Raw genomic sequence first — 72,089 nt, 5'->3', positions numbered from 1 at the left:
GTCGGGATACATATCAAAAATGCTAGAAACGGGTCGATATTATTATTGAATCCATAGTTTCGTGGTCGCTTAGGTGAATAGCTCTACTTTCAATTCAAGTCCAATTAAGCTCCCATTAGCACCCAGGGTGGTTACGTAGCGACATAAAGATATCGAAATCAACCGATATTAGAATCGAATCATAAGTTTTCAGCGCCGCTAACAGTGCAGCATTTCCCATTAGTCCACATTAGTCCCATTGCCTAGAGGGCAACATATTTGCAGAGTGCAAATTTTAAAACTTGAATAATATTTTAATGTTTTCCGTATGAAAAAGTTAAAAATCATGAGCAAATATACTATTTCACGGACAATCCTCTTTTACTATTCTAATATGTTTAATTATAGCGTAAGAAATGTAATAGTAATTCAGAACATGTTTCACAGTTGTTATTTTTTCTTACATAGTTGTAGCTGTAGCATGTAGTGAGTGGAATTTAACTGTAATAAATTCACTAATTAACCATATTCGAATTAAGTTTTATTTTTAAGTTCGGAATGAAGGGGCGGAGAAATATGGAGTTATTGGGGGCACCGAGCTTTTCTACATTTTACTTTCAAGATCTCAATTTTTCTTTTGTCATTTGTTCCTAATAAAAAAAAGTTCAGTCACTTTTGGATTGTCATAGGATAGTAGGAGTTGGATTTTGGGATGCAGCCTGTGAGATTCTAGAGGAGCTAACTGCTTGAAAAAATATTTTTGAATCATCTGTAACATATGAAATAAGGATATGTATCATAAAAAATTGAAAGTAACTATGTCTGCGTAATCATCACGGTCAAATTGCAAAGTCAAATGAATTGACGTTTAGTATATAATCATGCTCCAATCCCAACTGGGAAGTTATCATACGCGTGTCACTTTCATTATAATACATATCCTTAGGGGGAGTAGAAGTCCGAATTTTTGCGAAAAATTTAGTATCTCACAAGCCGTTCAACTGAGAGCTGAAATTCAGCATATAACTCTTTATTAAAAATAAAGAGAATATGCCCTGGCATTTTTTAAATTGTCTTCTATGAGCGGGGGGACGGGGGTGCATTTTCTATATATTGGAAATTGGTAGTGGGTTGATTTGTAAAAATAATCGAAAACGATTGATATTATTTGAGAAAAAAAATTGAGTAATGCAAACTAAAGTTCTTTTTGAATTTTATACCCACTGCTTTCTATTTATAATTGCTGAAGCTGGTGTTTAATATATGGAGCGTTCCGAGCATAAGGCAATCAAGCCATAAAAGTTAGAGAAAAATGGCCATAAAATTTGTATTCTAAACTTAATTACATGGGCATTTCCAATTAGTACGGCATGCTTAATTATATAGAAAATTAGTTTCTCTCTCTCTCTCTCTCTCTCTATTTTTTTTTTTTTATTTTTTTTTTACGTTGGTCTACTTTTCCTTGATTCGAAACTTTTAAATTTCACCCTATTTTCTACTGAAATGTGTCTGTAAGGCAACAAAGAAATAATTACATATGATAAATTTAAATTCATTTTAATTCGGAAGATGAGAAACACTTTGCCATTATATATCGTAAAGGTCAGACCCACCAGTATTGTAACAAAGAGGTGCTTGAGGCAATGACGGTAGAAATTCAAACTCCGATAAGTGATAATTTCACAGTCTTGTTTTATTACAAGTGTAATCTCTTTAGTCAATGGAGAGGAGGACGTGGGTCATCGGTCAGAGTTGATGTCGATGGGTTTTGGTGGGTCGGAGTTGGTCGCAATGGTTCAGAGTGGTTCATAGTTGGTGGTGGGTCAGAGTGGATCACGATGGTTGATGGGTCAGAGTGGGCCAATGGGTCATTTGGGGTGGTGGGTCGTGGATCAAATTTTCATTGACCCACACCATCTCTGGTTAAAATTGTACTAAAGATAAGAGGCACCGAAGATGCATGTCGGCTATTATGCTCAAATTTTGCGTATGGATAGTACTCCACCAGAAAGCAATAAATCTGAAACGGTTCACGGTATGACCTCCTAGAACTCGAGATGTAGGGGTTTGTCTGATTGGCTAAATTAAGACGTCAATGATTTATCCTTCAACAACCAAGCTTTTTATGATCGTTTCCGTGGGGGCATTCGTGCTCGTGCTTTCGAGCAGTTCAGATCGCAAAGCCTGCTGGGAGCATACTTCATACGATTGTCACCCATTGGTAGTGTGGTGAACTGAGTGGCATCTTGTTTTGCCTATTTAGGCTCGTACGTTTAATATTTGTGGTGATTCCAATTTCTGTGTCTAGAGACTTTGAGCGTCATGTCTTATAAGAAAGAATTACAATACAAATTCATGTTCGATAAGCGTTATCGAAGTTCTCGACCTAATTCCAGTCAAGTGTACCAATGGCTGTTGGAGAAGTTTCCTCGCCTGTTTGACCAGATTTGTGCTCTTCAACTTCATGAAGAAACTTTTAGTATTTATATTAAGTTTAAATCAATCAAAGATTATGACCAGTTTGCCTCGACAGTGCCTGAGACTGTGAACTTTACTCACATGGACGGAAACGTAAGTACCGTAAGGATTTTACCCGCCGAGGACCCTGTGAAATTGGTGAGAGTTTATGATTTTCCATTGGAAGCTCCAGTACAATTATTGGAAGAACATTTTCGTGCCTATGGATTGGTAAGGCGAGTAGAACGACAGTATTGGGCGGCACCGTTTCCTACAGGCATTGACAGTGGTGTGCGGGTCATACATATTGAGCTAACTAAGCATATTCCCTCTAGATTGATCGTCCAAGGTTACAAAGTGAATGTTTCATATGAAGGTCAGCCAATTACTTGTTTTTTTTGCCAGAGCACGTCGCATACCGTCTCTAATTGTCATTTGAAGAAGAAAAATAGTACTATGGGGGGGAAACCGACCCCGCCGCCAGTGGTAATGACTGAATTGGGGAAGGTATGGCGATCTAATCCACTTCCGGCTTCTTCCGTTCATGTAAGTGACGAACCAAGTTTATCTAAGACTGGGTTTGCAAAGGATAACAGTGTTCCCGATGAGTCTCAGTTTCCTGCTTTACCAACGAGTTCCGTCGCGCCTTTACCATTGCCAACCATGTCGTCAGTTTTGGAGGAGAAAAAAATCTTGGTGTCTGAGCAACAGCCCTCCGAGTCGTCTCTGGTCTCTACGATACATTCGGAGAATCTCAAGAATGTAGATGTGCCCATGTGTCCAAGTGACCCCCTCCCCCCCCTCGCAGGGTCTTGATCCTCTTAAGCAATTCCGTTATCTCACCCAGTGCTACGATGATTGCCGTTGATCCGGCTTCCCAACAAAAACGCCGAAGGGTATCTAGATCGACTACAAAAAAAGAAAGAACAGACAGCTGTTGTTGGTGCTTCTCAAGGTACAATACAGTCCAAGTCACGTGATCACAGCCTCAAAAGCCGTGCTACCTCCGATTCCGAGATATAGCGTGCCTGCATTGTGTGTTTTTTCTTCTTTTTTGCGCCTTCAGTTCACGAGTGTTTTTTTAGTTGCATTGAGCTGTGTGTTTCGCACGGTGAAGCTTTCTTTTTCCAGTTTTTATGTGTTATACATTTCTTGTCTACTGCAGTGTCTTTTTATGGGAGATACAAGTAAGTTTTTGTTTGTATTGCTGTTAGTGTTTTTGTGTGGAAGTATGGCGCAGATCAATGCTTTTACTTTAATTACACTCAATATTAATAGAATTAGTTCTGCACAGAACTTAGCGTTATTACAACAATTTATTGAACGGATCGTGCAGACGTTTATTGTTTAACTGAAGTAAATTTTCATACATTTGACTTTCTCTCTGACTATAATACTATAGTGAATTCCGAAAAAACCACTGGTGTCGCGATGTTAGTACGAAAGGGTCTACATTATGATAGGGTTATGCTATCTCCGGATGGGAGAGCCATCCGTTGCTATATTAACGGTATATGTATTATTTGTTTATATGCCCCTAGTGGTTTTCTTAAAACACGAGAGAGGGAAGATTTTTTTTCCAGTGTCATTCCATCGTTATTACCTCCCGGTCTTACTTATTGTTTATTTGCCGGCGATTATAATGCGGTGATCGACGCCCGTGATTCGCTCACGCCATCACCTCCCTGTCATGCCTTAGTTGAGTTGGTGAGAGTTCTACAGCTCCATGACGCTCTTCTAGCATCTCACTCTAAGCATGCAATGACGTTCACCTGTACTACGACACGCAGTCGCTTAGATAGGATTTACGTCGATGCTCGCTTAGGTAAGGCTGTCCTCGCTGTCCATACACGGCCTGTATCGTTCACAAATCATGCAGCTGTATTAGTTCATTTTAAGCTGCCTTTTTTTCTTCCGGCGGGAAGGGGTCGTTCCTTCTGGAAAATCAACAACGAAGTGCTATTAAGAGAAGACACTGTTGAAGAGTTTACCGAGCGTTTTAAGTACTGGCGTAAAATGCAACGTTATTTTCCAACGGAGGTTGCGTGGTGGACTACTTATTGTAAACCCAAATTCCGTAGTTTCTTTCAATGGAGAGGGAAATTGTCCCAACAGCACGATCGTCAGCTATATGAGTTTTATTATAGGGCACTATGTGACCTCTGGGCTGCACAGCCTTCCCTACTTAATCTGGCTTGTATTAACGATATTAAACGTAGAATGCGTCAAATCGATACTCGAGTATCGTTGCAGGCGTATTTTTCAGACGATCTATATCATTGTTTTCCGGAAGAATCGTCTTCCTTGTATCATGTAGATCGCCTTTTTCGACAGCGACGAGCTACATGTATTGAATCGTTAGTATTGGCCAACGGCGATACCATTTCCGACCCTTTACAGATCTTACAAGAATTTACGCAACACTTTATAGCCTTCACGAGCGCATCGCATTCGGATCTTCTTTTTGCTCCTGAGTTTCTATCAGCAATTCCCCAGCGGCTGCCTGCAGAAGATTGTCAGGCTCTATTGCGCCCAATTACGGCTGACGACATCTTGGCGGTTCTCAATAAGTCTAAGGGACGTAGTTCTCCCGGCATAGATGGCTTGAGTGTATCTTTTTACCGTCATTACTGGCCTATTCTTCGTGGTACCCTTGTGACACTTTTTAATTCCTGGTTGTCTAATGTGCCCTTTCATTCTAATACTGCGGTTGTCGCACTTATACCCAAATCGTCCAAGGCGAAGGTTGTGGCTGATTACCGCCCTATCTCTTTATTGCCAGTTGATTTGAAATTGTTTACTAAAGTTCTTACAGCCCGTTTACGACCCATCATACAGAAACTTATCAGTCCGTATCAAGCAGCCCTGCACGAATCGAATAACATTCAATTCACCCTTCGTACTCTTCGAGACCTCTTTGCATACTTTCAGTCTCGCGGTGTCCCAGCCGGAGCGTTAGCAGTAGACCTAGAGAAGGCTTATGATAGTGTCGATCATAATTTCCTTCGTCTAACCCTCGACGCTTGGGGTTTTCCCGCAGCTTTCTGTCAAGTAATTTCGAATTTATACACCACCGCCACGTTTCGTCTCCAAATTAATGGACATCTATCTGACCTCATTCCCTTAAAACGAGGATTGCGTCAGGGCTGTAGTTTAAGCTCTATTTTGTTTTCTTTAGTTATAGACCCTCTTCTCCATCGTTTGGCGCTAATGTCTCCCCCAGGCCCTACCCTCTTTACTTGTCAAAACATCTATTGTTTCGCTGATGATTTGACTATCACAGGGGTTGACGCAGTTGCTCTCCAGGGTGTCTTTCTGGTTCTCAAACGATTCTCGCGTTGCTCTGGTCTTCAGTTTAATGAAAAGAAAACTCAAGTGTTACAATTTCACGGCTTTCAGTTACCCTCTCCTACCCCAGGTACGCAGCCTATACCGCATGTGACATCCTTAACTATTTTAGGCATTCCATTCACGTCCCTTCCCACTCCCCATTATGACGAAGTTTGGCAACCTCTCCTTCAGCAAATTCGAGGGTTGTTCTTCACCCTCCGATTTCGTCGACTTCATTTATGGCATCGCATTCAGTTTATCAATATCTACGTGGCATCTAAATTGTGGTATAGGGCTCGGGTCTTTCCCCTCCCTGAGATTTACGCCAAAAGATTTGAATCTCTGTTCCTTTGGCACATATGGCGGGGTTACTATTTTCGCATCCCCAGAACTGCCATTTATCTCTCACGTTCCCGCGGTGGTCTCGGTTTAGTTCATATCCGTCTCAAATGTCAAACTCTCTTCATGGCAGATTCCTACGTGGGTCTTTCATCCGTCGATTCTATTACGAACCATTGGTTTAGTTGTTTTTGGCTGGAGTACGCTCACCCTGTCAATCCCCCTTTTATTCAATTTGCCGATCAGTGTCCGAAATATGTGTTGATCTTTATTCGATATTGGATTTATGCCGGGGTGCCTTTGGTCCCCCAGCAGCACAATGCTCGCTCATTATATTCTGTTCTCTTCACATTGTCCTCTCAGCCGACTCAGTTACGAGTAGTACAACACTTTCCACATATAGAGTGGCGGCAAGTCTGGGCTAACATTTGGAACCCAATCTTACCTCCCTATATGCAAGTGTTATGGTTTCAAGTAGTCCATCAACTTATCCCAACACGTGCGCGGCTTTATGCTATACAACGAGCACCTGATGCTTTGTGTACTATATGTCGTTCTGAGGACACTTTGGCTCATCGGTTTACAACATGTGAGGGAGCGCCAGTGATATGGAACGCCTTGCAGGTGATGGTGGGTCGTATCACTCGTCGTCCGAGTGCACAGTTTCACATTGATCATCTGCTCCTGCCGGACTTTCATTTTTTTCCCCCCACTAAGCATCGGACAGTGCTTTTCCTGCTAGCCAGCACTTTACTATATTTCCAGCGGCATATCACGTTACTGGATGCACGCACTTATTTTGATTTTCTTCAACGTACACGCCGGAAATGTTATTCTCCGCAGCAGGAAAGGATTTCTTTTAGTAGGTTTTTAGAAGTGCTTTTGTCATGAACTAAAGTTCCTCTCTCGTGTGTTTTTTTTTTTTTTTTTTTTTGTTATTATTATTATTATTATTATTATTATTATTATTATCATTGTTCATATTATTATTATTATTATTATTATTATTATTTACTTTTGCATTTCTTTATTTCTAGTTCTCTGCATTTATAGTTGTAGACCCAGAATTGGTGATTTTTATATTTATGTCTAGTACTTTTCATGTTTAGACTCAGCTAGTTGAGTCCATTTTGTATTTTTCAAGAAGGTAATAATAAAACTAGTGGGGAAGTCAGAAGAACACGTGCCTAGTAATCGTAATATTGATAGTTCGCGTCCACCCCGGGGTATTTGTTTTGTGTTTTTTTTTTTTTTTTTTTTGTTTCACCTAAATATAAACAAATCACACATATAGGCATTTTAACATATTTTGGGAGAGTAATTTTGTGGTTCGTTGGCGTTTCATCGCGTCTCTGCCGCTGGTAGTAAAGTTTTCAATATGGAACTTGGGCCATCACGGATCGTCGCTGCGGGGCCACCAATTTCTGGCGAGAGGTTAATAGTTGACCATCTGTAGTCCACCGACGCTTACAGCTTAGGGTAATGAACGATGTTCTTGCCTTGTAGACTTCATGACTACCGACGTCGCAGTCAACTAGCTTTTAGTATTCCTTTACTAACCATCTATCGTTCATGTTTGTACACGGTGTTGTAATAATAATAATAATAATAATAATAATAATAATAATAATAATAATAATAATAATAATTATTATTATTATTATTATTATTATTATTATTATTATTATTATTTGTAGTAACAGTAGTATAATTGATGATAGAATAATTATTGTCTATGTATTGTCTAGGTAGGACTACACACAGGATTTGGCTCGTTTTGGTTCGACTTGACTCTAATCCGAGTCGAGTTGGAAGATATTTTTCGCGCTGAGTCCAAGAGTAGACCTCAAAGATGTCTGTTTCGAGTCGAGTCGAGTTTCAAAGAAAAGTCGTTCGTGTCCATCCCTACTAATGAGAGCTTAATCGGAGTTAAGCGAAATTGAAAGTCTCACTATTTATCTAAGAGACCCCGAAAACTATGAATCTAATATCGATCATTTTCTAGCAATCTTTTATATGTATTCCCCTCCCATTCACCATAGGTAACCCGACAGCACTCTTTTTGAAACTATAAGAAATGTGGTTAAAATTACTCTAGGCCAGTGGTTCTCAATCTAATTCCTATCGCGATCCCCTTTTATCACACGCTCTTGCCAGCGACCCTTTTATAATTTGTTTTATAATAAGCTTGTGTTGGATTTTTAACATACCTATTTCTATAATAGTAGAATCCATTTTTTTTGTTTATAGTGAACAGTGCCATGGAAAATCATTGCCCGGGGCGAGAGTATAGTACGATGTCACCGTATATATGAGTGACGTCGACAGACTAGCTACGAAGCGCCACCATGGTTGGCACGAAGCTCAATAACATTTTCAAAATAAACCCTACCTTTCCTTAATTTTGAGCACATTTTATTACGTTTTTCCTTCTATTTTACACATGTGCACATGCACTTTCCTAACTTGAGTAACACACTTCCTCCGAAATGTGTGGCCCCTCTTTTCGGCGCCCGGCACTGACAGTGGATACAGTAACTGTAATATCTATATTCCCAACGACGAAGGTGCTGGTTCAAGATGGATGTTAAACTCCTTCATTGAAGAGGCCATTAACGTATCCGATCTAAGCCCACAACTTCTTGACCAAATAATAGAATGATCATGCGACAAGTCTTTGCAACTAGTTTTCTGTAACGAAGACTTGGACAAGTTCTGCCTGATGAGGAGAGAAGAATATCCTGGTCTGGGCATTGCTGCTTTAAAAGTAATAATTCCATTTGCTATATCGTACTTGTGCGAAAGTGTTTTTTTTTATGGTAAACATTAAAACAAAGATAAGAAATCGCTTATCAGTTGAAAACGGTTTGGTAATATTCGTCATGAAGATTGAACCGGGCATTGTTGCACTAGTGAAATTACACCATGCTTAGGTATCTCATTAGGTTTTAATTTTAATTGTATTTCAATGTGCAGGTTTTGTTTCATGTGTATTTTTCTAGTATTTCTATATACAGTTCTCATTAGTTTTATATCATACCTCTTTGATTTAAATTCATTTTTAAACAACTCTACTAACTAACTAACTCTATGGCCTATGGAACCCGGAGGTTCAATGCCGCGTTCACAAAAGCTCTACACTGACTTCTATCCTTAGCCAATTGGATCCAGATTCTACTTTGTATTCTTATCTCAGCGAGATCCATCTTAATATTGTCCTCCCATCTGCCCCTAGGTCTTCCTAATGGTCATTTTCCGTTTGGTCTTCCAGTCAAGACTTTCAAAGCGTTTCTAGTTTCTTCCATTCTAGCTACCTGACCTGCCCACCTAAGCCTCCTAGACTTGACGACCCTAACAATGTTGGGTAACCGTATAAATTATGTAGTTCCTCGTTATGAAGTTTCCGCCATTCCCCATTCCCGTTCCTCTTGGGTCCGAATATTCGTCTAAGGATCTTGTTCTCAAATACTTTCAGTCTATGTTCTTCCCTCAGAGTAAGCGACCATGTTTCGCAACCATAAAGAACAACAGGCATGATTATCGTTTTGTATATTTTAAGCTTCAAATTTCACGACAGAATTCGCGACGACAAGAGACTTTGAACCGAATAGTAACACGAATTCTACACCCTTTGAAAATGTTCAGTAGACTTATTTTTTATTGTTCTTTACAGTGTGTATAAAAAATAAAAGTATGCCTATCAGAACAAAATTAAAAATAATATTTAAAAATAATTTCTGGTATTAGATTCTAACTATATTTATCTCTTCCGCCTATCTTCGCGATCCCCTAGGGGCCGCGACTCCCAGGTTGAGAAACCCTGCTCTAGGCATACATGAGTTATGATGGAACATACATACATACACTTTTATATGTATAAATGCAGATAAGAGAGAGTTGAGAGAGAGCGATTAAGGAATTACCGCTCTCAATCTCTTCACTTTACTTTTGCGATTCGTGAATTTCTTACGTGACAGTTTGGGGCTAGCTAGTTTTTTGTCTTGAACCACGATCCGATTTTCGATATGCTCTACCTAAATGCTGTAATGCGAATATTGAGAAGTTATCTGCGATGAAAGTAGCTGCAAATAAATATATTACATAACTTATTTATTGCTATTACACGATTTTTTAAATTTGTATTCAATATTCACACATAACACACCGACGTTCTGTGAATACCTCAGATGTTATATTTTAAAGATAAGAATTACTTATGTCGTGAAATGATATGAATATATATATTCAACTGATATATACAACTGATGATATGAATATATATATTCAACTCATATATACAACTGATGATATGAAAATATATATACAACTGATGAATTGTAATGTAACTATTTTACATAATTTTCATGCATTGAGGAAAGTAGAATATCATAAAGGAATCTGACCTGAACGGGTATCGAACTCACGATTTAAACGCTCGGTGGTGTACCACTGAGCTAACATGACCGCTTTTCGGAAGCTGCTTCTGAAATATAACTGAGCTCATACGTAAATGCTCTTTTCCGTATGGAAATCACAATGACGAAACGAGAGTGTGAATACATAGTCTTGAAATATTGTATCATTAAGTATTTCAATCAATGTTACTTTTTTCTACACTTAATACCATTTCAACATGTCTTATTATATTTAACAGAAGGAAAAACATATCTGTGCATCTTTTCCCGATTACTAAGGTTGGCTTTGGAGGTTCGAACCAGCAGCTTTAGTTTACTGTTTTCCGAAGACACCCGAAGTTGGACTTCGAAAGTGTTCGTCTCAAAACAGCTATAATCATATCGCTCAATCTGTTTGGTATATGGTATATGTTTTTATACGTGTAAAGTCAGTATAACAATTCATTCTTTAAACAGCTTTTCGTATGTATTAATATTCCTTTATAAAAACTGTTTTTATTATTATTATTACGGCGCACCATTTTCAGATTTCTTTCGCGAGTCGTTGACCAAGTCGTTCGCCACCAGCGTTGCCAGACTCACAGCTCGGAATTATTCCAAAACCTGATCGAACTTATGCTAGATTCGGTCAAATTATGCTAGATCCTCATAATTACTAATTCAGGAGTTTAAAAAAAACAAAGTTGAGATACGATAACGTAACTTAAAATACACAGAGAGCAAGAATGCATGGATAGAACTCAATACTTCACGCACCAAAATTTTAACTCAACTAAATTACTGCAGTCGTTGCCAAACTCAATGGCGTATATATCGTATAAATGAATGCAAAGTTTTTGTTTACATATTTTGAAAGAAAATTACTTCGCAGCATAAGCGGAGTTGGGAATCGTCTGCTGGGGGAGGGGGCAAATTTTTGGTCGGTCTCGGAGCTGTCATTTCAGGAATAAATATGATCATGAAGTCAGAAGTAAAGATGGTGAAGTTGTCAAAAAGTTGGGGGGAGAATGGCCTCCATAGCTCCGCCCATGCCTCGGAGTTAAAGGATTAGAAAACCCTGGGTGGAGCCACAAAAAATAAAAAGCCCAAAGCCGTTCCGAACTTACTTAGGAAAATAAGACTGCCTGTATGGTTTACCGACTGTATGAATCAATGGAAGAGGATACATTTCTGCCGTTCTTTTTCTTCCCACGACCAACTTCTCCAGGTTTTACGGCTTTTTGATAACTTGCTGAAATTGTGCTAGATTTGGGCAGGATGCTAAAAGCAAGATGCTAGGTACTAGAGACATGCAAATTATGCTAGATCTAGCATCATTATGCTAGATCTGGCAACGCTGTTCCCCACAATAGGCTTGTCGTGCAAGTAACCAATCACACGTCAGGTACTAGCTTTTACCTATTGCTTTCTTCTCACAGCTCAGAACATTGGTAACTATGGATAGACGTACAGCAGTAATTACTTTATGGGAGTTGGAAGGTTATTCTGCAACTGCAGCTAGCAGGCGAGTAGGTGTCCCGGCCTCTACAGGAAGGCAATGGATTCGGAAATATGGTGCTACAGGTCAGACTGGTAATTTACGATCTCCTGGTCGTCCGCATGTGTCAACCGAAGCCCAAGATGCGAGATTAGTAAACGAAGCCCGGTTAGACCCACTAAGGACGTCTAGACAGATAAGGGAAGCTTCTCTCTTTCCTGGTAGTAAGCATACAGCTCTGCGAAGGCTTCGTCATGCTGGGTTACGTGGCCGTGTTGCTGCCGTGAAGGAAAAACTCTCAGACGACCACAAAATTTACCGTCTCGCGTTTGCACAGGCGAATGTGGGTCTCAATTGGGAAAACGTAGTTTTCTCAGATGAATCCATATTCACAACATAAAAGGAGGGACGCCGTTTTGTGTATCGTCCGAGAGGCACCCGATATGACCATGGATATGTGGCTGCTTGCAATCGCAGTGGCCATGTATCTATTTTATGTTGGGGTTGGATTTCCAGTCGCGGAGCAGGACAGCTTCATAGAATTGAAGGACATCTGGACAATGCTCAGTACTTAGACATTATCAGTAATATCATGGTGCCATCTGTTTCAGCCTGATGGTGTAATTCAGTTCCAGCAATACCAGTCGCCAATACATAATTCCCGTGTGGTTCAGGAATGGTTCGCAGGGCACCCTGAGATTGATTTAATCGACTGGCCGCCTCGTGGAGCAGACCTCAATCTCATGGAAAATATGTGAGCAGAAAAGTGAAGCGTACTCTAAGGGAAAGTTGGCCTTAGGCAGATCCACCAAGAACTCAGGATGACCTGTGGCATCTTGTTTCCTAAGCATGGCTGGAGGTAGGGGAATTAGATAGATTTGTCACCCATGTAATAGATTCCATGCCCAGAAGAATGGAGCGTGTAATAAATTCAGAAGGGTCTTGGACACAATATTAACGACCCCGCCTTAACTCCCGAAAACAGTTCTTTTCAGGGCTACCTAAACGCTTCTGAAAATATTTCTAGAAGTAAACCACTCCTTGTATCCGATTTCTGTGCAATCCTACTAACAAAAGAATGATAATTAGCTGTAGGCTTTGAACTCAAGACCTCTTCAGTGGCAAGTCCGTACTCTACCAGTGAGCTAACATGAACACGCAAACCTAACCTGAAGAAACACGACTTTCAATTTCTGGTATTCGATGGCAATGGTGCTCATATACTTTGCAAATGTTGTATTCAACTTGGGATATTCTGCAACACACACACACATAAACAAAGCGAAAGAGAAAGAGAGAGAGAGAGAGAGAGAGATGAATACACAAAAGCATATTCAACGTATTCGAATGAGACACTAAGTAACGACATTCCGTTCTAAAGAGAATTTGTGTTTCTTCCCGTGACGTTAAGGGGATCGGGAAAAGCTATGTGTCTTGAAGCAGGATACGACTTTGGATACTCTGTTTATACTCTTTCTATATCCGTAGGAATATACTGTATTTCACGAATATAAATAACATACTGTAATGAGAATATTGAGAAGTTAAATCTATATGACAAATAGCTGTAAATAAATACACTACATAACTTATTTATTGCTATTAAACGATTTTCCTAACTTGTATTTAACATTCTCATATATAATAACGACCTACTGTGAAAATTATCTCAGATGTTATATTTTAAACATAATAATTACTATGTTCTGCAATTATTATGTTATATATAAACAACTTATGTATTTTAATGTAATTATTTTATATAATTTTTCATGCATTGCGGAAAATATAATTTTAAAAAAGAGTATTGACCTAGATGGGATTCGAACTCACAACCTTATGATTTGAAATCCGACAGCTTACCAATGAGCTAACACAAGGACTTCTAGAACTAAGCTTCTAGCGATGTATAACGGATCTCAAGATAATTATGACATTCATATCCATGACAAACGCTGTTTCTGTTCTACTTTGACTTTTATTTTAGTACTCAGGCGATAATTATGTTCTATTTCTTAACTTTGAGCATTCTTTTACATATGGAAAGATTCTTTAACGTATTTAAATCCTCCATTACGTATAGAGAGCTAAATGACAAACAAGCATGTGCAAGGTTTCGAAATATTGTATCATTAAGTATTTCAATCAATGTTGCTTTTTTAAACACTTGGTAACAAGTCTTATTATATTTAAAAGAAGAAAAACACATCTGCAAACTTTTTCCCGATTGCAAAGGCTGGCTTGGAGGTTCGAACCTGGCTTACTTTTTCCCGAAGATACCCGAAGCTGGACTTAGAAAATTTTTGCCTCAAAACACCAATAAAGAATGCGCTCAACCTTTTTGAGACAAGGTGTACATGCATTGTTTTTTCTGTCTGTTGTTAGAAAGAGCAAGCAGCAAAGATGTAGACTAGAGAGCAGAAAGTTTTTTGTGTTTTAATAAAGACTGAATCTGTACAGTGCAACGGTCTGTGTGAAGAATATTAAGGAGACGCTTGCAACTACGTCCTTATCGTTTGCAATTGCTACAGGTCTAAAGCCTACAGACTACGGTTTACGTGCCAATTTAGCAAGTGAAACATTGTTGCATAACAATGAAGATTTTCTGGATCGTGTCGTCTTCAGTGATAAATCGACATTTCACCTAAGAGCCAATGTGAACACTCATAATGTTTGTATCTGGCCGTCAGCAAATCCTCAGGAGATGGTACACTTGAAACGAGACTCCCCTAAATTGAATGTGTTTTGTGCCATATGGCGGAAGGTTTATGGGCCTTTCTCGCCTATCGACTAGATGTGTGCCGTGTGATAAATGAATCTCACATTGAACACTTGTAGCAAAGACTGTTTGAGGTGCTCTTTTACTTGATGCATTGCTTATAATTGTACGTAAAATGTAATAAGTAGACTACTACGAAGACTTAAAACCCCAAAATTCATTTTGAAACACCCTGCATTTCTCACCAACAGTGTTGGAACTAATATGTAAAAATGATTATTAGTCGAGACTATAACAACGATATTATTATTATTAGTGGAGACTATAACTACAACAACAACACGAGTTAGTAGTCAAAAAAATGTAATCAAATGTATATTCTGTGGCCTAGCTAGCCCAAGTGGCACACACGGGTGTGTCATTTGTTTAATCCGCTCCTGTGTGGACACTAATTATGATATCGGGATATTATTCTTGCAAAATATGGTTGGACTATAGTTTATCATATTATTTTTTTTAATTCTGGTGTCGAATTTCCTTCTCGAATTTCAACCCAGTTAAAAATTCTAGAATTTTCTAATTTCGAATTTCCTTTACTTTTTTCCCCCTGTAGCTTCCTTCGTTGTAGAAAGACCTCCTTATACTTGCCAGGTAGATACCTCGGATGGATACCTAACTGTTGACATCAATTGGACGGGCCTGTGCGCAGTGTTGCCAATTAGGAAAATTAAAATTTTCCTAAATTTGGGGAAAAAATTAGAAATTTTTGTTTATATTTCCGTATCTATACGTCCGAATGCAAGTCAACTTACGCCAATCGAACATTTGTCCTTACTTAACAAACGCACGTACAGATCGTTACAATGGGGTAATTAGGGAACGCACGAAAAATTCGTATTTAGGTTCTAACCTTTGATTTTTCTAGTTTTTCCCTACTTTTCTGTTTACAGTAATATATTTTTGGTAATTAGAAGTTTTGTTCTTTAAATATCGTCATAATACTTGTAGGATATATTAGTGGTGTACCAATGTTTAATTTAAGATAGTTTGCGTCTGTCTGGTAGCAGTGTTACCAGCTACAGAAAATTTTAATTCCATATTTTAGGGGGAAATTACCTGTTTTGTCTATTATTTCCCTCTTGTTGGCTGTATCGGACCAAACGTACCAGTATCTGGAAGTGTCGTCTTTGCTCTACACAACGCACCATAGAAAGTTTCAATAGGATAATTAGGGGAAGTACAGTAGATCTTGTTCTCTAATTGGGAAGATAACTGTGATTTTTTTTAAGGTTGAATGAGATATTTTTTATTGACATTCTCACTTTATTAGATATCGTCACAATACTTGTAGTATATATTAGAGGGATACCAAAGCTTATTTTAAGATAGTTTGTGTGTGTCTGATAGTAGTGTTGCCAGCTACAGAAAATTTTAATTCCAGATTTTAGGGCAAATTTTGAAAAAAAAATCCCTTTTTTATTTCTATTATTTCCTTCTTGTTGGCTATATTCGAACAAACGTACCAGTGTCTAACAGCCTCATCCTTAGCCTACACAGCGCACCATAAAATGTTTCACTAGAGTAATTAGGAAAAGTACAGATGAGGTTTATAATAAACCATGTTCTGTAAGTGGTAAGAAAATGGTGAATTTCTGAGGTAGAATGAGACTTTTTTAAAATTTCATGCTTACTTTGTTATATATCGCCATGATACTTCTAGGATGTATCCTTGGAGTACTAAGAGCTATTTTCAGATAGTTTTCGTCTGTTTGAGGGCAGTGTTTCTAGCCAAAACAATTAATTCCCGCTTTTAGGTGAAAAATTCGGAAAATTTTCCTTTTCCCCTCTATTATTACCCTCTTACTGGCTACATTGAAACAAACGTACCACTACCTGAAAGCTTCCTCTTTGCCCTACAGAACGCACCATAAAAAAGTTTCAATAGGATAATTAGAGAAGCTGTAACCCCGGCATATTTGATTTTTGCTTGTGAGGCGTAAAAAGTGTCAAAATTTCATGTGTATGACAGATTTTTTTCTTTCCCTCTTTGGATGGAAGCAAGCGACTTCAGGATTTCACTGTACCTTGTCAACACACCAAAGATTTTTTTAGGCGACTTGAACCCATATAGCAGCAGTGGCACTAGATACAAAAAATTTTGAAATTCGGTTGGGGATTTTTTGTAAATTTTCACCCCTACATTTCCCTCAATAATTTCACACCCATTGGCAACACTGCAATGCAACTTACACCAAACAGTAGCCACATCCATTTTATAAAAACAAGGCCTTAACCATATCAATCGAATGAATGGTTTTTGAGCAATAAGTCACTAACTGGAAATGTAAGAAAACGCCAAAAATGACCTGGGACCGAAAGGAATAATCACACAATTTTGCTCGTATATAGGTGCAAAAAACAAAAGTTTTGCAAGTTACGAGGGCTTCGACTCAAGTTCTGTTGATTATTTCAATAATCTGCGACGTAAATCAATAAATAATAGTTCCCAGAAAAAAAACAGACATTTGAAAAAAAACTTGAAAAAGAACGATGTTTTTTATTGAAAAAAAAAACTTCACAGAAAAAAACCGTTTTTTTACAACACTATCGTTATCAAATTATATTCTTACAACAACATATTTATAGACATGCGACAATAATTTTGGACATGAGATATAACGAAATACTTTGGATAGATTAATAATTACCTGTACCGTGGGCAGAAAGTGCTCATACATGTGCACTATACTTAATAGAATGTTAATTTAATAATAACAAAAGAAGAATGTTTTTAAGATATGTAAATTATTATTATGGGACAGTTGTTGCTATGTACATGTTTATGGATACCTAGTCAGCAAGTTTGTGTGCTTGACAGTTTGAAGGAAAATATATTATAAAGTATATCAACTAATAAACCATTTTAGCAACGTTCATCGACGTTATCATTCTAATAGAAAAGATGAGAATAATACTATATAATTATTAAAGACAATTTTTACATGCAAACAAATACTACCACTCAATATTTGTATATCTTACTTAGACGAACCAGGTTGACGACTACCCTTGGTGAGTCGTTATAAAAATTTTGGTGTACCTCACCCGGGATTTTTCATAAATTCTTACCCCGAAGTAAAGTAAGGGTGAATTTACTTTTACAATTAAGTTAATGAATACAAATTTGACCATACTGAGAAGTGGTAGAATAATTGTAAGGAAAATGGACACTGAAATAATGGAGAATGAATCCACTAATAGTGACAACGGTGAACCTAGTGTAACATCAGGATTGACATCGGAAGACCGAATCTTGCTAGTCTTACAGCGGCAATTGATGCAGATGTCTACCGAGTTAAAGCAGACGATGAAGCATCACTCTGAAGAATCCAACAAGCAATATGAAGAATTGAAGCAGACGTCTACCGAGTTAAAGCAGACGATAGAACAGAACTCCGAAAAATCCAACAAGCAATACGAAGAATTAAGTAGACGAATAGAACAGAAGTCTGATGAATCTAACAAGCAATACGAAGAATTGAAGCAGACGATAGAACAGAAGATGGAACAGAAGTCGGATGAAACGAAACAATTAATTACCCAGACGATGAGCGATATCACCTCGCAGTTCGAGGAAAAGTTAAAAGGAATATCGGAGGAATGCCAGGGTAATCACAATCACCTGAGACAAGAAATCAGCGATATAAAAAAGGATTTAGAAGTAACCGAATCTTCTGTTCAACAACAAAAGATCCAGGTCATCAATAATTCTAACAATATACGTGCAAATACGCAATTGATAGCTACGTTACAGGAAGAAATTAGAATGCTACAGGTTAAGGACAACACATACCGTAATAACATGTGTAGTGATCGCATGGAGTTTCCCCACTCACCAGAGATGAACTCGCCTTCGCCGGTGTCCGATGAGGATATTATATTGGAAGAAATACATCCGAAGAGTACAGATGGGCGAAACATAGATGGTGTAACGACACATCACGTCATGAATAGGAACTGTCACCCAATGGGTACATGGAATGATAAAAGGAAGGTAAAATTAAGTGTTAAGATAAGTGAAATACGAGCTATGAGCAAATTCAGTGGTAAGTGTAACGAGAATGCTACTTCTTTCTTAGAAAAATTCCAGGACGAGTGCAATATTATGTGTATAGATAGATCACAATATATGAAATTAATCCCTCATGTACTACTCCCACCTTGTTCATTATGGTTTAAAGCAGTACGTGATCACATCAGTACATATGAGGAATTCAAAGCGGCACTAATCGCCAATTATGAAAATGACTTTTTGCTTGCAAATAGAGATGCCACCATTAGAAATCAACACTTCAATCCTCGATTGCATAAATCTGTTGTAGAGTTTGTTGTAAATACATACAACGAATTAAAGGTCGTTAATCCATTGCAATCGGAATCGAGAATAATAGCATCGATTCGAAATTTGCTTCCATTTAAATTACAACAGATCTTATTTTCCACACAGTGTATGAGTTTCAACCATTTATTAATGCTTGTCCAATGCTTTGAAACTCAATACCATGCCATGAATCAACAAGCAGGAACGGGTAAAAATAAGAATAATTCAGATCATTTGGTGCCTGTTCGGAACTTAAATATCCGAAGTGTGAATAATACGAAACATAACCTAAGAAGAATAAATTCTAGCAATCAAAATGAGCAAAATAGGCAAAGTTATGTAGGAAATCCGCCTAACCTAATTAATCGTAGCAATCCATATGTTAGACCATATAATCAAAATAGGTTTAAAAATAGACGAAATGTATGGCGAAATTCCAGGAATACAGCGAACTACGTGGATAGACGTAATGGGAGGACAAGAGATGGCACTTCGCATCAAGATCCAGGTATTGAAGTAATTTTTGTACAGAACAATAATACGGGACATAATCATGATTGTGCTGTGCAATGTACTTTATTAGAACCATACACCAGTATGAATTTAAACTAATTACGGCTGATGTGGTAGGGGTTAAACCCATGTCAGCTGTAGATTCTCATGAACATTTATCTAGAAATTTAAGCGATAATTCTTATGAACATTTATCTTCCAGGAACTGGCCACCTGGAATCTCTAACCAGGTAAAAAAATAGGGTATTCGTAGCTGGCGAAGAAAAATAACCAAGTCGCTTAGTTATTCCATCCCCATTGGTTTATTTTAGTCGCGAACATCTTATACGGTTGGATTACTTGGCTCTTTGAGTACAAGGAAACAACCGTCGAGTTGATTTAAAGCCTCCACGGAGGCTAGCACTAATTTGATCTTATACTGTTGACGACCCTGCTATTTCTCTTGGCTAAACGATTTATTAAGTTACTCTCCTTTTCGGAGGGTAGCTTATATTTGTGACATTATTTTCACTCATCATCTCTGCTCCTATGATGGCTACGTCCAACAAAGTCATATCAAAAAAGAAGACTAAGATACCCACGAAGAAAGTCAGCAGATCTCAATACCGGCCTGAGGACTTTCTTGTCCCACTGGGGCGGCCCACCACCTCCGGCGCTACTACACTGCGACGACCATCTTCAACTAACCTCTCAGTGCCTGACGTTCCATCTGTTGCTCCACCGCAGGACGACAATGCTATGGATTTTACCCTGGTTACTACACCCAAGCGACGTCGCTCGTCCTTGGAGTCCATACTGAGCCAACGACAATCATCAGACTTCCCTCCTTTACCAATGAGCAACAGATTTGAGCCTCTCTCTACTGTCACAGCTGACGGGTCTCCTGCGATCGAGCCAAGACCCAAAACCACCAAAGAGGTTAAACCACCACCTATTTACATTTACGGCATCCAAAATACATACAACTTTACCAAAAGCCTTTGCAAGACCCTCAGAGAATCACCTCAGATACGGCATAACAAAGAACGTATTGTGATTCAGGTATCTTCTAGGGACGATTTCACAACTATAAAAAACTACTGCGAACAGACGAAAACTGAATACGCTACTGGCATCGCCAAAAGTGACCGACCCGTAAAGGTTGTTGTTCGCAAATTACCCATCGATACCGACGTCGCTGATCTTCAGTCTGCACTATTCAATTTAGGTTTTAAGCCGCTCACGATCCATCAAATGTCTCGTCGGGGCCCAACTGGTGGAAATAGAGTCCTCATGCCACTTTTTCTCATCTCCCTCGAGAAAACTCCAAATATACAGGAGATCTACAACATATCAGGATTGCTTCATTATAAAGTTTCATTTGAGCCTTATCGGTCGCCGAGTGTTCTGCAGTGTTACCGCTGCCAACGTCTTGGTCATTCACAAGACACTTGCAAAGCTCAACCTAAGTGTGTCAAGTGTGGGCAAAGTCATTTTACGAAAGCCTGTGCCAAACCAGATGCATCTACGCCAGCAACCTGTGCAAATTGCGGAGGGGACCATCCAGCCAATTATCGCGGTTGTCCCGTCTTTCGCTCATACTCAGATGCTCTCAAGAAATCAACTCCTTCTGGCCGCAGCTCCGGTCCTACTGTATCAACTTCACTGGACAATAAGGCACCTCGCATCGACCGACCTCCACAACCAAATCAGGATGCTCCCTCTACGTCCAGCACACCAGATAGTGCATCTACACCATCCGTTAATGACTTTAATCTCCATTCACTCCTCACATACATCAAAACCTTTAACTTTGGTCGCATTATCTCTCATATCAAGAAAGGATTTACTAGACTTCGGGAAGCCACAGATCTTGCGTCCAAGGCTGCTGTCGTCATAGAGACATTTGCTGACATGATTGCTGATGGCTGCTTCTAACCAACCACTCATTCATCACACTATAACTGTTGTAACCTGGAATGCAGATGGTCTTACCGACCAGAAGCGTCTCCTAATTCGTTTTCTAGCAGAACATCAGGTCGATATCATCCTTATACAGGAAACTCACTTCACTGCCCAGGTTACACACTGGAGACTGCCAAACTACCAATTATTTCGCCTCGATCGAGTTCAAGGACGGAAAGGAGGATTACTGATTGCCCTGAAACGAAGTTTCAAGGCTAGACAACTCCTTTTACCGCCGTTACACACACTAGAAGCTCTTGCTATAGAAGTCTTCCTCCCCGGGATTCCTCTCATATTGGTCACGGGCTACCGTTCTCCAGCACATGACTTAGATCCCAATGATTTCGACGTCATCTCGACCTTGGGCCCCAAGTTCATCTTGGCAGGGGACTTCAATGCAAAACATGGGGAATGGCACTCCAGACGTTCCAACGAAAACGGACGAATATTACACCGGTATCTGCACACATCTCCATTCATTGCCTATGGGCCACCTGATCCAACTCACCATCCTAAAGCAGGCGGAGAACCGGATGTGTTGGACATAGTTCTAAGCAAAGATACCATCTTAGCTACACGTCCTTACGTGATCTCAGCACTGGACTCAGATCATGATCCGGTCCTTTTCAAAATTTCGCATCGTCATATCTCCCGTCCTGCACCCGCTCATATCTCCCGAACTACGAACTGGGATGTCTATAAGCAGGAATTAAACTCTTTGCTCGACATAGCCGCTCGTCCAAATTCTCCTGCGGAAATTGATCAGGCGGTCGCCCATCTCACACTTGCTCTACGTACGGCTGACTCCCTCAGCACATCAATAATTCCTGACTCGCAGTCCGATCCACTCTGTGACTCTCCAGTACTTCGTCTTTATATTCATCTCAAACGCTGGGCTCGAAGTACTTGGCAGCGCACTAGACATCCACTCTACAAAACACTATGAAACACCTTAAGCCGCAAAATCAAGACAATCACTAGAAGACAAACCGAGCAGTACTGGGAGACACTTTTTCGTGGGGTCACACTTAATGACACTAAAATCTGGCAGTATTCCCGCCTTTTCCAGCGCCGAGAGACTTCTCGTCAAACTCAAATACTGCAAGGTCCGCATGGGGTCATACATGACGACCAAGGGCAAGCAGACCTATTTGCTGCATCTCTAGAGCGCCAGTTTACACCTAATGCGACTCCTATCGTTCCTCACATTCGGCAGGACGTTCGGGCCACTATGCGCATGCTCCATTTTCAACCAATACTTCCCCTGCCTGAGGTCGTAACACCAAGGGAAGTTGAGCGTCAAATTTGTCACTTGCCCAACAAAAAAGCGCCTGGAGTTGATCAGATCCGCCCAGAACTACTGAAACATGGGACACGGAAGCTACTCCTCTATCTTGCTGCTTTATTTACAGGTATCCTTCAGGTTTGCTACTTTCCCCGTGCTTGGAAGGAAGCGAAAGTCATTCTTCTCCCTAAACCAGGTAAAAATCCGACTCTCCCAGAAAACTATAGACCAATTAGCCTATTATCTCATGTGAGCAAACTCTTCGAACGAGTGCTTCTTGCCCGACTTCACGAGCACGTCACCACTCTGGATATACTCCCCCACCATCAATTTGGTTTTCGTGCTAACCACAGCACAACAAGCCAATTAGTGAGGGTAGTCGACCATCTGACTACCTCTTTTAATCGACGACAATATGTTGTAGGTGTATACCTTGATATCTCGAAGGCGTTTGATAAAGTATGGTTACCAGGCCTCATTTATAAACTTCGCTTACAGGGTTTCTCTTTACCTTATCTCAAACTCCTCACTTCATACCTCTTTCATCGCTTTTTCCATGTCTCTGTGGGACGGACCAAGTCTGCTCCCAAACCAATTCAAGCTGGTGTGCCTCAAGGCGCGGTTCTTTCGCCTCTGCTTTACACCTTATACACCGCAGACTTACCCATTGTGCCACACTGTTTTCCTGCAACATACGCCGATGACACAGCTTTCTTTACGAACAGCAGCAATCTTCGTCTTTGCTACCACTACATGCAGCGCCAACTCAATGTCTTTCAACGTTGGGCTACCATCTGGCGCCTAAAAATCAACGCGGATAAGAGCGTTGCAGTCTGCTATAGCAAAAGACGCAGCAGAGCCATCCATCGTTTATACTATGACAACATTGAAGTTCCGCACCGTCTGCATGCTAAATACTTGGGAGTTATATTAGATAGAGGCCTTACTTTTGGTCTTCATATCAGGGACATTAAACCCCGAGCCCTTCGAAAATTGTCTGCCCTCTATACTATTCTGCGTTGCAGTGCCTTAAGTCATGAAACAAGACTCCACGTCTTTAAAATGGTAATTTTGTCCACAATCACCTACGCATGTCCAGCATGGCAACATGCGGCACTCAGTCACTTGCGCACGGTCGAGAGTGTGCAAACCAGGGCAGCTCGTATCATAACAGGCCATGACCGATATACGCGCAATCGTCAACTTTTAGAGGACTTAAACATATATCCTATCCGGGACGTGTTACATCAACACCATACTCGTTTTTGGGCCAACCTTCCCCGCCACGTCAACCCCGCTATAGCAGCCATTGGCACAGCGCATACGCACCGACGAACTTACAGGACGCCACGGTTGTAGCATAACTCTTTACCCACACTCTCCCCCTCACTGCGACAGTTGCAGCTGAAGGTCACATGACGTCGTCGTATCTCATATTCTAACTCACCCCCCACAGGTCTAATCATTTTCTTTTCTATAGCTGTCATCGAGTCAGGGACTTTTGTCCGATACTCGACACAAAACCACACTTTCAAGCTAAGCTAAGCCAAGCTAAGCTATCTTCCAATTTACATGTTCATGTTAATGATGAAAATGATTTTTCACATGACGTCTCTGTAAATAATTATTCGGAAATAGCAATTAATAGATGTCAGTACCAATTTATACCTGTTGTAAATCGTTGTTGGTTTGAAGATGATACTGTCAATGATGGTTTTAATATTGAAGAAAATTTTGTATTTTTAAAATCTTATAGTACAGCTAAAATACCTATTAAAGTCAATGGATTAAGTACTGAAGCTCTACTTGACACAGGAGCAAATGCTTCATTATTATCGTATTCATTGTGGAAAGCAATTACTAGTAATTATTCGAATCCTAAATTACAAAAGGCTGAGAACCTTATTATAGTTGATTTTACCGGTAAACATAAAAAGAGAGTAGCTGGAATTACTCGTGTGACAATAACTATTCAAGATTTTGAAATATCAATCCCTATTTTGGTAATAAAGGAACTTAACGAGAAATTAATTATGGGTTTAGATTTATTATCTCAATTACGTGTCATGCTTGATTTTAAAAACCAAACGTTGACTATACCGGGTATACCTCAGGAAATCGTTCAGAAACTGCTTCCAAAATTAGATAATCTTGCTTGTCAATATAATGATATTTCTCCTGTAGTGAATAATGTTTCTGTTAGTGCAGAAAATGGTAAATTAAATGATCAACGAATGGAAGACACACAAAATTTGGTGGATTTAAAGGACGATGTATTGTTTTCTGAGCGTGTTAAATCACTCGAAAGCAGCCTTGACTTTACTGATAATACAGTAAAAGCTAACTTTAAGGATATCTTATATAAACATAGAAATGTCTTTTCAGAACGTCCTGGGCGTTGCAAGGATTTCGTTTATTCTTTTAAAGTTAAAACAGACAAACCCATAGTAACCAAGCCCTATATAATTCCATATAGATACAGGGAGAATGTACGTCAGCAAATTACCGATATGTTAAGAGATGGGATCATTAGGCCTTCACGAAGCGTCCACATTAATCCGTTACATGTTGTTCCAAAGAAAAATGGTTCTCTACGTGTGGTATTAGATTTGAGACGCACGAATAGTCACATTGATCTGGAACAAGTGAGGTATCCTCCAGTGGAAGAAATACTAGCTTCTTTACAAGGGAACACTGTATTCGGAAATTTTAAATCTAGTGATGGCGTATAATCAGGTCGAATTACATGAAGATTCGAAACCGTACACAGCATTTAGTTTTGAAGGTCATTTATACGAATACAATCGTGTAGTCTTTGGGCTTATCAATGGTAGTGCGGCGTTAGCATCCTGCTTGAACAAAGTTCTAGGTCAAGATTTACGTAGCAACGTGATAACTTATGCTGATGACATCTTAATCATGGGGAAAAATCCACATGAATACTTGAAATACTTAGATATAGTTTTAGACAGATTGGAAAGTTCGGGCCTTACTATCAATCTACAGAAATCCAAATTTCTGCAGAATTCTATAGAATTTCTTGGGTACCAAATTGATGCCTCTGGTTTACAATTCAGTCAATCTAAAGTACAAGCCATAGAAGATCTGCCTGCTCCAGTAAATATGAAACAGACACGACAAATATTAGGGCTCTTCAATTGGTTTCGCAGAGCCATCCCGCGATTCGCTGAGATAGCCCAGCCTTTATTTATGATTATAAAGAAAGGAGTACCATGGCAATGGGGTCCGATCCAAGAACACAGTTTCAATAAGTTGAAGGAATGCGTGAAGCAAAATATCCATTTGAACCACCCCAGATACGACGTTCCTTTCTATGTTCAGTGTGACGGTTCTCAACTTGGAATTTCTGCAGTACTCTGGCAACCTAACCCAACTATTCAGGAACCGGCTGTTATTCATTGCGCTAGCCGTACTTTAAAGAAAGCTGAAAAGGGATACACCACGACAGAAATCGAACTTTTGGCTGTACGTTTTGCAATACAAAAATTTGCTCCATATCTTAGCGGATGTCATTTCATAGTACTTACCGACCATAATTCATTGCGATACCTTAACAGCGTACAGAGATATAATAACAGATTACTTCGCTGGTCGTTAGATCTTCAAGCTTATGATTTCGAAGTACAACACATTAAAGGGGTAGATAATGGACCCGTAGATACCTTATCACGTCTGTTTCCTGGAGAAGAGCAACATATTTTGTCCATTAACGAATTTAAGATCTTACAGGATGAAATAGCTACCATTTCAATAGAAGATTTACGAGAACATCAAATGAAGTATCATGAGTATAAACAAATCATGGAACATTTATCTTCATGCGGTGAGGGATGTAATTGTCCCAAACACTGGAATCTCAGATTTAAATTATCTAATGGAATTTTACTTATTAAAGATTTTAAATTCAAATCTAGGAACAAAATTTGCATTCCACCTACGTTAACAGCACGCATATTAAAGGCCTACCATGATGATTTCGGACATTTTGGGTATGTAAAGGTATGTGCCTTGGTTAATAAATCCTTTTACTGGAAGGGAATGAGAGCTCAAATCAAAAATTATATCAATGACTGCATTGAATGCATGCGAATTAAACATAATTACCAGCCTATACAAAAACCAATGCTCTCAATAACGCCTGAGAGACCACATTCATTTCTGTCAATCGATTTATATGGACCTTTACCAAGAGCAGCTACTGGAGAACCTTATTTGTTAACAACCATGGATATCTTTTCACGATATGTAGTAGCCTATCCCTTGCGTAGAGCAACTTCCGCTGCTATCGTAAATAAAATCCTGAATGTATATATTCCACATTGTGGCCCTATCGAACATATATTATGCGATAACGGTTCACAATTCAAAAGTGATGTGTTCCTCAAAGCCATGAACAAGGCTAACATTAAAATTCATTTTGTAACTCCGTACCATCCTAGTAGTTCTGTGGTAGAAAATGTACATCGCAATTTTGGTATGTTGTTTCGACACTTTTGTAAAGATAAACATGCCGAATGGATTAAGCATGTCAACCAAATTACCTATCTTTTGAATCATTCTATATCAGACACTTTAGGTGTGTCTCCTTCTAATGTGCATAATAGTTCTGATTTGGTTTTCCCTGTGGAACAACATTTTGATGTCAAATTAGAAGATTCGACAATTATAGATTCTTCCAGTTTAGTGAATATGGTAAAAATCCGAAGACATAACAAATTTTTGAAACGTAATTCACAAGTAGAGTCTTTGCAAGAAGGAAAATATCGGATCAAGGTCAATGACTTAGTTTTTGTTAAACAACATCCACAAAGTAATATGTTGCTAAAGAAGATTTATAAATTTTGTGACATTTTCTCAGGTCCTTATTTATGTTTTAAGGAAATAAATCCTAAAGTTTTCGAATTGTTGAACGCTAAAACGGGTACGTCAATTGGACTTCGTAATATAGATGAGTTAAAGGTGTGGAAACCTACTCAGTATACAAAGGAAAAATGGATGCATCTAGTGAAAGAGTTAGTTGCGCCTGACATTCTTGCTCAAATAAATAAGAATGAAGAAGACTGAAAAGAAAAAAATGTATATATAATACCAAAAGGGTGTCTTTTGTTTATGTAAAAATAGACTTATTTTCTTCCTTTTGGTTATTCAAACGTAGGTTCTGTTTAATTTTTGATTTTTGTTCAATTAGATTTTCTTTGATTTTCATTAACCAACGATAAGTTTTCAATGATTTGAATTCTTTCTTATTAACGTGAAGGATTATAATTTAATTCATGATTGATTAAGCACAAAAATTGTTTTCATTATATCAATTTGTGTTGAATCTTTATTGTTAAAAATAAGTATTAACGAAATTAAAGATTTGTTATAAATGTATCTATATATATATATGAAGTGTAATGAAGATATATACGAGGTGTGATCAAAATATAAAGAACATATGTAATGTAAGAACACTATTGTAAACGGACCAGTGGTTCTTGAAGATCAAAGCCAAGCTCACTCATGACTTTTATATTCAGTCCAATTGTCGGGCGACATTTTTATATAACGAAATACTTTGGATAGATTAATAATTACCTGTACCGTGGGCAGAAAGTGCTCATACATGTGCACTATACTTAATAGAATGTTAATTTAATAATAACAAAAGAAGAATGTTTTTAAGATATGTAAATTATTATTATGGGATAGTTGTTGCTATGTACATGTTTATGGATACCTAGTCAGCAAGTTTGTGTGCTTGACAGTTTGAAGGAAAATATATTATAAAGTATATCAACTAATAAACCATTTTAGCAACGTTCATCGACGTTATCATTCTAATAGAAAAGGTGAGAATAATGCTATATAATTATTAAAGATAATTTTTACATGCAAACAAATACTACCACTCAATATTTGTATATCTTACTTAGACGAACCAGGTTGACGACTACCCTTGGTGAGTCGTTATAGAGTGTACGTAATAGAACACAGCAGAACGCCTGACACAGTGTACTTTGTTATTACATATTACATAATGATGTAGTTTGAAGTTTTTGATGATGGGTTGGAACGAACGAAAGGATCAACAGATGAGTCCCAATCCTGAATCTAATCTTTATCCATTGTCAGTTCAAAAGGAGATGGCTTCTAACCATGGCTTAGTAGATCCGATTCGCTCCAAGATTTTATTTTGTTTCGAACAAACCCCAAGTTGCGGTCGCACTGGCTAAACGAGTGACCACGCACAAGATATAAACAATTTTTTCCACTTTATGACCTTTAGCGAACCAAGAAAAACATTTTGTTATTGTAGTGTTTCTGTTTTGTCCACCTGTAACATCTGACAACAATACTACTGTTCTTAGTCCTGAAACTTTCTGAGGTTCTTTTTTAAACAGTCAAATAAAAAAGAAGCTACGGCTGCTAGGGTCTGAAGTCAGCTGTGCGCCTAAACAGTAGTGCAAAGGCTTACAAAAACAATATCGCCAGTCTGCCAAAAATAAAGATATCGAGATGAAATTTTCACACCACCTATAGTATGACATGGCGGGTCGTTTTCAATGATTTCGGGAATAGACCTCAATTGTAGATCTGCATAATTGTAGAATTTACGTTAGTAATGTATTACAGTATATTAGAACAGAAATTTGCAAGCAATAAAAATAATTTGGATGTTACTTATAACGCTTTTTATAAGGAACAAAAACATAATGCTCACGTAATATAATTTTTTTAATGCTATATTCAGTGTTTACGCTAACTTCATATATGCACATATATATATATACCCATCATCGCTGACACACCAGCTCTCTACGGGAGCACCTACTCCCTATCGCTCGTCTTCCTTATGCTGCGTACCTGGCCTGACTCAGTTACATCGGTTAGTGCTTTTAGTGACCACCTAACACGCATTAGTGTCCTTTGCACACTAGTTTTTATTATGTATTTTTAAATTTCCGTAGCCCTTCACCATGTTTTTAATCCCGCGAGGTAACCTATGTTTTTTTTTTAAATTTTCTTATTATTACGAATATGGTCGGAAACCGGACAGATGACCAATTTGGGAATAAATGCCATAAATAGATATTTTTAGTAAAATAAATTGAAGGCACCGTAAAGACACCGTAAATTGAAGGGTTAAGTGATGTTAAGTCCTGCCATGACAACTTAAGATTTCCAATATTTATTGGACAGAATTGCTAAGTGTGTTTGTTATAGTATACGATAGAGTAAGAAAAGCGTAGAAATTAGTGTTTATTTACGAATATGTTTGATAATGAATATGGATCAATTTTTTAATGTCCGACGTTACGAAGGAAGGTTTTCCCATTGTAGAGGGAGTATATTGAAAAACTAGCGAGTTGTTTCCAGGTTGAGATTTACCAGTGTGTATTTAAATGCAAAGGAGTAAAATCTCCTGAAATGGTGCGAACGGAAGTAACTAATCAATATAAGAACACGATGTTGGAAATATACGAAAGATCTTAGGACAAGGAAAAATAAAGAAGTTACGTTTTCAAATGTAATGCAAAAATTAATCATGTGAAATCTTATTGGGAAAAGTGGCAAGAAAGGGAACATTTTTCGAAAATTCTTGATTATTATTAGTGGAAAAGGTGTAATTTACTCTATAATGAAAACATAAGGGAGTGAAGTTGTTCACCGAGTGTCGCAAACTTGTCGTGCACTCAGGCAATGTGTGTTTAAGGCATATGAAGTGTTTCTCCACTATTCGCGTTTATGCATATACCCAGTGTCGTTGAAACGTCTGCTCCGCTGACAAAATGTAGAGTAAATGTGAGCAAACACATTGTATTGCAACACGTAATTTTATCAGAATAATAAAACAAGAATTGGGTATTTTTGAAACGAAATGTAGAAAATGGGTTATAGTATGAACTGATTGTGTGGTTTTAAATATTGTTTTTATTTTAGGTTTATTTTATTTTAGATAATTGCAATAACCATTTTTCTGGGCAATGTTCTGCCCAGGAAATTATTTCGAACAGAAGAAAAATATGTAAATCAGGCTTTAAGGGGGACATTGAAGGTCAAATGTCAGGCAATAGTCAATTATTTTTACAGCAATTAAACACAGAATGGGAATACATTGAAGATTGTTACGTGTCGTAACTTAATTTATAAAAACAAGTTATTATTAATTGTATTAAGGTTGTGCTTTTGAGTATTCTTATGTTAATAGCTAATAAGAGCCGCCAAGTTGTTAGTTGACGAACTCAACCAACAAGTATGTGAAATGCGTAAGACACTGTTTCATACTGACGTTGGTGATAACAAGCGTAGAACATTATATCAACTGTAGAATTGGATACTAAGAGTAAAACGAAATTGCTAGGACGAGATGAACAGTTTTTGGTAAATGATGTTATGATATTTAACTCCGCATTTTTAATATTAATTGGATTACTACATATACAAAGGTTGTGCTACGAATTATTAGATGCTCAATAGTAAGACTAGTGACAAGTTTTATAGCTTTTCTGTTATTCTTTGAATTGTTAAATGGAAGGCGGTAAGACACATTTGATATGTAGGTTTGTGGTGGTTAAAAACTTAGTTGATCCAGTTTTGTCAATGAATTGTACATTTGTTTCTTTGAATAGTTCATATAAGGAAATATTTATTCATTAAAGCTTATCATTTTGCCTGAATGGAGAACTTAGTGAAATATTCGATTTATTACCGTTAGAATTTGATATTTTTGTGGATATGAGTAGACGTCATTTATTTACCTTTGAAATAAATAATAGTAATATTGAAAACTTGTCCAAACCGATGAACCGCTCGCTCTGGGGCGACTGGGCGAATGGTTATTTGCATCCCTATTCGAAAGGTATTTGCATCAACTTACAAATAATTGTTATATTCTTAACGACCTGAATCGATAGTTTCGCGTTCATTCGACATTTCTGTAGAAAATATTTTTTGTACCCTCTGAAATAGTGTTCTCAGCATTTGAAATAGTGTTCTCAGCATATGTCTACTGGCCATAAAGATATTAACTTCATTCGTACACGTTACTAGACATTTGTTGAATCAGTTCAACATCTGGAAAATGAAGGTATATGCATTTACGAGTCACTCAAACTTGTTAAGAATATAACTTGCTTAAGTTTTAGAAAAAAGTAAAGAGAGAACAATTAATTGTACGTATAAAACGTATTTCCAATTAAGCAAATTCCTTCCTGTGTTTCTGTACTGATGATCACATTTACTTCTCATCTATATTTTTAGCTTTATATTAAAATAATGTTTCCTCAGGATTTTTTTAATAACCAAATTGTGAAGATTCTTTGTCTTCACATTATATAATATAACAATAGTGTAGCACTTCAGTAAGAATCATTAAATTTAAGCCTCTATATATTCCAGTATTTAAATCCAGGACCGTCGCGTGGGTTGCGACCAAAGGGGGCGTCGGGGCGAGATATCCACAACATTCAAGGGATTCAAATTACGTCAATATATGATCTTTTAAAAAGTTTATATTAATTCAGACATTTTAATAATGACAGGTGGAAGCTAAGTAAAACTTGTTTATTTATTTCATAACAACACAATAGGCTTAATGCCCCCTTATAGTGTTGTGTACACACTTATGTAACATACACTATTATACGTACATACATAAATATACGTTGTTTAATTACGCAGAAGTTATTGTCTGACAATTGTTTTGAATTTGATTTCGTACATTATAAAATTCATCTACTAAATGAAATCTAATCATTTCGTTATATGATGCACACATTCTACAAAGAGGAGACTTATGTAATATGTTAGTTTTTGCTTTTCTTCAATAGAAAGGTAGTTATTGCTTCAGTGTTCTCTATTTTAGTCTTACCTATTGGGATACATAATAAAACTTTTGTAATTCATTCGGTACTCTCAATTTTGCCGTTTAATAATTTATGTAAGAGCAACAGATCAAATACCCATCTCTTTTTTCCTAATGTTAGAAAACTAAAATCGTTACTAAGTCTTTATAGGTTACATAAGTTGGGTAGAAACTGGTTTTCTTGTATGTAAGAATTCAATTTAAATTAAACTGCAAAATTAAATTATAAGTTATCTATTGCATCAGAGTATTTAGTGAGATTTGGTGTCCGACCAGTACAACAGTATTCTTATTTTGACTTCACATACAAAAGAATTTAATCTTATAAATGTTTATCCTTTTTAGAAATCCTGCCCTATCGTATAGGTTTTTATATGCACTACTCGTTATTGCGTCAACGTGTTGAGCAAAGGTTTTTTGCTATAAAATGTAACTCCTAGATGTTTGATAGTATTTGGTATAGATAAGGAAGTGCCACTTACTGTATAGATAAAGTTAAATGTATGTTTTTTATTGTAAAAAAACAGATTTACATTTGGAAACGTTCAGAACTAATTTATTATTATCACACCATATTTGAACTATCTGCAGATCCTGTTGAAGTTTCACGCAGCCATGAATTGAACTTACTTTGGAGTATAATTTGAGATCGTCGGCAAAAACAAGAACTTGAGAAGTATTAATACACAGAGGAATATCATTAATAACAAGAAGAAACAACAGGGGATCTAGATTAGATTATTGTGGTACTCCCGATAGAGCATTAAACTTGAATAATTACCGGTAGAAACATCTAGGATTATTCAACTGGAACTCTCTCCAGGTTCTGTGCAAAGAGAAGAGTTTTTTTTTTTTAATCTTGGAAATTAATTTTTGTATCATTATTTGTATAGATTGATCTTCTCAAAACTCACAGATTTTATTCTAGAATAGAATTTCTATCTCAAGTCCCATTTTCATGCGATTTGTGGCAAATGATCAAAGTAGGATAGGAATTTTTTTAACTATGTTTACTGGTTTAAATTCACCCGAGATAATGTTGGCCACATATCAAGAAAAACATCAAATATTCGGCAGTGTACCTTACAATTGGTATGAGGTCTTGTGCGGTGTGGAGATTTGAGTTTTCTTCGTTAGCTGACAACCTCGCCAAGATCAAGAAGAAAGAAGACACTGGCCCGTTGTAGTGCGAATTGTGCTGTGCCGTTCTGTGCTACTGCGTGAGTATGATCAGGATGCACTGAGAAGAGTGTAATCTTTGGAGCAACATGTGTTTATCGTTAAAAATTTTTGGAGTACGAAATCTGTTGTTCCTACGCAAGGGCATTTAGAAATAATTTTGCCTCACGTTCTGTCCACAGGAACATAATATGGTCAGTAGTGAGAAAATTGGAAGAAACTGAAAATTGCTTCTGAATGAGATGGAGAAGCTTCGGACCCTGAAAGCAGGTGTTGTGTAAGATGTCAGTTATCGACTCCTTAGGTCGCCCAAGAATTATCTCCATCGTTTGTCGCAACATCATGCCATCTATATTATAACCGCCACCAGGTTACAGAAGTACCTTTTGTGGACGCTCTGTATATTTCGTAAAGAAAGGGACTATTTTTTCGATTTATACTTTGTTCTGCAACGCATATAAATTGCTTCGGTGGGAATTGCTTCTTTCCCACACAATTGGAGAAAGAAGTATTTCATCGTTTTTTTATATATATATTTAAAACATTGTTTTTGGTGAGAAAATTTCAGTGAGGCATGAACCTTCTCAGTGTTTGTCCCTGACTTATTATTATGCACAGTATATATTCTATAGTTATTGGGAACTGAATTAAGTGCTTTCTTTAATCACTTATGAAACATTGCAATAGATTAGAGCAGACTAGACCAGAGCAGATAGTCAAGTGACAAGAGTGACGCCAGTCATGTTGCTTTGGTAGTCACTTATCAGTACTTTCTCACGCCCGAAATATCGCAGTGTCTCGTGCATTCTGGGCAGTTGACTAAAATTAACATAAATTATTTTCCGTATTCTGTTTGCATGTGCACACAGGTGATTTAACTGAGTGATTTTTGGAATGAACTGCCAACACTCTTCAGTCGACCATTGCAACTCGTACCTTGAGCTTTAGCGCTCAGGGAGTTTGACTCCGGTATTGTGTGCAGCCACCACGCACGTCGCGTCGGGAATTAAGTATGATTTTGTGTTAAGGGGCACAAGTTATTCGCTGGCGAAGGACGTTTTCTTACGGCTAGCCCCCAACTAGTGAAGTCCCAGGTCCGCAGACCTTGTGCGTACATGTCACTTATATACGCGCTCTCCAACATCAGCATTCTACTTTGGAGATTTTTTTTTTTAATTTGCTGAAGACTCGTCTTTACGCTTCAGGATTGTTTGGCGCAGCAACTGGATTTCTATTTGGGATTATCCCGGCAACTTTTTTCCCCAGTGTTAATCCCCAAGTGCGTCAATGGTGTGAGAGAAGCATTCATAGTGAAATTTCAGATATAATCTCATATATATATATATATATATATATATATAAAGGGCTACATTGCATTAAAAAGGCACAGTGTGATTTCAGTGATAAAAAATATTACACATATTCTGTGTTAAGTGTTGTGTTCCTTTCTCTTCGTTATTTTTTATATAATAGTGTTCTAATAAATAAGTATAGTGTTATTTAATCCAGTGTGTTTTCGTTCTTTGTGTGAATGATGTTTGTGTGCGTCATGGTCTGGATGACCGTCTGATCGTCCGTGAGGTTTTCGGGACTAGACATCCCAACCTCTCGGCGTCTAATGCTCGTCTCATCATCGAGACCGTCGAGCGATTTGGAAACAATTTGTAACTCTTCTTGGAAAGGTACTTCATCGTCCTATCCAGGTAAGTTCAGGTATCAGGAATATATTTATTGGTAGGACCACGAATCACGAACAGCGACCAGATTACACGGAATGGTTACAATATTACCTTTGCTGTTTGAAGTTTAAGGTACAACAATACGCTCCACGGAGGACCAATGCAACATAGTAATCGCTACACTCAAATGCCTTCCCATCCAATTCACAATCCGTTAATATGGAACAATTGGGATGATCATTGAACCTAGAAATAAAAAGATTACAGTATATATAAATTCTCACTTAGATCTAAATTGAAACATATCACTGAAAACTCTTTCTTTAGTATACTGATTAAACATTACATAAGGGAGTTTATTGTAATTTATTAAAATTCAATAACGAATAAAAGCCTATGTATCTCTACACTCTCAATGCTCTACATTCCATATTTCTTTTTTCTTTTTAAATTTCAGAAACATAAGTATCCCAATTAGAACACATCTATTGGCCACTATTCGGGACAGTGAATTTGGTTTCCATTTTTGTTTTTTAATACCTAATTTCGGTTGATTTATAATATTGAATTTGTCTTAGTATTTGTATTATATTTGGCAATACGTATTTTGGTTCTTTTCAGTTGTAGAAATTCAAATTTAATCAAAAGCCTGATTCTTAAAATTAGTGTAAAATTGGTAAAATGCGTTTTAAGAAACGGGCAACACATAGCACCGTCATTAGAAACCAGACTGTCGAATATAAAACATGCTTAAATTTTCCGTGTCTCCAACAAAAAGGGTAAGATTATGTATAGTTTCTGACCTCTTTTCATTTCAGCTGCCATATGACACGTTAACAATAGCTTCTGTAGAATACTAACATATTTATTTCTTATTGTACTCTACTCTCGTGTACAAAATGATGATGTTAAGTTTTTTTAAAAAAAAAAATCCCTTTACTTCAAAACAGCTCATATTCTGCGAAACAGTGACAGTGAACACGAGTGCCGAGGGAAGATATAACTAAAATATACATATCAAACTACAAGAAACTACAACTAAAACCATGTTTTCTTCATAAATAAAATACTAAACAACATTTATACAGAAAAATTACTTATAAGCATGGAAGAAAATTGCCGTTAATTTAGAGGTGCCCGATATTAATATCTCTAATGAACCAAGCGGACGACCGTAAAAGCCACCACACAGAAAGAGTAGAATTTTCTGGTGGACAAGTATGTACAGCCAGGCAGAAAAGTAATTCCTCCCCTAAGCGCTCTAATTCCTTTACTTTGTGTCCAGGTCTTTTGCAGTTGTGAGAACGGCTAGACAGATGCAACCCAACTTACACGTAACTTTTCTCGACACTGACAGCAGTTGGTAGCACTGAGTCAAGTCTTTATGCAAATGAAATTGTGAGTAGATGACACACGAAAGATTTCTCCATTCTGAGATCAATCTCTGTGGTTCAGAGCGTGTTGTTCAATGAACATCATACGTTAATCTCACTATTGCAGTGTATGTAATGTATTTTTTTCATTATATACTGTATATTCAAAGAAATAAAAAGACTGATCACATATGAATCAGAAAATGTTTGAAAGTAGCTGAAAATATCAAAACTAGAACAACTACTGGAAATAACATTGGTAATGATTGCCTCCATTGAGAGACCTTCCCCAATTCTCCTCATTCGAACATCTTTTTCTTTCCAGGGGAGAGAAGATCTTGCTTATCATATTAAGTATATAATGAAATTGAAATTGTAACAGGAACACTTCAAAAATTTTCAGCCTTGCCGGGATACGAACCCGGGTCTACCGAACAGACGTTCAATGTGCTAATCACTCAGCTACCGCGCCACCTAACCTTCCACCAAACCTAATAACTAGTTAAAATCGTTTCATGGAAAAATATAGAAAAGATGCCCAAATATAACAAAAACAAACAATATAAACAAAGTATAAATAAAAATATAAATATGAAAATATAAGCAACTTGTGTGAGTTTCTTTATGACTTACTCGAGATTTCCTTGTTTAACTCAAAAAGAAGTTATATACACGTTGCTTAATGAAGAAAGTATCACGAAATGTTCTTCATGTTGAGCCTCTCGTAGGGCAGTGCCGTAACTTGTAGGGGTGCAATTGCCCCAGAGAATATCCTCGCCGTTCGAGGGTTCCCATTTTGAGACAAAATTTTCTTACTGCATATACGATACGAACATTAAATTAGAAATGAAGCATCAAATACGGTCGCTACATTACATAAACAAAACAGCACACAAAAGGTAAATAGAACAAAAATGAGTCGTGGACCCATGTGAGTAATGTTTATTCGTATGGCTTTGAGATTTATCAATATTGTAACCTTAACAATTTTCCCATGTACGGAATGGGCCCAGGGAGTACCTAACGGAAGCGCAGACCTTGCCGTACTGGAGAACCCATAAATATTATGAGAAAGTTGGAGAGAGGAGGCCCAATAATTAGAAATCAACTTTTCTAGGGGCGATTTACATTACATTTCGTATTTAATATAACTTCTAATTTCCATAGAAGAAAAGACGACAGAAATTATTTTCACATTCTTTAAATTGTATCAACACGTGTAGAAATAGACTTTTCTTTGTTTATGTTCCACAATTACTAGTTTATTTTCTTATATTCATATGAGGAGTTTATGGTAAATTGAGGTCACATGATCATGTGGCTGCTGATCATGAAGAGCAATCCACTAGGGTTCGAGTTCCTCTGAAGAGCAAGGTCGGAATTTCAATTGTCCTCAATATTTCTGTGTTCGTGTTCCTGTAGTGTTTAAAATACGTCGAAAGTACATGAGGTTCCAGTGGCGAACAATACTCTGGTTGGGGCGATTTCTTGAACAAAAAAAAAAAAAAAAAAAAAAAACATTGTGAGAGCAGCAAACTCTCAATGCAGCTACTTGGGTGCAAATCCCGTTGTGGTAATTAGTATTTTTTCTTAATGGGAAGATAATGTTTGTGTAATTGGTATTGTAATTATGTTATTCCTGGATTATTATTATTATTATTATTATTATTATTATTATTATTATTATTATTATTATTATTATTATTATTGCCACAATGTAAAATAACATAGTCGAAGGTATTCATAAGAACATAAAACATATAGAGTATGTCAGATGTTTCTTAGGTTTACACATGAACGCAATAATATTACGTTTACGGATTTACAGATAGAATTATCTTTTTATCACAAGAAATGGAATATAAAGATTTGTTAGCTGATAACAGTAATGCATTTTGTTTCGCCCTTCTTCTAAGTAGACAGGTGAGGCGATTTATTAAATAGGATCATTCTCGTGACTAGCGATCCCTATTGTAAATTCGATCACTATTAACGATTTGCGCACAGATACGAACAATTCCTTGGAACTCATTTTTGGCCCATACTACACCGGTAAGGACGTATTTAGTTTTTATGTGTTCATCAATTCTTGTCCAAACACATTACGTGCCAGACAGTTACGAAGTTTGATACAGATGACGTAATTTTGTGTTATTGGCGTTCCACATGTAAGCTGTCTCAACATTGGCGAAGTTGTCTCAACTCTTAGACCCAGAGAAATTGAATATTTTTCATGTTACTATACATCAGAAATATCAGGTTTGTAGATTGTAAAAATTTACTGAATTGTCACACCCGGAATCAAACTCGCGGCCGCAAAATTACGAAACTAACGGTTAAACCACTACTCTAAAAAATCACTCTTCTGGGAGAAGAAAAATGGAGCTGTAGTCCATTCAGTAATTACACACTTTTACGATTGCAGTGTAATAATGCTGAAACTTTCTGATTTCAGTCATAATAACTAGTAAAATGTTATGCACAAAGAATAGTCCAAACAAGTCAACTTTAAATTGACAACTCATATGTACGGAATAGCTGCAATATGCTCTCGCCCTGGGCCCTGAGTTTTCACGGCACGGCGTTGGATAGATACTTATATTGATTGGAATCGGTGTTTCAGGGCACTTACAAGGAACATCATCTTCGTGATCCAAGCTGATTTTGATGAAATTTGGCAGGAAGATACTAGACAGAAAATAAACGAATACGTGTTTTTTATTTTCTGCGGAAAAACGGCTTGAGGGGCAAAAGCCCCCACACAAAATTGCGAAAGTGGGCCCCCGAAGGGGAAGAACAAATGGACCGAAGCAAATGAAATTGTACACACATACACTAGACATAAAATAAGTGAATACATGTTTCGTGTTTTCCGGGAAAAATCAGTCGGGTGGGGCACATACCCCTCCAAACGTATAAACACAAAATCTAAAAAGGGATAGTAAATGTAATGCTAAAGTACCTCAAGCACATGCAGAATTGTAACCAAACTCCGTGTAGGAACAATCCACAAAAAATAAGCGAATACGTGTTTCTTATTTGCTGCGGAGAAACGGTTTGAGGGGGCAAAAGCCCCCCCCCAAATTATGAAAGTGGGCCCCCGAAGGGCGAGAACAAGTGGACCGAAGCAAATGAAATTGTACATGCTATCGACTTTCGAAGCAAGAAAAATTAATGCGCATATTTTATTGAATTCATAACTAATTCTAAGTGATAAATCTATCAGTTGGCAACTATGTCAGTGCTTTTACAGTATACCTCATCCCTTCGATGCCAACAACTGACTTTTCTTGTGTATGTGTGCGTGTGAAGAACAATAGCCTTTTCTTTCGAAGGTACTGGAGTTCTTTCTGCGTAGTTGTCTAGAACATTCGAAAAGTTGCTATGTCATGCCATGTATTCAGCCACTTCCAAGTTCAGTCGTGATTGGACAACTTATCAATCATCAACCAATAGGGAACAGTGTTGCGTCCAGTACTTGCTGGCTGGTCATGTGCTTTGTGGTGACCGAAAAGTGCGCCAAGCAATCGGGCGTCGACGATCAAGGGGGAGACCACGCATCTTAAGCGTGAAGAAGAGCGTTAATACAAAATCAGGGTCTAGTTATAAACTATATCTTTAAAGAAAATTGGATGAATTTTCCAGGTTCGTTCTTAGGCCCGATACCGATTAAAATTTGTGCCAGAAACCTTTCTTCTTAGTGATGTGGAACTAGTTTTGTCCACACTCAGCAGTTATAGGCCAGTACCAAAGGAAAGATCCTGCTTCAGGAGAGACATTTGTAAGTAATTTTAAAATATATGTTTGATGCCGCTACAAGAAGCTAACGCTAGGACTGTCCCAAGGACGTTATTAATAGGAGAACGCCGTAGTGGCAAGATAAAGTGATTTTTTTTTTAATCAGTGCGCCAGTTATACTGTCACGTCGTAATAATAATAAAAGAAAAGAAAAGCAACGAAAATTAGCCACTCACAACCACGTGCACGAAAGGTTATTGTATAAAGATAAATGTATATACATTTAGCTAGATATGGAAACTATTAAGGAAAGAGTAATTTATAATTTTATATATGCGAATTTCTTTTCTTTTACAACTGTATGTTTGGTACTAACAGTACAAGTTTCATTTCATTGTGTTCGTGTTTAATATTTGTTCATGTTTTAGTTCATATGCATATATCAAATTTATTGTGTCATTTCTTCCATGTAAGACGGATTATTTTATGGGTAAATATGAGTATTTAAAGCGAACTTTCGGTATTTGAGTTGTTATTTGATTTTTTTGAGTATAAAGCCTAATTCCAATGAGAGAGTTTAGGTTGCGGCATATACTTCATTTTGATATGCAAGTAGTGAACTATCCCTCGCGGCAGACAGTTATAGACACAGAAATGAGGTAAAGTTAGTATTAATTTCCTTTTTGCTTCTTAAATTAGGATAGTGCATACTTAACAGACCACGTTACGACCAATCGTGTCATTCAAGTTCTCCCAAGCTTGAATGGAGGTTGGCAAAGCCTGTTTATGCATCCTGACGAAGGAGATGATTGGGAGAGTTTTACTTTGTGATTAACGTAAATTAGAAGTGCAACGCGAATTTACGCGACCTACTTCATCAAGCGATAGCATAATTAATTGGTGGTTCCACCCAGGAGACCTTTACTATAACGCGAAAAAGTTATTTTAGCTACCCGTATTTAAAAAAAAAATTATAAAAATAATAATAATGATGATGATAATTTTGTGCATTACTAGTGTGAAGAGTATGTTTCCTTTAGTGGTTTTGTATGTGTATTAGTTGCATTATTGTCATTCTAGAGAGGAATTTAGCTACATTTAGAGAAATTATTAGCTTCTCTTAGAGAAATGATTAGTTCACTTAGTGTCAATTAACAGAATCATTCACAATGGCAGATTCTAAGCAGCTGAAGGAAATGCTTACCACTTTCCTCGAAAAACAGTCAGAACAATTAAGTATAAAGTTGGAAGAAAATAATGATGAAATTGCTAGTTTAAGGAAAGATCTGGGTAATAAATTTGAAGAACTAGATGTAAAGTTAGAAAGAACAAGAAAACACATAGTGCAAACTAATAATGCTGTTGCTAACATTACCGCGCATATTCAGGCCTTGGAGGAGAAAATATATGAATATAGGGACGAATGTAGGAGGAACTTGGAGTCCGCGAAGGCGCAGATTGAAAGTTAACGGGCCTAAGTCGCAAAGGATTTTTAAACAAACCAAGAAAAATTTAAAGAACTAAAGAACAGGCAAACGTTGTTAGAGGTTAACGTCAACATACATCATACCCAAGTAAATAATCAGATTTTAGAATTCGAGGCAACGATAGGCGCCGGAAATATGTATATTCGAGAAACTATGACAGGGTTACGGGTACGACGTTGCCAGGTAAGCCAAATGCAGGATGACATCGCGCAAATTAAGAAGGTAGCTTTAGAAAACACAGATAACATCAGGCAGGCAACAATGCGAGTACACCGATTAAAAACCCACACGATTCAGTCCATCCAGGACGTTATCCAACAGGTGCAAAATATCCCCACTCAATTAGCTGTTAAATCAGAAATAGATCAGGAAGTTAATAGTAGTGCTTTTAAATTGGAACGAGAAGTGGGCAATTTGCGAAACAATATTAATCAAACGAGTGATAAGAGGTTCAACCGCGACTCAGATATTTTTACGTATGAAGCTGATGATAGTAGCGAGCACGAGGATAGTCGCTTGCCGTCGTATCACCATTCAAGAAATTCGAGATTTACCGACGTACAGTGGAATGCCAGATAAAGAGACAGCCCGTTCTTATTTGCGTAACGTCCAACGCAAATTAGATCTTTTGAATGTATATGAAGATGCGGTGTTGCCAGTATTACCGAGTTTGTTGCAGAACCCGTGTTTAGAGTGGTTTGGAACACGCCAGCACTTGTTTACGACTTTTAAAGAATTTTGTCACGCTTTTGTTGATGCATTTGAATCTGAAGCCATTGTAGTGAGCAGATTGACCGCTTTGCGAAATACCTCGTTCAATCCGAGAGTTCATCATGGTTCAGTTTTAGAATTTGCAACCATCCAATATCGTTCATTAAGTGATCTAAATCCAGAAAGCACACCAGCAAAAATACTAGCCAGCATCGTGCCTACACTACCATATAAATATAGAGAAATGTTTGCATTCTACCCGTGCACAGATTTCGCGCAAATCATTGCGAGTGTTAACCGTCTTGAGTCTTTACGACATCCTAACGAAAAAGGTTACCGGCGGGAAGGTAATGATTATGAAAATCGAAACAAATCCTATCAGTCGGTCAGGGTACAATATAGTAACTTAACCTGAGATAGGCCCAATAATGACAATAATAATAATGCTCAAAGAAGCAGAAATTCAGATCAAACCAACTTCGGAAGAAACGATCGGGAGAATAGGCGTGGAAGCATTTTACGGATGATGCTCGTACAGATAGTGAACGGTCGAACAGTAGCCCCAGACAACAACGCAATGATATTAATAACTGCAATTTAGGGAATCGTAACAATTGGCGAAGGGGAAATAACCGCAATAACAATAACAGCAGACGTAATTTCCATTTTCACTCGAGTAATGAACGGCAGAATTGGCGAGAGCGCACGCCCGAGCGAGACGGTGGGCACACGTCAGATCACAGTCAGAAGGGAAAATTAGATCTGATGGGCACGAAGGGGTCGCGTCCATCGAGGGTCGGTCATTTATAAATTCCCCGAATTTTATACGAGTCAGGAACTATACTTTCGCTACAGATGATGCGCTAGATAGAGATGGAAGGATCGATGTGGAGGAAGATAGCGAAGAAAGAGAACTTGTTACGGCCTACGGCCGGGATTACTCCGCGTATATAGAAACCAAAGTTAATGATATCTCAGTTAAAACACTCCTTGATACGGGAGCAGACACCTCATTAATTTCATATAAATTTTGGAAAGAAATAAGTAAGGATATTTCCGCGCCCAGGCTGCAATCAGCTGACGATGTCCTTTTAGTTGATTATAGTGGTCGTTTCAAAAGAAAGTGTAAGGGTAAAACAACAGTACCAGTTCAAATCAATGTATTGACTTTTCCCTTGAGTTATACCTTGTTCAAGATTTAAATGAGCGTTTCATTCTTGGTGTTAATGCACTTTCGCAATTACAAAGTATCATTGATTTTAGTCAGGGAACGTTTTCGTTGGAACATGAAAATATCAGGGTTGTGATATCTTTGCTTCCCGTCCCGGTGCAATCAACTTTGGAGGATAGCGATGAGGAACAAAATGATAGTAGCGACTTCATAGAGTACCAACGCGTTAATCGCGTTAGAGCTAGCGAGTCACAGATGTTCCAAAAACAGTGTGCCACGGATGAACAAATTATTACGGCAGTTCAGAAAGCAGATGGGTTAAATCAGCACCAGCAAAATCAGCTGCTAGATTTGTTATTTAAATATAGAGGAATATTCACTAACTACCCCGGGAAATGTAAAGGGTACGTATATAGGGCAGAAATTAATACTACGGACGCGGTAGTGAGAAAACAATATCCAATACCCTACAAGGCCTTTCCATTTGTTAGAAACGAACTTCAAGAATTATTGCAGTTGCAAATTATAAAACCAAATCAGAGCATGCACACTGACCCAATTTTAGTACTACCTAAAAAGAACAATCAGTTTCGTTTATGTATTGATTTACGTATGGTGAGTAAGCACTCCGTATTACGACAAGTTAGGCCCGAGCAAATCGAGGACTTACTTGCGAAATTACAAGGGAAGAAATTTACCACGGTATTCAATTTACAACAGAGTTATCTACAAACCGAATTATATCCGGATTCTCAGCCATACTTTGCTTTTAATTTTGAGGGTCTATGTTACCAATACCAACGAGTAGCATTTGGATATCGTAACGGATCATTTGCTTTGAACGCGATAATGGTACGTTTTGGGGCCAGAATTACATAGTAAAATTATCCGATATGTGGATGACAATTTAGTAATGACGAATAGTTTTGAAGAACATTTACAGTTGTTAGAAGAAATTTTCAAGAAATTTTAAGAATACGGCATTACTTTAAACATTGACAAGTGCTTATTTTGTGCTAAGGAAGTTCCGTTTTTAGGCTATGTAGTTAGTAGGGAAGGAATAAGTAAAGATGAACGTAGTATAACAGCAGTTCGAGATTTACTATAACCAACCAATATTAAAACTTTACGCTCAGTGTTAGGGTTGTTTTCCTGGTCAAGATCATTTGTTTCAAATTTTGCTATGAAAGCCGCCCCGTTATATAATTTGTTGAAAGAGAAAAAGAAATGGCAATGGAACGAACAATGTGAAATAGCTTTTTATCAAATTAAACAGGATATTTGCAATAACATCATGTTAGCACACCCGGACTTTACAAAAGACTTTTACGTACAGTCAGATGCCGCGCAATGTGGAATAGGAAGCGACCTCTGGCAGAAACACGGTGATGAAAAACGTATAATACAGTGTATCAGTAGAACGTTGACACCTACAGAGCAGAGGTATTCTACCACTGAAGCCGAATGTCTTGGGGTCATCTTTGCGATTAGAAAATGGAAATCAATGTTGTTGGGCAACCATGATTATTGTCACCGATCACCATGTTTTGTCTTACCTAGATCGAGTTAAACCTTGGAACAACCGTTTACTTAGATGGGCTGTTGAGTTACAATAACATAATACCTAGAAATTAATTTACAAGAATTAAATTACGAGGTACAATTTATACAAGGTTCCGAAAATACCATAAATGACACCTTAAGCAGGCTATTCCCCACCCATGAACATCGCCTACTAAATGTTCATACCTTCCAAGTATTTCAGGAAGAAATCATGAACATAACATCCGAACGATTAGCTGCACTCCAACGTGAATGCCCTGATTACATCAACGTTCTTAATGTTTTAAAGGGTAATGTAGACGAAACTGAGTTTAAGAATGGTAGATCGTGGAAAAAGTTTTACAAGCTAGACAATCACATCTTGTTAGTTAGGGACTTTCATCAACCGGATCAATGGGAGATTTGTGGTCCCCCAACACTTATACAGAACATTTTAGTTGCGTACCATACAGACATTCATCACCCAGGTGTTGAAAGAACATTTTCAATAATTTCCAAAGCATTCCATTGGAAAGCTTTGCGAACATCCGTTAAAAAAATCATTCGTGATTGTATTATCTGTCAACGTATGAAACCTGACCAACATCCGCCCGCCAAATTGATGGACACAATCTCTGTATATGCAACTCGAGATGAAATTGGCATAGATTTCCTAGGAAGTTATCCTACGGGCCAAACTCAGAAAAGATTTGCTCTAGTAATAATGGATCTTTACACTCGTTACTGTACTGCATTTGCGTTACGCACTTCAACAGCAAAAGCTGTAGTAAGGTGTTTGGAAGAATTCTAATTCCCCATGTTAGGATTAGTCCGAGTCATTATTACTGACAATGCATCCGTATTCCACTCGAAACAGTTCCTAAAGGCCATGAAAAAGTACAACGTAGTTGTTCGCCATACTAGTCCGTATCATCCCATGGCATCATTAGTGGACAATGTCAATAAAAATTTGGTACAAACTCTTAGAACGTTGTGCTCCTCATCCCACAGGGAGTGGGAGAACACTTAACTCAAGCAGTACTGTTGTACAATTATTCCATCTCTCAAAGTCTTGGTGTCTCACCTGCCAGCCTACATTTAAATATCAATTCATCAAGACCCATATTCCCCCATTTTGGGATAAATGTACAGGAAGCAATTACATCCGGGGATTCGATCAATTGGAGTAATAAGCTTATCATGGTTGATTTACGCAGAAAACGAAAAATCGCCGGACGTAATGAAAAGTGGAATCAAGCCCAACATGGAAAAAGACTTGTTGTTAAAGGAGACTTAGTGTTTGTCTGGCAACGAAACGTGAGTAGCCTTGTTAAGAAAGAAATCGCGAAGTTCTTTGAAATCTTCCGTGGGCCGTATGTTTGTACTTCAGTTACCAGTAATAATCGTGCTGTTGAATTATGGGACCCATACAATGGTCAGAATATTGGTTTCCACTCTATGGACAGAGTAAGAATTTGGAACCCTACCCCAAAAACCTATAACACTTGGATCCGTATGGCCAGAAAACATTTGCCCGAAGAACAACTAGCCAAACTTAAAGATGTTCCTTACCATCCATTGACGCACGAGAAATCATTACCATTACTCTACCCAGAAGTAGATATTGTTAACCAACCCGATGAAGTCGATGAAAATAATTCTGAAACGTTAGTAAATTAAGTATGCGTTAAATTACAACATTGCGATCGTTGGACTATTTTCTGCATATGTTGGGCGACTTGTACATTACACACTATTGCAAAAACTCTGTCGAATGGTCTGACGAGTGTATTAAGGCCATCATGATTAATTTCTCCAGTGGGCTACAGTTACTTTATTAAAAAAAGGAACCCACTAATCCGTTTGTTTATGGATTTCTTTTCCAGCTTACCAAAGAAGACCATTCATTTATATAGTCACATTCCTCACTATTATAACAGGTACATGAAATAATAAAAATGTTTAATGAAACTTTGTTTCAGGATTATTCAAGATTGAAGATATGCAGGAGGAGGAAAGGATCCAGGAAAGATAAACAAAAGTAAGAAAAGGTAAAATAAATCAAAATTAGTTCGTGAATTTTCTTTTCAAATCTTTGAAATTTTATAATTCCAACCCATTTTGATAATCACCATGAGTTTTTTTTAAACACGTGGACATTACCACAGTTATGTAGTTTCAAGAATTTGTTTGTGTGTTTGTGTTTATTTCAGGATAAAAGAAGGATACTTGAATAAAGCTAGACCCACAATATTCTGTGTTGTTTTATTACTATAGTGTTTAGAGATGTGAAATTTTGAAATCCATCAACCCTATTTTAAGTTTTTGTAAGGAATTTTGAGACTGGTTAGGCATATTTAGAGAATTTTGTAGAATTCTTAGAGAGCACATGTGCACATGTGCACACGCATATTTAAAAATTGTCCATAAACATTGTTGTTTAATTTGTTGATGTAGAAATGTAAACAAAATTATACATAGATATGTGTTGAAAAAATGAAATTAATCATATTGTCATGTTAATGATTTATGAACTTGTTTGAAAGTTAAAATTCTGAAGGTTTAAATAAGTCAAAATTATTACAGTGTTTATGAAAATGTAGAATCAGGATAATTTTCATTCCTTTTCGTGGATTAATACCTTTTGGATTTACAAAGTGTAGAATTGCAGAGGTACAATGCGTATATGTCATGTCTACCAAAGGGACAGGACGAACTGAAAATAAATTTCTTGGTATTATGTTATTCCAATTGGAAAAGAAAACAGAATTATCGATGTTTTTGTAAGGTGAAAAAAAAACCTTACAGGCACCCATTAAGAAAAGAGGTGGATCAGGAGTTAGACGTCTGATCAGGTCCTGAGTCTATGACGAGAATTTGTTGTTAACACTCGTCAATTTAATTAATTAAATTCGCTAACAATGTCATTTTTTGGTCATAATTATATTTTTTTGGCAAGTATTAATGTAACTTTGACGAAAAGACGTTAATGAAAATATCTATAAGAAAACGTTAAATGGTACATGTAGTATAAAAGTAATTGCAAAATGTATAAGTAAAGGCTGTAATATGCAGTAAAAGTATCAAACTAAGACTAAAACTACCGGATGAGACATGATAAAACCTGAATGAAACTTGTTGACGGTGGAATGATTTATATTTATAGGTCAGTCTCCAGTTTATAGAGTTGCTATATGATAGTACAGACGTGCACCAATTTAATTGCATTGCACGTATGGACAGGTCAATTTAGTCTTTTGTAAGTAAGAGGTTATTTAAGACGAATAATTGTTAATATGAGAGCTGTTATCAGTCACTCTCCATTAAAAATGTATCGCTCATTTTATTTTTTAGGGGAAAATATCTTCTTTTTTGAATGTCCTTTTCTTTTTTATATATAATGCCATCGCCTCACGAAGTTTTGGTAACAGCTCAAAGAGGGAGGTACCGATTCATGACTATAAGGGAAGGAAACAATGGGATTTATTGTAGGAGTCACTCAAACCTTATGAGTGTCAGTAAGGATCAGCGCTTAATGCAAAACTCCAGCTTTAAGTATTTCGAGTCTTGTGCCTATTGACTCTAAAGGTCAACTCATTAACCTATTTTTATTTTATTTTTTTGGGACTCAACCTTGTATTGTGAGATTGAAAGAATATGTCAAACTTACAGTACAAAGAGGCACGTTTGAAGAATAAGATTTCATTTAAGATTTTTGAAAAAAATAATAAATAATAAATAAGTTATTAGATAAATAACATAATAGTTTAAGCAATGAATATCACGTTTCATGAATATTGTATTTATAATTCAAACGTCATTGCATTTTGTTGTATTGAAATACATGGATATTTAGTTTCAATATGATATACTATTTTTATTCTTTTTGTGCCAAGTGTAAGTTAGTTTTAATGGCGTATGGGATAGTATTGATGTGGATTAATATCTTCAGTCGTTGATGAAGCATATTCATGTGTTAAGTAATTAATAGTCTAGCGTTAGGAAATTGATATCAATAGCTGTCCATAACATTTTATTTTCTTATACTATAGTTGAGGTAAGAAATATATTTTTTTTCTTTAGTAGATTTGTTTTTCTTATCCTTGTATAACCTTTATAATTTTAATGAATCTATAAATTTTCGCTGATTCAAATATCAAATAGATATAAATATATTTACATCGTTAGGAAAGAGATGTATCTTTATTATATTTTCGAAAATAAGAAGTAATGTACGCTTCGTATAAATGAAAATTTTTAGCTTGTTTTAATAATTGATAACCCTACGATTTTTATTAATGTAGTTTTAATAGCCAATGCTATATCACGTTTTGGTTTACATTTTCGATTTTTACACAGATGTTATGTTTACTAACGAATGTTTTAGGAAAACATACATATATATATGTAAATTGTTGAGAGAGGCAAAATAGAGATGCCCGAAAAATATTTAATTTCGACAACCATTTAAGTATCATCGACTTGGATATTTTTTGTTGAGTTCACGTACTTTTACTTTACTATTTTATAGGATATGAAAAAAAGGAAAGAAAGGTAACGGAGACCTTTAGGTATATCTTTTCAATTTTCGTCATTAATATTAAAGTAATTTTTTTTAAAGCAAAGGTAATTATTCAAAAAAAAAGGGATTCAAATATTTTTTGGAATGGTTAATGATCATTTGCTTTAATGAAAGTACAGTAGTCATGTGTTTTAATTCATTCTTGGTAATCGAGAAATATAACTTGTGATAGTAATGAACGTCAGAGGTCTACATTTGTGAAAGGATAATGTTAAAGAAAAGAGATCATATGAGGCATAAGGCGAATACATAACGATATATATTTATAAATGGGTTTAAGAAATATTGTGTTTGTATACATACCCCGTTGACGACGTGTGTCCGGGATGAAGACGGTATGAAGTACTTAATGATATTAGGCTATGCTCAAATAGCAGTAGCAAGGCTATGTTCAGATAACATTAGCAAAGATGTGTCATTATGACGACAATGTTTGCCGAGGTTGACGTTGGGCCTTCGATGTAATTGAATGTGAATGAGACAAAAAGATATTAATGGGAGAGTGTTATAAATGATTTCTGGAATACCCATTGTAAATGATATGAATGGTTGTGTAACCTCAATGATTGCCGTTAAGTAATTACATTGTAGTTAAGCATTTTAAAAAAAATGTTTTAAAATTCTTTCGAAAACTAAATCACATGGCAGTAAATATGAAAGTAGGATGTATTATGAAAGATAATTTCAAGATTGTTGAGTCTTGTTAAAACTAATGAATAAGCAAATGACTCTAAGGTTTAATGTCTCTAAAATGTAATGATAAAAAGCTGTTCGGCATAATATTTATAATGACTCTTATCTTGGTTGCATTGATTCTCTAAAATATAAAGATTCCTATTTTATGAAAAATATGTCTTTCAAAACTTATTCGTAGTTACTAAGTGTCAAAACTTTCACATTATTATTGTAAAGTAATGCACAAATTTAATCACCCCTTTTCGATTGCATTTTTGATTTTGAATTCTGATTCCGTCTCCCATACGTTTCCGATCCGAAAAAATGTTTAGTTCGCTTCTTCATGCGATATTTCATTGTATTCTAAAAGTATTTTTTTTCATATAATCATAAATTTTTGTCCACATAGGTTCTCTACATATGTTCAATAATATTTTTCTTTTGCAATACGTATTGTTGTTAGTTTGAAATTTCAAAAAGTATGCATACTGTGACAAACCATACTTAAAAATATTGAGTGAGAACCAATGATAACGAAGTAAAATTACATACATATATAGAAAAAAAAGAATAATAAAAAGATATCAAAAGACAGTAGACGTTTCATAACTACGTAAAAGTGGCTAAAATGTGATTTTAAATTCAAGTGGCTAAACATACAGGTGTAAAGACCTATTAGTTAGAAATAATAACAACAATAGTGATAATGAGGCGCACAAAAGCAATGCAAAATGGCGTTGATAGTGCTTCGTAAATAATACTCCATCAACAGTGCTCGTTAGTAGTGCTAAATTAGGATAGTTCATACGTAACCGACCATCTTGCGACCAATCTTGTCGTTCAAGTTCTCCCAAGCTTGGATGAAGGTTGGCAAAGTATGTTTATGCATCCTAACGAAGGAGATGTTTGGGAGAGTATTACTTTGTGGTTAACGCAAATTGGAAGTGCAAGGCGAATTTACGCGACCTCCTTCATCAAGCGATAGCATACACACATACACTAGACATAAAGTAAGGGATTACTTTATGTTTCGTGTTTTCCAGAAAAAATCAGTCGGGTGGGGCACAGACCTCTCCAAACGTATAAACACGAAATCTAAAAAGGGATAGTAAGTGTAATGCAAAAGTACCTCAAGCACATGCAGAATTGCAAACAAACTCTGGTTAGGACCAATGCACACATAACACAAAAACATAAGTGAATACGTGTGGTTATTTTGTACAGAAAAACTGTTTGGTAGAAGAAACGGGCCGTGAAATAACTTGGCAGTCAGCATCAGAAACGAGAGGATTGGAGAAAGTAAGCGAATGAAGTACATATAGACATTTGAGCTGCAAAAGGACAAAGAATGCAGGATACACACATATGTCCAGCATGTAGTACTTATTTAACTCTATGAGAAATGTACTGGCCATACGATTTTGGCATTCGTGAACCTACGTTATCTGCAGCTGTTGTATGGCCCAAAATGACAGTAGTTCAACTTCTAGCGATTAGTAAGACGACCTGTTTCCCCGGTTTCCCTAATCCATACATATAATATGTATGTTTTGTGAACATATCTACCGAGATACCATACTCTTTCAAGGCAGGTATGCTCTGTTACACGTAAAGTGTGGATTGTGGCATGTAATCTACTAGTCAGGAGTAGTTGCCATGAGGTGAGCTTTGACGTTGAGAGAAGGTGGATATGTTGAAGGAAAACAAATTATAAAGCATGAAGTTTAGATCCTAATTTATTTCTGTGTGGACCACACAATCTTTGCCCACAGTCTGTACATTTGGTATGTATGGTAACGCGTGTTGCAAACACCTTGCATGTTGTCCATACATAGAAGTGTACATCTAGTAGTATTGACAGGTAGTGTGTTCACTGATTAATGTTTCACAGTAATGATAGTCCACAAAAAATGTTGCAAACACAGTGATCGCTTACACCATCCACAACGAACCACATCAACTTGTGCACAAATATCACAAGTGGGTACTATATTTGTGTCGAAAGAGTACTCTGCTGGTTTCTGAAACTTTGCTGGTCGTTCTGTTGTGTTCTTCAGAGAAGACGGACGCGCTCTAGTACACTCTTCACTGCGACGTTGCAACATGGGGCAAGACATTGTGCAGTATAGAGCGGCCATCGGACTTTTCAACATATCGAAAACAAGATCAAAAAAACTACGTAAGAAAGGGAAGTGCTGTGTCATGTGCGAACAAAGGTAACAAAACTAGGTAGTGTGCATTTATCAGTGCTGCGCTTATATTGATACTCTTATTAGCTCAAGCAGTTGAACCGAACCCAGGACCTACTACTGCGAACATCGAAGAACTCTTGAAAGAATTAAAAATTGGTCAAGATAACCTCATATCGGAAACAAGAGCATTGCGAACAGAAATGAAAAGTATTATAACTAAAGTGACTTTGCTCGAACAACAGCTACAAAAGGAACAGGACACAGTACAAAGACTCATAAAGGAAAACCGGGATATCAAAATCCAACTTGACTACCTCGAAGGGCAATCCAAACGAAACAACATTGTGCTATACGGTGTAAAAGAAGATGAAAACTACGAGGACTGGAATACAACAGAACAAAAGGTCATAGAACTTATCAGGAAAAACACGGACGTAACTATAACAAGTGACATGATCGAAAGAGCACATCGGATGGGAAGCAGCCGTGGGCAACGACCAATTGTTGTGAAATTAATTTCTTTCAAGAAAAAACAAGAAATTCTTAGAAAACTACACACAGCGGGCATAAGTATCAGTGAGCAATATTCTCGCGGAGTGAAAGAAATTCGTGAACAGTTAAAAGTGCATCTAATAAAGGCCAGAAACGATGGTTACAACGCGCATCTCAGATATGACAAAATAATTATCAACGGCACAAAATACAGCTTGCAACATTGTTTAGACTATGAGAACAGCATGTATTCTGGAGAACAGGTCCACCAAACAAAACCCTCTGCCGACAGGAACACGTCATTGCAGTAAGCAACGGGCGACGGCGACTATCAAAGCAGCATCAACGTGAGGGACCCTAGAGGAACCCGCCTACAACCCAAGAAGAGGAGCGGAGGGGGAAGTGAAGTGTTAGTGAACAACAGTGATAAGTGAGTGGGGGGAGTGGGAGAACAGATGGAACGAATGCAGAACAGAGAGGACAGGGCATCGACCCACATATCCAGGTAAGAAGAAACACGCAGAAACCCATTGTGACATTAATGCACCAGAATATCCAAGGGTTGACATCAAAAATAAATGACCTTGAAGCATTCTTACATACAATAGACAAACAACCGCAAATCGTGTACCTGACCGAACATTGGTTAACAAAAGAAAATATTGAACAAATAAAAATTCAAAACTATGAAGTAGTTAGTCACTTCTGTAGGGAAATAAACAGCAGGGGAGGATCAGTAATCCTAGTCGAAGAAAACTTGACACAAGATGTTAAAAAAATAGACATGCGAAGTACCGAGTTCGCTTATGAATGTGCAGCCATTACTATAGAAAAGATAAATTTAATAATTGCTGTAGTATATCGTAACCAACGGGGATCTCTTGACACCTTCTTTAATTCACTCAAAATGTTTCTAGAGGGCATACGGAATATACATAAGAAAAAAAATTATAATATGCGGAGATTTCAACATAGATATCCTAAAAAACTGCTCAGAAAAAGAACGCGCAATTACACTTCTAAACATGTATAATATAACATACATCATAAATAAACCCACTAGAATAACCACGCACTCAAAAAAGGCTATTGACAATGTGTTTAATAATGTAAAAGATTAAATCAAATATGATATAATTGATGGGCTATCTGATCACACATGCCAGATGATGTACATACAAACACAACAAAAAATTGACAATACACACGAAACACGCACAATCAGAAACTACAGGCTAAGACATAAAGAGAAGTTTACGAGATTAGTAACAAACGAAACATGGGTGGACGTGTATAACAAATCCACAACTGACGAAAAATATAACGCCTTTTTTGATCGTATTCACTGTATTTTTGACGTATCCTTCCCGAAAATAATAATAAAAATAACTCAAAAAACACTAAAAAAATGTTGGGTGACACCAGAAGTTAGGGAACGCAGCAAAATAAAAAGACGTTTACTGAAAAACTCCCAACAAACAGGAAAAAAACACTAAATAAAGCATTTATAAATCAATACAAAAGACAATTACGTAATATTAGACAAGGTTACTACACAAACAAAATAATGACAGCAAATAACAAAACAAAAACATTGTGGAAGGTAGTTAATCAAAATACACGAAGGAAAAATAAACGTACACAAAACAATATTAGTCTTTATGTCAATCAGATACAGATCACGAATCCTGACCAAATAGCAGAAATATTTAATGATTACTTTATCGAAATTTCAGATAAATTAACAAATAAGATGCAAGATAGCGAAAAGCCTATTGAACTATTAAGAAACTTTAAACCTAGGACATGCAAAACTATGTTCCTCATGCCGATAGTAGAACATGAGGTATTTTATGAAATAAATAGATTAAACCCAAATAAAGCTACAAGCGACGAAATTCCAATTGAAATATTCAAGCAGAACAACCAGAATTTAGTACCTATACTCACATACCTATTTAATGAAAGTCTAAATACAGGAAAATATCCAACAAAATTAAAAGAAGCTAAAATAAAACCAATGTTCAAACAGGGAGACAGAACATTGATAAAAAATTACAGACCGATATCACTCTCACACCCAATAAATAAAATATTTGAGAAACTAATTAAAAAGAGACTAATAAATTTCTTGAACAAACAGCAGATACTATGCCATGAACAACACGGTTTTGTAACTGGGAAAAACACAACTACGGCAACATATACGCTTATAAAAAACATACTAAAAGAGCTAAATGATAAAATACTAATCTTAGGCATTTTCTATGATTTAAGCAAAGCTTTCGATCTCGTTAACCACAAAATACTCTTACGAAAACTTGAGCATTATGGCATAAGGGGAGGACGCAAGCAGTTGAAGTCTCCCACATACAAAATGGGAATGTAAAAACATATTTATCAAACCCAAGACAAGTCCGCAACGGCGTGCCTCAGGGCTCAATATTAGGTCCAATCCTGTTTCTACTGTATATAAATGGTTTTCCTGGAATATTGAAGAATTTTGAAGTAATTTTATATGCAGATGATACAAGCGTAATTGTAGAGGGTAAAACCGTAAGTGAGCTAAGGAACAACACATGTAGAGTGTTAGATCAAGCCAAAAAATGGTTCGAAAGTAACTGCTTATGCATAAACAACATTAAAACAAAATACCTCCTTTTTCACACAAAACAAAACACGAAAATAAATGAAACCAAAAATAAATTGACTGATATAAAACTAGATTTCACCCATGAAATTAAATTTTTAGGATTAAATATAAATGAAAATCTAAGTTGGGAAACCCACGTTAAAGAAATAATAGTAAAATTAAATTCCAGGCTTTATGCACTCAGGATACTAAAAGAAACGCTAAATACTAAAGCTTTGCTCCAAGTATACTACGGGCTTATACACCCTATACTAAATTACGGCATCATTTTCTGGGGCAAATCTTCAAGCAGCAAAGCAGTCTTCAAGAGACAGAAGCAAGCAATACGCATAATATTTGGTCTACACATGAGAACATCATGTAAAGAAAAATTTAAACAGCACAACTTCCTTACCCTACCATCTATGTATTTATACGAAACTGAAATCTATGCAGCTAAACTGAAAGATGGAACCCAAATATGTCACGTTTATAATACCAGACAACAAAATGAAAGAAGAAAATATTTTACAAAACTAACATTAGTACAGGAAGGCCCAAGCCATATGGGAGTACAAATTTACAATAAGCTGCCCAAAGAAATAAAAAATGAAGAAAATATAAATGTTTTTAAAGAGAAACTCAAGAGATTCCTGGTGGATAAAGTATATTACAGCTGAGCAGATTATCTTTGCAATAATGTGTATTAAATAGTGTAACATATTTCTTTTTCTAAGTGTATTTGAAACAAGAAAGAGGACTGTCTGAACCCTCCAAATACCAAATGTAACTTGCTTTCAAATGGAGTAAATAAATACAATACAATACAATAACCGATCACATGCCAAGATTATTTAAGCACGTCTCGATATCATGGCGAGGAGAATTGATTGTGTGTGAATGATTGCAATTTTATTATATTGTCCCTTATATGCAAGTTTATGTCGGACCATTGCAAGATCACTGCGTCAGAAAAGCGTCGCACAAACGTCTTCCACAGCCGAAAAAAATATACATCCAGTGATTGTAGTTTCCAGGTTAGGCCCTGTGGTATTGTGCGCAACATTGTATGCTTTTCACTCGGTTATATTTCGCGTAATGTGTTTTCACAATGGCCTCGCCATGCATCTAATAGGAGAACAGTATTTTGTTGCGTAATTGGAAAATGCACTTCAGTGAACCATGTTCGAACATGCTCTTTTGTAAGTATACCGGACTTCGAGGCAGCTAGGTAAATGTTACGTGGGCGAAACATAGTGTCCTGCACCCTTATACCGAACTCACCTTTTGGCTCCTTCAACACAACAAATAATGGTGATAGCAAAATCCCATCCGTAGATATTATTGGATGGATATCATAGCTATGTGTTGTCGCACTCACAGCTTGAACAAGTGTTTCGACTTTTTTCATGCCCTGCCGTGTCAAGGTACGACCGGCAGGCATTTCTAGTTGTAATCCGCTTTGGTCCGAATTATAAACGTTATTTGGGCCGTATTCAATAATTAGTTGTTTCACATTGTTCACAAAGTCACTTACAATATTCGCGGAATCCTCGTCGTCTACTGCATGTGCAGTTGATATAAATTTTGTTACTTTACGCGACACAATGCTGTGTCTTCTTTTAAAATGCCACAGCCAGGTATGCGATGCTGAAAATGAAGGTAGACCTAATCGGTTACTAGCCTGCAACGCCCACCTCCGGAGGTTCACATCGTGTATTGGAAAGTGAGCGCTTAGAGCGTCTTTAAACGTACGGAGAACGAAGGGTACACTTCAGCTAGTTTGTCCTTCCGTGTCCCTCCAGCAGCAACTTGTTTTTCCCATCGCACGAGCTGTTCCCTAGAGTTAATCTTTCTGTATTTCGATCGGACAGATCCCACGGAAAGAAGCCTCTTCTTACCACTTTTCCAGTACGTGACGGCATTCCGTTTACACTCAATGGTGACATCACCAACAGATGCGGTGTCGCTACAGCACATTCTTCCGCGTCATCCTCCGGTGCATAATCTACGTCGACCTATTCTCTTCCTTTATCGTTATTTGCAAGAGCTAATGTCGAAACTATTTTCATCTGCAACGTAGTTCCCGCTTCCATCCAGTCCTCCAACAAATTCTGTAGTACATTTGCTACATGTCTTTCCTACGCTGTTATTAGTGTCTCCAGTAGATATATTACATCGAAAGCAAGATGCAACAATGCTATAACGGTCCCCTCAAACCGTTTTCCCGCAGAAAATTAAAAAGCACGTATTCGTTTATTCATCAAAATCGGCTTGGATGACTAAGATGATGTTCTTTGTATGTTATTTTTTTAAGTTAATTAATTAAACGAACCTTTCTCAGTATTTTGTTTCCACTAACTCTCTAAGAAGAGGGACACAAACACAGAAACATTGAGGACAGTAAAAATCACAAATACTATTGGCGCGTTCTTCCGTTGTTTAAAGTAAAAATTTAAAATATGGTGAACATGCAATTTTTGCCTTCCATTTTCTATGTTGTGTCAAGTCCAGTGTTGGAGTGGGTCAGTGGGTCGAGGGTCAACAACATGCGACTCACTGCGACCTACCATCCACCGTGACCCACTGCGACGCACCACCCACCGTGACTCACAACGTACTATAACGCACTCTGAATCACCGACCCTCTCTACTTACTGCATTGTAGACACTATTTTCTGACCCGACAAAACGCCAAGGAACCAAAAAATTACTCCCCCAAAATATATTAAATCTCCGATATGTGTGATTTGATTAAATTAAGGTGAGTCTAAAAGGAGTCTAAAATCATTTTAAAAAGCACCAAAAAGTACCCGGAGGTGACTCGAACCACCAACCTTATGATTACTGGGCGGGTGTTCTTCCGTCTTCGCCACGGAAGCGATGAAGGAGACTTCGGTTTGTAAAGGGATAAATCGTTGAGATAGTTTTAATTCGGTCAATCACAGTGCTATTTTAACCGTATATATGAGACGATAACTGTTTGGAATAAGATAAAATGCGTTCGCCATGCAATGTTATAACAAAATGACGCGTGTCTATTTAATTTATTTCATAGTTTTCCCGTACTCGCTTTCTAATGATCGAAGACAGTTGCCATCTAAATTCATACAATTATCGCACTCAAGATTTTTCACTTCATGAAGTTGATGCAGGGGTTATTCTTGACCCCTGGGGCTCATTTTTGGAACAATTCCTCAGGAAAAATAATCTCATGCACATGACATAGTTCGTGTTGGTCCCTTCGCGATTCTCGCGACGAATCGAAATAGCGAGGAGCAAAACGAAGTCCTCGCAGCGACGCGGTGGTAACTTCAAAAACCCGAAGCGAGATATCTATTTCGACTCGACGAAACCCTGCTGGCAGTGGGACATTAGCGGCAATCCTTCGACTCGTATCTATATTGACGATACTTTCAAGTGAGCCGCTAGGTGTTGGCGACGTATACGGCATAGGGTAGGTCCACCTTCATATAGCCTAGTTGCTGAAAGGGACGTTAAATTCAAAATTAACTAAACTCAACTCAACGAAAAATAGGGTGCTTCGCATCATATATCGAAATATGATTACCATGCGCTGTATAATAATTGCTAAAATCTTGTTTAATGTATGGAGCGATTAGAGCACAGGGTAAAGAACCCATTAAGTTGTAAGAAAAAAAGACATAAAATTTGTAATGTAAGCTTCTGTATATTAGTCTACGTACCTTGATTTAGAAGTTTCAAATTTCATCCGCTTTTTCACTGAGAAGTATCGATAATTCAACAAGGAAATAATTAGACCATGATAGTTTAATTGATATTCATCGTAAGTTTGCCATGAAAAAACACTTTACCATTTTCTATCGTAAAGGTCAGATCCATCATTATTGTAACAGAGCGGTACTTGAGGGATTGAGTGTAGAAATTCAAACTCCGATTAGTTAGAATTTGACAACCTGGTTTTATTACAAGTATAAACTCTTTAGTCGGTAGACAACAGGACGTGGATCATGTGTCAGAATTGATGACGCTGTGTTTGTTGGGTGAGTGGTTCATGGTGAATGGTTGGTCGGAGTGGGTCATGGTGGGTAGTGGGTCAGAGTGGACCAAGGGGATTGGTGGATCATGGGTCAGAGTGGGTCACGGTCGGTTGTGGCTCAAGTTTTCATTGCCCCATGCCATATCCGATCAAATCTGTAAAACCAAACCAAACAAAGAGCGATACTACTGCACAAAACGCTCAACATCTTAGCTATTCATGACAAACTATTGCATGATCCGAATAAATCTAGTATATCCACAAACCATCATTTGTCATACTACCGAAATACCTCATGACTTTTCTGACAACCTGATATGGCAAAGTCCATTGATCTCATCACTTATTCACTTGTTCTTTTATGATCATCACATTTTTCGAGTACTTCCCGTAGATATACAAAGGCGAAATGTAGTATCCAGGCTTGGTGTAGCGTGCAAGTAAACGAATGAAAAGCAACAGAATAATATTTCCCTCCTCCAAACCTTCTAAAGTGGAGTGTGTTGATTATTCAACAAAACATAAAATATGTAGCCAAGTCTCGACTTCGCAATAATAATAATAATAATAATAATAATAATAATAATAATAATAATAATAATAATAATAATAATAAAGAATTAACAGAATTACAAAATCAATTACGTAAACGATACTTTCCAATTAAGAAAAATGATTTCCACACGACGGGCTGTAACTTATGGTGGCAGGGGAGCCACTGCCCCCACCCCTAGGGAATATCTCCACCGTTCAAAGGGTTTCCATTTTAAGACAAAATTGGCTTACTCCATATACGATACGAAAATGAAATTATAACTGAAGCATCAAACAGGTCACTACTTTACATAAACAGAGCAGCACACTAAATGTAAATAAAACAATAATATATTCGTATGTTGTTGCCAGATTTGTCAATATGGTCCCCTTAATTAATTTGTCGTGTATGGAACGCGCCCAGAGGCGTAACTAAAGACCCCGCAGACCTTGGTGTGCGTTAGATTACAAGAATTTCAGATATCCTCTGATCTTATTGGCCGATACAGATAGGACATCAAGAGTCACGGCCTACATATAGTTGAAATTAAGGCAAATTGCTGTCGGCCCTCGTGGCCGAGTGTTCTAGAACTACGTTCTAGTAATTAAAATAATTCTTGGTGTGAGTTGAAACAATGCTCAAGGTTTTTTTTAAATTTTCATTTAAAAATTGCAGATTTACTATACGGATCCATCGTAAAAGTAAAATAATAATAATAATAATAATAATAATAATAATAATAATAATAATAATAATAATAATAATAATAACAATAATAATAATAAGTATTAGTACTAGTGGTAGTAGCATCATTGATAGTAATTTTATTGTTTATGTAGGATACTTAAAGAAATTACTTGAAACTACACACAGCATTTGCCTCGATTTTGTTCGTCTTGACTCGAATCGAATCGAAATTCGGGTCAAGTTGGAGGACATTTTTCGAGTTGAGCTCTCGAGTCGAGCTGAAATATGTCTGTTTTGAGTCGAGTCGAGTTTGTATGAAAACTCACTCGAACTCGCTTGTGCCCATCTCTACAATTCTTCTTTACTTTCTAGTTCCCTAAGAAAAAAAGACGATAGAAATTATTTTCACATTCTCTTAATTATATCAACACGTGTAGAAATAGTGTGTGCTATGATTATCTAACATAACTTCTAGTTCATTTTCTTATCTTTGTGTGAGGAATTGATGGCAAAGTGTGAGAGCAGAAAACTGCCATTACGGTCGCCCGGGTTCGTGTCCCGGTTTGGCATTTACTATTTTTTCTGCATTGGAATATATTCTTTATGTAATTGATATTGTATTTCTGTTATTCCTTTATTATTATTATTATTATTATTATTATTATTATTATTATTATTATTATTATTATTATTATTATTATTATTATTATTATTATTGAAAAATCTAGTATTGGCTAGATATTTTATATTTAAGGAATTTTTTGATTGAATTTCAAGCCTTCTTTTTGAATAAACAACACAGTACATTGAAGGGGACTTGGTGGAGAGAAATGTCATCCTGTTGCTTTTTATTTGTTTACTTACACTCTACACCAAGCCTGGATACTACATTTCACCTTTCTATATCTACAGTCAGTACCATAAAGGTTGGGATGATCATAAGAGAGTACGTGAATATGTGCTGAGATCAATGCACTTTGCGTATTAACAACATTTAAAGTATCAGGTTGTCAGAAAGGAAATGACATATTTCGGTTGAATATGAGAAATGATGATTTGTGCATATACTGGAGTTATTCGGATCATGCAATAGTTATGTCATGAATACCTGATAAGTTGAGAATTTTATGTGGTAGTATTGATCTTAGTTTCGTTTGGTTATACGCATTTGACAACACAAAGAAGATGGAAGACCAATAATTGTATATTTTCTATATTTTATTGTTTTACTTCAGGCAAGGGAAGTACTCGCAAATAGTGTGTGATTTTTGCTCTCCTCAATGTTTCTGTGTTTTTGTCCCTCTTCTTAAGGCGTAAGTGGAAAAACTGTAAAAGTGAGTTAAACGCGTAAAAACAGGTAACAAGGTACCGAGGAAGGTTCGTTAAATTAATTAACTTAAAAAATAAGTCAGTGTCCTGAGACGCCAGATTCCAATCAATATAAGTATTTGTCCAATGCCGTGCCGTGAAAATTGAGGGTCCGATGCGAGAGCATATGGCAGCGCCTCTGTCCATGTGCGTTGTCAATTTAAAGTTGACTGCTCTTGGCCATTCTTTCTGCATAACACATTACGATTTTATCATGACTGAAATCGGAAAGTTTCAACTTTATTACACTTGAGTCGTAAATGTGTGCAATTACTGAATTCACTACAACTCCATTTTCCCTTCTCCCAGAACAGTGATGTCTTAGACTAGTGGCTTAAGCGTTAGTTTCGTAATGTTGGGGACGCGAGTTTCATTCCGGGTGTGACGATTCAGTAAATGTTTTACACTCTACAAAACCGATACTTCTGATGTATACCAAAATCAAAAATATTTAATTTCTCTGGGTCTAATATTTGAGACGACCTCCTACACATATGAAATGCCAACAACACAAAAATACATCATCCCTATCAACTTCATTCCTAACCGCCTGGCAAGCAACGTTTTTGAACAAGAATTGATGACACATAAGGGCTAAACACGTCCTTACTGCTTAGTATGGGCAAAAAATGAGTTCCAAGGAATTGTTCGTAGCTTTGCACAAATTGCAAATTGTGATCGAATTCACAACGCTAGTCACGGGAATGATCCTATTTAAAATGTCACATCACCTTTCTACCTAGAAGAAGGGCGAAACAAAATGCATTACTGTTATCAGCTAACAAATCTTTATATTCCATTCTTTGTTGACATAAAATGATAATTCTATACAATTGTAAACCCGTAAACGTAATAATATTATTGTTTTCATGTGTAAATGCAGGATCATGAGCACGTGGCCTCAATTTGCCACAAATTCCTCATATGAACATAAGAAAATAAATTAGTAGTTATGGAACATAAACATAGAACTGTCTATTTCCACACGTGTTGATGGAATTTACAGAATGTGAAAATAATTTCTGTTGTTTTTTCTTCTTTGGAAATTAAAAGTTCTGAAAAATACGAAATGTAATTCAAATCGGGACAATCCCTGCAACCGATGTCCAGCTCCGTAACTTTGATTTTTGAAATGAAATGAAATGGGATCTTTAAGTTTTACGTCCCATGGTTATGCCGGTTAAGCTAAAGGAGGCGGTGATGATGGGAGATGAGTGAAATGGTGGAATGGAGAAAGTGGGAGGAAACGGAAGAACCCCGAGAAAACACATGATCACGGTGTATGTGCACCACAAAATCCACACAGCGCGCGCTAAGATCGAACTAGGGACCGCAAGCACCGGGGATGAACGCTCTACCACTGAGCCACCGCGCCCCAACTTAGATTTTTTCTGAGGGGGCAAGCACTAATAAGTTTATTTGGGCCCCCTATAAAAAGTTGTTCTACTGATTCTTGGGTCCCCTCTTTCCAAATTTCTCTTAATTTTTATGGGCCTTCCAGAAGCGTGTGGGCCTCCCGGCAAGGTCTGTGGTACCGTTACTTACTCCCTGGGCCCATTCCATACATGACAAAATTATTAAGGGGACAATATGCATAAATCTAAAAGCCATACGAATAAATATTTTTTCTAGAGCCTTTAATAGTAGACATTGTTTACTGAAATGAGTCCAAGATTCATTTCTGTTCTATTTAACTTTTGTGTGCTGTTTTTTTATGTAATGTTGCGACCCTATTTGATGCATCATTTCGTTGTCCCTGCCCACATAAGTTATGGCTCTGCTAATGGCGTTGCCTCAACTTTAAGAACGTTTCGTGATGTTTTCTTTATTGAGGAAAATCTATATAACTTGTTTTTGAGTTAAACACGGAAATCTTGAGTAAGTCATTGGACACTCACACAAGTTGCTTATATTTTTATTTATATTTGTTTGTTTTTGTAATATTTGAGCATCTGGCTTATATTTTACCATGAAACAATTTGAATCAGGTGTTAGTTTGGGTGGAAGTTTAAATTAATGTGGGTGAGTGGTTAGCGCATTGAACTTCTACTTGGTAGACCTGGGTTCGAGTTCCGGCCGGGCTGAAATTTTTTCTTGTTTCAATTTCAATTTCAATGCATACTCAGTGTGACAATCAAGATCTTCTTTTCTCCAGAAAGAAGGAGATGATGGAATGAGGAGAATTGGGGAAGGTCTCTCAATGGAGGCAATCATTTACAAAGTTATTTCTAGCAGTTGCTGTAGAGTTGATATTTTCAGCTACTTTCAAGCATTTTCTGATTCATATGTGATCATTGTTCTTATTTCTTTGATTATACAGTATATAATGAAAAAAATCATTACATACACAGCAATAGTGAGGTTAATATATGATGTTCGTTGGACAACACGTTCTGAACCAGAGAGATTGATCTCATAATGGAGTTTTACTAACACACAGACTTGACTAAGTACTACCAACTGCTGCCAGTGCCGAGAAAAGTTACTTGTAAGTTGGGTTGCATCTGTCTAGTCATTCTTTCAACCAAAAATGACTTGGATCCCAAGTAATGGAATTAGAGCGCTTTGGGGGGAATTTCTTTTGTGGCTGGCTGTACAACCGACTGAAGTGAATGATCAGTAATCTAACAGTGGTGTAGATTGTACACTTGTAGGATCTATGTGCATAGTAGACTGCTAAATATAAGAACACGTTGGCAAGAGCCAACCACGCACCCCACATGAGCGAGCTCAACAACAATCCATGCAATTCAGTTTTGGAAAGTAAAGAGGTGACTACTTATACATTATCATGATATATATGAAGCGACAGAATAATAATTATATTCTACGTTATCTCTATGCTATGAAGAGTATAAGCTATATCTAAAAATGCCAGTGACAATTGTAACGAAACCATTTAAGACAGAAATTTAATCGGAAAGGAAAAGCGAGGAAACGCCAAGGACAATTTCACAATCATAGTTGACACAATCGAGTGGAGAAAAAAAATTCTAACATAGGAAAAACTGTTGTGGAAAAGCTAACTGTATGTAATGTCAAAGATATTACATCTACTAAGTGACTACTTGAACTTTAACTAAAGGTGTAACCAAGGTTCATGTTCTCTCAACATCTCTCAGGTATTAATCTATTACATTTAACACATCTTTTCCTTATATACATTCTGTACACTTTTTAAACAATGGTCAACTATAAAACAAATATAAAATTTCAGGTCGAAGTGAACAATACGAGGGAAGTAACAGGGGCTTGTAGTTTAATATTAGAAGTAGTTGAAAAACAGAATGTAAGACACGCTAACAAAAAAAAATCGCAACTTCCTATAGGGTTTCAACTCATGAAACCCTATTAACAGATTATTTAACTCAACCTCGTCGGTATTTCTAATGCATGCCTGAAGTGTTTAACTGCACTTCAATTGTTGCCGAAAGACTACTCCTGAATCGGAAACTGTTTTATATTGAGTTTCAATGATAAATTTTATTTCAATACCCATGACTTTCCCCCTGTGCAGTTAACGCTAATTTTTTGTATTTAGGCAAGGCTGAGCATTCTCTAAATAATGCACAGGTTTATCAAAGGGTACCAATTTCTTAGCTTCTGCTAGACTTTTAAAGTGTTCCTTTTATTCCAATGCACATCCAAAGCGAGACAATGGGAATTAAAAACGCACGCAAAAATATGGTATCTCAAGAACTCATTAAAATGACCACGTGCTAAACAATTTGAGAAAATTCCATGTAGAGAAGGAAAAGGAAGCAACTGTTAGAGTACCATCATTTTCAACTTTATATTCGTAAACTTACCAAAGAAAGAACAAAATTGTAATTGTTTGAAAAGGATTTTGAGCATAGTTATGAGCTTAGTTTAATTGGTACTTTATCATTTTAGTTTGACTGGAGTGCTATTGGGAAAGTGTTCAAATATTTTGCATATAGCATTCCCATTAATTTAATTTTCTCGTTCTAAAAACGGATCATCAAATAGTTCGAGTCTCCTTCTTAAATATTTCCCTATTGAATAATTTATATCAAATTGTGTATTCTATCTTTTCAATTTTTAGAAAGTTTAACCCTCCTTTATAACGCTTCATAAATTGTCACGTAAATATAACACTGGGGTCTGAGGAACCCCATTGCTATTTTTATTATTATACCAATTTCATACAAATTTATGTAAACGAAATATTTTATATACACAATCGTTTCATTGTAAATGTATATTAACGACATTACTCGAAATTGTGAACTATCATTGAGCAAGAAATTTGATTATATGTAGATAATGCTATTCTACGGTTTTAAAACCCCAAAATCTAAAACTACTTCTGTTACATTCAGAATTCTTTATAAAATATCATCACACGCCACCAAAATGAAAGGGTAATACATTAACGTTTTTCAAAATATGTGGCACCCAAAACTCTTGAGCTACGTCGACAGCGTCAGAAAATGTCGTATCGCAAAAAAATCGAAACTCGAAATATTTTACTATGTAGTTGCATACACTGACCTCTACAATTTCCCAAAACGATCTGTAATGTGCGTTGTTTTGACGGTGGTGATGACGTCACTGTGTCGTATCATAAGATGAAGCATATAAACCATTTTCACAAACAGTCGTACCTTGAGTTTCGACAATTTGTGAGCAACAGATCTTTCACAACTGGACATATACGCATATATTCAAAGCAATTTGTTTATATATACAGTGGCCCAAAAGTAGGTATACAGTCCCGTACTGATAAACTCATTGCTTATTATATCATTTCTTATTGTTATCCACTTAGTTTCTTTATAATTTGTTCCTAATGTATTTTTACTTATATCTTAAGCTCGGAACAGCCGAAGCAAATAAACTTATAAGTTAGAATGTTATACTTGATCAATGCAGGGCTGTATACATATACATTTACACGGAATGAGGCGTCCTCAGATTGCGGATCGACATGACATGACATTTTTGAGTTTTACGTCCCACGATTATGCCGGTTAGGCTAAAGGAGACGGTGATTATGAGAAATAAATGAACTGGTGGAAGGAAGAAAGTGGGAGGAAACGGGAGAACCCCGAGGATACCCACGCACACGCTCTTTGTCCACCACAGCGTTCACTTGGCGGGAACAGGGTTGGAACCCGCGACCCCATGAATCAGAGGTGAATGCTCTACCACTGAGACACCGCAGCCCCAGGTTGCGGATCGAGGAGAAGGCCTTTAGATATAGAGGTTAGCTGCAAATATATTTAATAAGCAGTCACGGGCAGACAAGGAGTGACCCTCCAGCTTGGGAGTTTGGGTGAGGCTAACAAACTCAACTTGTAATAGAAAAAAAGGACACTTTTTCAGAAACAATCACAGAAGCCTCACACCAAGACTGATAACTTGGCACGACATTAGCAAAAGAAAATGGATATGAGACTTGGAACATGGAATATTAGAATTCTCTATAGGGAGGCGCATTAAAATCCGTAACGAATGGGTTAGAGAAATACAGGATGGACCTAGTAGGAGTTCAGGTTGGTTACTATGATGGGGTATACGGTGCAAACACGTAAGAGCATGAGATAAATTCCTCTCCGATTCTTTGAATCTAGGCATGGACAAAATGAGGGAGATTCAGTCCACAGTGCTATAAGCACGTATATTAAGCACTGTGGCAGTAATTTTGTACCCTCGCAACTGTAACCGATTGTTAAACTGGCAAGGAAAAAGAACACATATACCGTCCATTGTATTGACAGAAGCGATGTATGAGACTAGATCTCTGTCCCAATGTCTTTGTATTCTGTCAGTTAGCCGCGACCAATATGGAGATCCAATCAATTGGACGGAAATGCGCGAAGTAAAAGTGAACAAAGACTATCCAAACTATCCAAAGGCCCGGACTAAGTTTTTGTGTCCGGGCCTAACTTCAATCATTCGAAACCCTGAACATGTTCAATTTTACAAAAACTTACCACATTAGCCGTCCTTCTCAAGTGCAATATCAAGACATGCAATTTGCAAATTACTTTGCAAGGTTTTATATTCTGGCAATGACAACTTGATAGCATTATTTTATATTATGGTAAGTATACTCTTAATATTGTGTTTCTTGTGTGTTCTCAAGAATTTTGTTTTACCCTCAAGAATCTCAGGAAGCATTTGTTAAATTATTTTGTGTATTAAACACGAAGTTTTTCAATAAAAGTGCAATATATTCCGATTGTTCACATATTATTGTAGTTCTGAGTATAAAAAATATGCGTTGTATCTTTCATACAAGAGAGGATTACCATCGTCACAAACTGTCGTATGTCTTTTCGCCTAATTTTCCACAAGCTGTTACAAGCAAATTCCAAAAAACTTTCTACGCTGATTTCCTATGATCTAAGTTATAACATGGTTAATTTTCTCTCCATTCGGTAAAATAGATTTTGAGTTATGGCTGTTCAGAGTTGTGTGAAAACCTAAAAATCGCTCTCCTGAAAAGTTTAGAAAACTGAGATACGACAGTTTGTGACGCTGTCGACTGAGCTAAACCTTGCTATGCGCTTCGCATTTTGCATTGTCTACTTTTATAAGCAAAGAATACTTATAAACTTTTTAAACAAATCTAATAAATGCAAGGTAAATCAAACCGGAACTAGGAGTTCTTTTTTTAGGGGGGGATTGAGAGTCATCTGTTCTTACTGAGAACAATCAATACACAACACACTATGATGCTCATCCAGATAGGAATAAGGCAACTGGTGCATTGCATTTTTGTCTTACGGTCCTTCGGACGTGGGCACAGACCGCATCTCTGCTTCCTTTGGAGTGTTCCTTGATTCACTACTGTCAAATGTAGATTTGGAATATTTTGTATTGCTAAGCGAATACTTCTTCGAAGTGTAGACGTCTGCAGCCTGTTGTGTAGCCAAGGTTTGATCAAAGCCATAGCCAAGTCCTCAAGGTACTTCCTACTTGGCAGTCGCGGATTCTGCATGTTAAAACTATATAGGACCATAGAATTTATACCACATTGATCCAGCATTGCAAACAAAATTCTCATTGGCCACCTCTTTGTCATACACGAAACACTAAATGTCTTACAAAGCTCATCAAATTTGTCTGTTTCTCCCTTTGTGGCGTTATATTAAAGAACAATGTCTGGCTTTTCAGTAACTTCGTCAATATCTGCAGAAAAGTGTATGGATGACAGCAAAAGAACATTTTTTTTCTCTAGTTGGCTCTAAGATACCAGTGTTCTATTTTGGTCAAATGCAAAAAGACATTCCCCTTGCCCCTTTTTAGCTAAGGACTTACGTGAGATTTCTGGTTTGTTGTGTCTTAGTGTGCCTACGATTGTCAATTTATGTTCAGTTAGCATTTTTTGGAAGAGAGGAACAGATCCGAAACAATAGTCAATAGTTAGGTTTCTGTTTGTTCCATGAATAGCCTCAGAAATCTTTTTGATACAGAATGACGGTACGCTTTCCCAAGTTTCAGAATGAACACGACCAACATAAGGAATAGCATGTAATAAGTCCTTGAGTCGTTTATCATTACAATCTTGATACCATATTTGTCCGGTTTTGATTGCATATATACTTCGGGCGTGGGATTTCCGATTGATTCGTCAACGACTTCCATCCAAGTGGTTGAGCCCCTCTACGGTCTACGCTTTTACCTATCACCCGACTTGTTTCCGCAACTTCAACATTACGTCGTTTAGGTGCAAGTATCGCGGACGACGCGTCTCAGCGGGCTGTCCCGTACATATTGTTGTTCCATAAGACGCTTCTCGTGTACCTTCACCATTACAGTCAGTCTCGCAAGAACAATTTGCACCAGACTTTCACAAGTGTTTACTTCGCCTGCCAGCCAGTTTGGTGCTTTTTCAGTAAGTCTTCTCTCATTAAACCTTCACCGGTGTTAGGTGCAGCGTAAGGAGAGGAGTGTATCAGAAGACGAGTGCCAGTACTCTCTTCAGGAAAGTGTTAGCGTCACTTTAACGTCCTCTACACCTCGAGTGTAGCCAGTGACTACTAGTAGTGTACGTCCTCGTAAGCTTCAACAAACGACACTCACGAAATTTCTTTACAAGAAGACGATAAGCAATGAAGAACGCGCAGAGAACCCCGACTCTAAGGTCTGTCTTCCAGTCGTTACAATCTCTTATCAGACATATTTAATCATTCACACAGAATCATCATCAGCAGCAGCAGCAGCCTCCACGAAACTACGGGGACACCTTAGACGTGGACGCCGCTATGGTATACCTGCGCAGTGACCCCACAGTGGCCCGTCGAGATGCTACGGAACTCCGGCACATACATATTTCTTTTGCCTGCATCGAACAACTATCTGATAAAGATCGTGCCTTCCTAATTGAGCGTATTCGCCTCCTCTGTATTGCACTTCAATATAATTGGCACTTCGCCGCCGCTAACGCCACAGTGGCCTGCATCCCTGGCCTGCAGGTTAATATGCCACCGCAGCCCTTTCGGTCATCGTCCATATCGGCCTAATCGGCGAAGAAGAAAGGTTCAACTGCTAGTAAGCCCGAGAAATGATGACTCCCCAATGGTCGACTTTTGGACCCTCCTACCAGCGGAAGGGGCGCCCACTAATGCACTGGAGAACCTCCCGGACCAGCTCTGTATCTTAGACGACCCTCTTACCCAGCTGATCATCGAGCTTGACTTGCAACTTGAGGATGTCACATGGCCCCCAGAAGACCCTCGAGTTCATTTTCTCTATCTCGCCCAGGAGCGCAAGGTTAACGCTGTCAACCAACTTGCAATTCAGGAGCCATGGTTTTACCTACCAGAAGATTGGGACTTTTGGAAGGACCTCATCGAGTAATTTAGTGGACTCCCACGGCAAGACACCCTGGATCACTCCGAGGATGAATCAAGTGACGCTGAAGAGGATAGTGACAGTGACAGTGATAGTGCTAGTGAATTCCAGGAGCAGGGAGAATCTCATATTACTTCGTTCGCTCCCATGCGTATCGTGCCTTCCCAAGTGAAGTTTAGCCCACTAGAAACCTTTTGTTGTGTTGATGAAGTTAAACATATTTCGCCTGCAACTGCATCTTGTTTACTTCGCGGTACTAAATACTATTATATGCCCGTGTTAGAACCCATGTGTGAAGCTGTAATTATTGACAAATCCCACCTCATTGTGAATTCTTTTCCAGTCTTTTGCATCCCCAAAGTCTCTTCAGTGCGGGTGATTTACGATTGTTCCGAGTGGACTGCTCTATATAAACCTGTGTCACATGTTACACTACCCAAAGTGAGTGATATCGCCAAATTGGCTACTCCAGAATATTACATGATTACA

At 37.3% G+C, this 72,089-nt stretch overlaps 1 protein-coding gene across 1 annotated transcript; it reads left to right on the top strand.

Annotated features, from left to right (window-relative positions):
- Positions 1 to 52,249: 52,249 nt before the first annotated feature.
- LOC145682150 (uncharacterized) lies at positions 52,250 to 53,842 on the top strand. The gene is made up of 2 exons (XM_081753738.1): positions 52,250 to 52,343; positions 53,124 to 53,842. The coding sequence occupies exons 1-2, from the start codon at positions 52,250 to 52,252 to the stop codon at positions 53,840 to 53,842; spliced, it is 813 nt and encodes a 270-aa protein (XP_081609864.1).
- Positions 53,843 to 72,089: the final 18,247 nt, after the last annotated feature.

The sequence above is a fragment of the Thermobia domestica genome, chromosome 3 (assembly GCF_964235325.1).
Source record: "Thermobia domestica chromosome 3, izTheDome1.hap1.1, whole genome shotgun sequence".
NCBI classification, from domain to species: Eukaryota; Metazoa; Arthropoda; class Insecta; order Zygentoma; family Lepismatidae; genus Thermobia; species Thermobia domestica.
The sequence above is the reverse complement of the archived record's forward strand: the minus strand, read 5'-3'. Positions and strand labels throughout refer to the sequence as shown.

What these genes read in the sequence shown, in the direction of transcription:
- LOC145682150 (XM_081753738.1), top strand. Translation starts at nt 52,250, where the DNA reads ATGTACTGGCCATACGATTTTGGCATTCGTGAACCTACGTTATCTGCA. An exon ending in AGTTCAACTTCTAGCGATTA is followed by an intron (nt 52,344 to 53,123) that starts GTAAGACGACCT and finishes TACTCTTATTAG; the next exon opens with CTCAAGCAGTTGAACCGAAC.